Source organism: Dermacentor silvarum, chromosome 7 (assembly GCF_013339745.2).
Source record: "Dermacentor silvarum isolate Dsil-2018 chromosome 7, BIME_Dsil_1.4, whole genome shotgun sequence".
In the NCBI taxonomy this organism is placed as follows: domain Eukaryota; kingdom Metazoa; phylum Arthropoda; class Arachnida; order Ixodida; family Ixodidae; genus Dermacentor; species Dermacentor silvarum.
In genome coordinates, this window is record NC_051160.1 from 44,274,181 (window position 1) to 44,346,269 (window position 72,089).

The window sequence follows — 72,089 nt, forward strand, 5'->3', positions numbered from 1 at the left end:
TTGACAGCTCAGCGAATTCTATCTGATCTCTTGAATGTGACACTTTCATGCTTTGTCGTTTCTTTATTAGGTCCTCTGTTACTTGGGAGAGCTTCCCTACTGGCTGCCTTGGTGCCTTACCTCCCACTTCAATTGCTGCTTCTGAGATCAGCCTATAGTTAGTTTCATTCATTACCTCTATGTTATATTCATCTTCCTGTACTAAAGCTGCATATTTGTTTGCGAGCACCAGCCTGTATTGGTCTGCTTTCACCCTTACTGCATCTAGGTTGGCCTGTTTCTTCTTGACTAATTTTATTCTTTCTCTCTTCAAATATCAAGTCATATCATGCATGAAAAGCTTTATACGCAATGCCTCACGACTTCAAGTGTAACAGAGAGCTGGAAGAACGCCAACATTATACTAATCCATAAGAAGGGAGACGTTAAAGAATTGAAGAATTATAGATCCATTAGCTTGCTTTCAGTATTGTACATAATATTTCCCAAGATAATTTCCAATAGAATCAAGGCAACACTTGACTTCAGTCAACCGAAAGAACAGGCTGGCTTCAGGAAAGGATATTCTGCGCTGGCTCATATCCATGTCATCAATCAAGTAATCAAGAAATCTGCGGAGTAGAATCGACCACTCTATGTGGCTTTCATAGATTATGAAAACGCATTTGATTCAGTAGAGATTACACTGCCCCCAACTGCCGGTGCTGTGGCACTCACCCGGCTACGCTTCCGCATATGCTGTGGGAGGGCCCAGCACAGCACACACACACACTAATACCACGACCCTCTCGTCGAGGTTGTGTGAGGCTCTGCGGAGCTCCGCCCTCGACGAGCAAACCTGGGCGACCCAGCACGCCCGTAAAGCGGCGGCGAGGCAAGCCCCCGACGTCCCCTCATGGGACGCTTAGGCCCGGCCATCTTAAAGTGCTGGTTCTCTAATAAATGTTTATTCCTCCTCCTCTCTTCAAATTGAGAGGAATCCTAGACTTCACTAACCTATGATCACTGCACTTTACCCTCCCTAACGCTTATACATCCTGCACTATGCTGGGATCGGCAGAGAGTATGAAAGTTATTTCATTCCTTGTTTCTCCGTTAGGGCTTTTCCGGGTGCACTTCCTGTTGCTGCGCTTCTTGTAGAAGGTATTCATTATTCGGAGCCTATTCTTTTCCGCGAATTCTACCAACATCTCTCCTCTAGTGTTCCTAGAATCGATGCCGTAGTTTCATTGAAGTCGCCCATGACTACACTGTACTGAGCTTGCACCTTTCTCACTGCTAATTCAACATCTTCATAAAACTGTTCTATTTCTTCATCATCGTGACTGGAGGTTGGGGCGTAGGCTTGTACAACCTTAATTCTATACCTCCTATTCAGCTTTATTACGACGACTGTTACACTCTCATTAATGCTGTAGATTCATCAATGTTGCCCATCTTTATGGACCGGAAATCCTACCCCGTATTCTCTCTTATCTGGAAAACCTCTGTAGCAGAGGACGTGGCCGTTAGTCAGCACTGTATAAGCCTCACCAGTTCTAACCTCGCTAAGGCCAATAATATCCCAGGCAATGCCTGATAATTCCTCAAATAGACCTGCTAAGCTAGCCTCACTCGAGAGGGTGCGCGTGTTGAACGTTGCCAGGTTCAGTTTCCAGTGGCGGCCTGTCCGAACCCGGTGATTCTTAGCACCCTCTGCCGCGTCGCAGTTCTGACCGCCGCCTTGGTCAGGTGCTCCGCAGCCGCTGGGGACTGAGGACCATGAGTTAATTGCAGGAGTCATGAGGGAGGTAGTGGCCGAATACTGCACCAGAGAGGCCAATTCCTGTTCTAGTGAGGGAGTGACATTGTTGAAGCTTATTGGGTCATCCTGATTTCGTTGCACCTGGACTAGTATAGCGCCACTAGTTCTCACCATTTTTTTTTTTTTTTTGCGGGTGTCAGGCGCCACTCCGTGCCTGAAGATGTAGTGGACTGGAGGAGGATTCGAACATACGACCTTCAGATTAGAAGCCCGGTTTTCTACCTCTGCTCCACGCCAACACACCTACACGGCACATACACAGCTACATATAGCCAGGGACCCAAGTTGGCACCCAAGATATTTATGGAGGCGCTGCGTACACCCAGTGGCAAGTACACTGAGGAAAATGTCTTGTGTCCCAAGTTGGCGTCAAAGCTTGGTTCATTGGGCAAAGGCTGGTCCATTGAAGAGTGCCACGTACACAGTGACACGTACACAGTACTTCAAGTTTGCGTGAAAGAGGTTCATTGAAGAGCAAAACATACCGAGTGGCACATAGCTGCCGTAACCAAAGTTGGCGTCAAATATGTTCATGGAAGAGTACCACATACCCAGTAACATAGCCAGTGACGTGAGAGGTTCATTGTAGAGCGGCTGATACCCCGTGAACCACGTTGATGCTGATAGCATTATTAAATTATTTAGGGTGCTCTCAGGCTTGCCGCTATTTACTCTGATGTTTAGAGGTCCCGTATCTTATATCGGTGGCACACGTACTCGTATGATCGCGGTCGGGGCCGATCTGGATCAGATTTCCTGATCGCTGCTACAAGGTCCAATGATCCGGATCAAGGTATTATCGTCCGCTGATCGGCGGCAACTCTCAGAACTGCATAAAGCTTGGCTACAAATTCAGATTTGCAAAATATGGACTACGTTTCCATTTTACAACTTACAATTGCCGATAAAAAAGGCAAGAGCTGTCTTCTCTTGGTTTTTAGAGTTTTCAGAATACTGAACTAGAAAGCGCAGAATACTGAGCTAGAAGTTGCAGCCTGCGATAGCGATCAAGAGGTATGATCGCGTTTCAAGGATCGCGATTGTCCGAATCCAGATCCCGCAAGATCGCGATCGCAGATGACCGCGCAGCAACACTCCATCCGGATCAAGGTCAATCCGGATCGGCTCCGATCGCGATGAGAAGTGTACGTGTGGCACCGGTGTTAATATAAATTAAAAAAAGAGTCTAGAATATCCTGTAAGAAAATGTAAGAGGAATAGCATCAGGAGAGACACATGTTGTGGAGCAATCGTTTATTGAACACCGTTCTCTTCCTCTGAGGCACGAGGGTTGAACGTAAGCCCGTATACGGGGAAGACGCAGCATCTTGAACCGCTGAAAAATGTGGAACAGTCGCGGTGTGCGCCAGTGGCCCGAAAGTTGTCGTCTCACGTGGTTGTAGAAACGCCCGAGATCTGCAAACGAGTGCGCGATGAGCCGGCATCAGGCAAAGCGAAGTACTAATAAAAAATAAAAAGCGGAGAATCTATTCTAACATCTTCGGGCGCTGTGCGTGCATGTCCAAATAGCGCGTCAAACACAAAAGAATCGACGAGAATAATTATATATATAACATGTCGTATACATCTTGAGACACTTCCGATTCGACCTTTGCTTGCTGCAAGTTTTAATAATAATTATAAAGAGTTAAAACACGCAAGAAAAAACAATGATCGTAAATCGGCCTCATGTAACACAGGCCGACATCTGCTTCCCGATAATTGCGACACTTATTTTGCCAGACAGGAATCCGCTAACACTCCGAAACCCACAGATTGTGAATCGGAGCTTCTAGCTCTGAACCACTTCGCCGATACCGCAGCAAATAATACTGAATACTGCGCCTGGACTACACGTGGTAGAGTGTACGCGTGACAATACTTTTCCTGGCCTCTTGAGCACTCGCACAAACGTTTGGGTGACGCAGCGCTCTGCTGCCTATCCATAAACCAGCGTGGAGGTAAAAGATTAGAAACGATGTCCACGTGGTAACAAGCGAAAGACATAAAAGAGAGGAGGAACAGGTTGTGCCTTTAAAGTGACATGTTTTAAAGGCGTATCATAACCATCTTCTTCGCTTATCGACAACCGGGAAACGTTATCTACTTAACGATGATACTCGAGAAGAAACGTCATTGACTAAAGTTTATTTGGACCACTGCAGGTATACCCCCTCCCAAAAAAGGAATACCCTGAGCTATGTGCCTGTAGGACCCTCGCAAATGGGTGGGAAGGCGATGTGCTAGAACACGAAAAAAAAAAAGGCGCGGAAGCTAGCACTATCCAGTACCACGTGCTCCAGTTCACTGTAAAGAAGAAGAGCGGCACTAGAAAGTTCCGTCGCCATTACATGTCTCGCGGCCAGTTCGCCCATCCAGCTGGTGCCATGGTTGCTGCTGCTGTGTTTCCGGCTGTCGCTCGACGACTCCAATGCATAAAGCTCGTCACAACACAGATGGGGCGCGGGCGACAACCAATCACGCCAGCTGCAGGCGCGATTGCGCTTTCTGGGATCAGTTCCCTCCCCTGCTGTGCAACTTGCCCATTTTTAGGGGACTCCTAGCGTTGTTTTGTACGCCTGACCACTTATGTCCCCTAACTTTGGGCCCCATTTTTCTCAAGCTGCCCAGTCACCACAGGCAAACAGAATAGAAAATGAAATGTAGGTTTGGCGAGGGTGGCCTTTGCATTGCGTTACAAGTGAACCAAAGCCTGGACTTAGCAAGTGTCGAGAGCTTTTCCTGCATGCGTCAATCACCGACCCTGATACGAGCGGCCAGGTTCAAATTCGTGACGTCAGAGAAGCGACATGGCGCTCGATATATATATTTTTCTCTAATAAGTGAAAGATCGTCCATGATTTACCTCTCTTTTGCCTGCCAAACAAACAAAAATAGTTTGCTAAGGACAACATAAACAGTATAAACCAATTTTCTGCTACCCTCGACTCAGCGTCGCTTGACTATTTCAATCCGCCCGCATTCAAGCCTTGTTGACACTCGTTAAGTGGGGTTAAAGTGTTATTATTATATTAATAAATACCGCGTAAAATAGGTGGCGTATTGAGAGGAACATAAGCGCGAAAGAAACTAGGACAAGACGAATACACAGGATTGTGTACTCGTCTCGTCCTTTCGCGCTTCTGTATTTCTTCTTAACACGTCATTCGTTTTTCTTCTCAGTTATGAACCTACTCGCCCGAGAAAATTTTCTACTAAATGACGTATGGTTCAACCGAAAGTGTCGATGGGCAAGCGAAATAAATGGCCAGCCCGTACGACTAAAAAAAGAGGAAGATTCTCGCGGGCACTCACAATTTCCACATTGTGCGTTTGCAGGTTTCGGGTAACTCTGATGGGCTTGACGCTCGGCTCGCCAGTGGTTCGATCCACCGATACCGTGAGCGGTGCGGCCGGAATGGGTGCGCCGATAAGCGAGACGATCATTTCGGTGGCAGTCAACTTGATCACGACCGTCATATCCTTGTTCTTCTGAAGGCGCAGCAGTTTAGCGGCAACCTTGCCCGTCATAATACACTAGGATCCTGCCGGCGACGAGGTCGCGAAAAAAGAACAACGGCACATGAACGCAATACAAACAAGCAAACAAGCAAGCAAGCAAACAAACAAACAATACACAAAAAATGAGTGGCGATTTGGCTGTTAGTTCGAGAGAATTAACGCGTTAGCATTACGTTGCCCCTCTGCGATGTCCAGGATCCATTATTCAAAGCACGTTCAACACATTGCAAAATGTCGTTCAGGAGCTCATTCGACGCGCGTCCGGCCTTTATCGAGGTGCGAAGTGCATCTGGCGGTGGTCCGGAGCAGATTATCGTCGGTTGCACTATACCGGGTGTGTCAGCGAACACTTTCAAATAATGTTTAAAGGTCGCCTGTGGCAGATGGCACAGTTCTACTTCATTAGCTGGTCCACTCGAAGAGGCGGACATGTACAAAAATTGAAATGCGCAATCGAGTAATTAACAAAGATTCTTTAATTCAGTTTTCAACTAATTACCTTATGGCCCATATTCAAATTGCACATTCTAGCCGCGGAGTTCGCAAGGCGGATCCGCTCGGAACGAATTCTCAGGATGACACCAGTTTCGAGATATTAATTCCCGAACTTTGCGGAGAAACGCATTGGCGTTCCACTTACTGTTGCGCTTCAATGCACAAAACGACGTTTTGTTAAGAAAGAAACTGGAATGCCAATGCATTTTTCCGCGAAGTTCGGGAATTAACATATCGAAACTGGTGTCATCCCGAGAATTCGTTCCAAGTGGATCCGCCTTGCGAACTCCACGGCTACAATTTGTAAATTGCAATATGGGCCATCAGGTAATTAGTTAAAAACCTAATTAGTGAATTTCTGTTAATTATTCTATTATGCACTTCAATTTTTTTTTGTGGAAGTAATGTCCGCCTCTTCGAGTAGACCAGCTCATGAACTTGAATTGTGCTATCTGCCGCAGGCAACCTTTAAGAATTTTGGAAAGTGTTCGCTGAAACACCCTGTATATATATATATATATATATATATATACATGAATGCGTATGTAAATGTATAGGTATATACATACACATACATGCATACACTTTTTTACCCCTTTGACACTCCTATTGCTAACGCATTAAAAAACCCGGTAACTCGTTAAGCTTAATAGAATAGAAAATTGGGTTAGTTGTTAACACTAAACACGACGGCTGTAGCGCGACGAACTTGCACACACAGGAACAAACAAGGGGACACACACAAAGCGCTACTACAATCTATTCTCAACATCGCTAAATTTGGCAGGCCATTTAGGCGGGTGTGCGCAGCTTTCAAAGGCTGACACCACCCTAAAACACGGCGTCTGCTTGCGTATGAAGGTTCCCTAGGGCGCCATTTTGAATCAAGACAGAAGAGTTGCCAAACCTGCAAGGCAGCTTTCCTGCGCTGCAATATTTGTTGCTTGTGCAGTGTAGCGCCGCGCGTGTTCGGCTTCCGCGAACGCCTGTGCTGTGCGACAGAAGCAGCTCGCGACAGCGTCATCACGTGACCTAGAACATATGCGGGGGAGTTAATAATGCGTGAGATTCTTTGGCTAGGTACCCGAGGTCATTTTCTGCTCCGTTCCGTTCGTACTTCAGTTTCGTGTCCCCCAAAAACTATAAGCGCCATCTAGGCTTCAATAGGTGAATTTCTGTGAATCTTCTTTCCGGTTTTCTACGTGCCAAAGCCAGTTCTGATTATGAGGAACGAATTTCAGTAAATACACAAACTTTTGTACGATTACCGCCAGCTATACTTGTGGGCTCACGAACGTCCGACGCAATCTCCTGTGAGAAAGCTAGTGAAATATATAAATAAGCATACATAAAAATCCGAGGACACTTAAGCACTTTTTAGGAGTTGTGAATGCAAAAGCATTAACGTCCGATTGAACGCCGTTGATCGATCCTCCGAGTTATGAACTCCCTGTGAGCAAGCGAGCGCGTTGAGACGCGTGGCTTACCGAGGTGCAGTTAGAACGCCGGCGAGAGCTTGCGCCGACCAGGAACGCGCGGGTATTACAGGCTTCCGAGAGCGAGAACGAGGGTGACGTGGCGTCGCGGCGATACCCTCTCCCCTCACCTAGCGTGCAGTAGGCGTACCCTCTCGACCGCTCTGCTCCGTCAAGGCGCGCTCGTGACATCGCGTCGCAGCCAATGGCAACTCCGTCGAGGCGCGCTCGAGACGTGACGTCGCAACCAGTGGGACTTTAGGCGCCGTTTCGCTTCTACAGACTACAGACGCCGGCTTTTTCGCTCAATGGGCCTTTTGACGATTTCGCATCAAAAATGTCCACCGGCGTGTTTCGACAACGGTGCCCGCAGCGCAGAACCCGGCTACCTTAACCATTACGCCACGCAGGAACTCCTGAAGAAGTATAAAGTAGAACCCGGATATATCGAACTCACATATAACGGATTATGTATATGGAACAGCTGTATAGTCCCCTTGAAAAATTCTGTACAGTCGAACCCGGATACATCGAATCTGAAGGGGATCACAAAAAAAAAACGTTTATGTGATCCCCTTTCAATTCGATGTATCCGGGTTCGACTGTATGTCGAATTACCTATACATGTATATCCAACTTTTGTGTGATCCCTTGAGATTCGATATATCCGTGTTCGACTGTATATCGAATCACCTATACATGTATATCGAACTTTCTTGTGATCCCCTTGAGATTCGATATATCCGGGTTCAACTGTAGAACATCCTTAAGAGTTTCCCACATAGAAGCTATCGCGTGGAGACGCTCGGTGCGCTTTCCGAACACCGATGGCGTCGGTCTCACCTCGTCCACCGCTGATGTGCGACGCGTGCAACTAAGGTCGCATTAGTGAAACGACTTTTCAGAAATGCATAGCTGATCTCTGAGGTAGATTGTAGGCTCAAACACGCACCCACGTCACGCTGAGTGCTCCGCCCGCCTCAACGCAGCAGCAACTCCGGCCATGCTGACCTAAATTGCCTCATTAAGCTTCACAGAACCGTTTGTCACTTAGAAGACGCCCCGCCATACTAAATAGACCTCGCGACGTGGTAGCAACCACCAGAAACTGCCGCTGAGCGCATACATGGCATACAACACGGAGCGCTCGCCCAAGCCAGCATGCTCACTGCCCATAGGTGGCGCCACTGCGTGCGGAATATTGTGGCCGGCACCCACGAAAAAAAAAAAAAAATTCTATACTGATTGTGCCTGTAGGAAACACGTGAGATTCTAGGTGACCAAGGAAAAAAAAAAAGCTTATGCAATCGCTTACGTGCTCAGTACGGCTATTAGGGTTGTAATTTCTGTTTGACACATCGTAATTATTCCTACGGAAACGCTATGCGCTTACAGTTTCATACATTTAATGGCATGGCATTGTCATCGCTACCAGTAATCACTGTCACGGCCATACGTGCACTCTTAGGAAGAGGCTATGGAGATCAAAACAAAAATTGTTTAAAAATTTCAACTAGCTCTCACTGAAAGAACTGCGGGTTTGGACGCATTGAATCGAAGGTTTTGCATTGCGCTACAATATAAGAGGTCCTTGAAAAAAAAAAAAACAATAGACACTTCCTTTAAGAGAACCACTGCAGTTTGGCATTTCAGTGCCTACTATAGAAACGAAACATCTGAATTGATTGATTGACTGATTGATTGAAGTAGCGCTTACTCTCCCGTGCGATGCTCGCGCATAATGCATTTGCCGGAGAACCGTATGAGGCCATTGGCGGCCAGGGCGTACTGTGCGGGTAGTGTGTAGCTGTAGTTCTGCGAGGAAATGTGGCACGTTGATTAGAAGGTGTGTCCGTGATTGCGGAGCACAATAAAGAGCCTTAAGGCCAAACTACACGTATGAAAGGCCGAACTACACGTGCTCGTGCCAGCGCGCGAAAGCCCACGCGCCTCACGCATGCGCAGATGGTGCCGCAGTGATCGTTCTGCAACCATCTGCGCATGCAGATGCAGACGGCATGCAGACGGTTGCAGAACGCGCCCGCGCGCCGGCATGCGTACACGTGTAGTTTGGTCTTTAGGAACAGGCGTATAAGCATTTCCTCGGAGTATAGGCAATCCTTTTCCGCCCAAGAGATATGGAGGCAGCTGTCACAGAGTAAGGCGCATGCGTATAGTTTGAATACCGAATACATTCGTGCTAGGGCAGCATTTTCTTTCTTTCTTTCTTTCTTTTTTTTTTTTTTTTTTTTGAGTGCGTGTTGCGATTTTGACGACGTGTGGTTCTTACAAGGGTGTGATTCATGTCGGTCCCAGTTTTCCCGCCGTGCGTTATTTCCGTGATGTCTTTGTGGCAAAACAGCGAGCGCTATCGCTTTAACTCATAATGCACTTACTTCTTCGTGCATGCATATCACGCGAACGGAGCCGATCTAGTCTTATAACCACGGTCACTGTCGCCATCACGTCCAGCTCAGGCCCGTGTCGGCAGGGAACTCGTGTCTACAGTAGTCCTCCGTGGCATTCGTGGTGTTAGATATGCATCTGAGTTTACAACAATGTTCAAAATTCGAAGACACCACACACCTCGCGCTCGGGAACCAATAGCAAACGAGCTTTTTCTTTTTTTTTCGAATTTAGGGTTGCCAAGTTTGGGTTGCTGTTGTTACGCGAAAGTAGCCTTTACTCGACTGTATACGGTAGTCGTTCCTTTTATGAAAATTTCAATTACCATTAAAGGTCTATAGAAGTTCTTCTTAGGAGCTGTACGAAATGTATACTTATCAAGTCGGCTTATACTCTTGGGTTCTTTCGTTGACTGTTGTCTACAGTCTTTCTGCAAACAATTACCTCTGGAGTCTGTGGACTAGAATAACTTTCTGCACGACCTTAGTTAAAAATAGCATACTCGTATAATGCGTGTTTTTGTAGACCATGCAGAATTTTTAAAAGTCGCCTGCGGCAGATAGCATAACTTTTGTTCATGGAGCTGCATTACTCAAAAAGGTGACATTACTTGGATGCGAAATCAAAAGTATTAATCGACGGGTTAATAGAAAATTACTAATTAGCTTTTAAGTTAGTTGATTTAAGGTGCATATAGAAATTTACGGATTCCAGCCGGTGAGTTGGCAAGGCCTATCAACGTAGAAGTTGGCTCTGAACGCCAAGCAAGAGGCTAAATTAAGCTCAAATTGCGTCATGCGTGGTGCTACAACAGCGCCATCTGTGCACCTGACACATGCATGATCGAGCAATAGCATCTTTTCTCTGCCCTCTGATACCAACGTAAGGCACGTTGGTATACTGCGGTTACAATAACATAAGCGATATTACTATTACATTTTCTCGTTACATGCGAGTAACGTTAGATGTGGTTATAGCAAGTGACCCCTCTCCTCTCCCTCTATGCTGACCGAAACGAAAGACGTTTCCCGCCAAATTAAAAAAAATGATATCCCAACACGTACCTCTTCAAACAAGGTCTGCCATCGTGTGGAAGTGTGGTGAACTTCGTAGACTTTAAAGCCGCGCAAGTCCTTGCTGGTGTCGCCTACGAACTGCTCGCCGGCTACCAGGCGCGCACAGTCCTTGAGCGAGGTGGCGGATGGCTTGGTGCCAGTGATGGAGGCCTTCCCTTCTACGTAGAACTGCGGTGGCGGAGCGCCACTGTGTACAAACATATGAGAATGGATCGTGTTTTATAACACACCGCTGGGACATATACAGTGCGCCCCGAACCCGACCCGTATAATTCTCATAAAATGGCAGTGAACTTTCTTTAGAATTTCGGCCTACTTTCAATTGAATTTCTTGACATCCTTCTCTAGCAACATTTGTTCACAGTCTCAAAAGAAGTCTATTTACTGCTATTTTCTCTACAGAACGCTTTCTTAGGAATGTCGTTGGACCTTTTTTAAGTTACCTTTTTTTTTCTAAAAACAGATCTAAATAGAATGCACCAGGAAATTGGAATCACTCTGTTGTAATAACAGTTTTAAATTTTTTTAAAAATAAGGTTACATTCCTAAAAGTCAATTTTTACCCCAATTTCTTCAGAAAGTACAGCTACTTTTTTCCGAACAGTTTCTAGTACAAACGGGTCAGTCATTTGGCATACTACTTTGCAAAGACACTTTCCAACAGAACTGATGAATGCTAGTCGAACAAGGAATATACCGGAAGCCAGACCTCTGACGAAGGCAAGCTATCTTCATCAGGACTCTGACGAAGCAGGGGACTGACGAAGACAAGTCCCTTTGTCGAAACATTGTCCTCAGCGACATTTTTTTCTTCGACTGCTGCTCATCCCGTCGAGCCTCCATCTTCCTGTGACCTTCTGTCTCATTTGGTTTTCAACCGAACGCGATTAGCATTATTTGGGAACTTCACGGGCACCGACCAAGAGTACCGGCCCACCGCTATCTTTGTCTCGAACAGTTTTACCGCCAGCTTGGGCCACAGGTTAGTTCATGGTCGAATGCGTATACACCATCGGGCTGCCGTGCTGAGTGAACAGGCTTCGAAGCCAACCGTCTGAACAACGCGGGTCACTGGGTGTGTCGGGTATGCAGTACTCGATCGGTATGTGCCATTCTTCAATGATGGCACATCTTGTTCACCGGGAAGCGTGAGAGAGGAATCCGACTGCATACACAGCTGCATCACGCGTTTAGGTGGTGGCAATACGGTGTACCGCTACATATTGCGTCATTGCTAGCCTCATTAACGTCCGCATTCATCGTGAGATGGTGTGATGAGGTTCTTCGGATACGGGTGTGGCTATTTAGGCAAAGCCTAAGTGCGACGTCAGAATGCAAAAGCCGTTTTGGTACCGGAAAAACAAGTACTTAATTCACGGCAAAGCACACGATAAAAAATTTGTAATCGGGAAATCGGGAATTGGTCATTTAGTGCGTACCATTCTTTGGAATCATCATTAATGAACCTTATACAGTACCCTTGAAACCAAGACTGCCGTATTTTAAAAGGTGAGCAACTCCAAAGAATACCACGCACACTATGACGATCTCCCCCAGTCAACTTCTGCGCTGCAAGCGCTCCCTGCTATCGTACCGCTTTCTTTGGCGCACAAATTGCCCGATCACGCAGAAATGTAAGATTGGAGATATTGTACAACAAGCAGGGTCAGTTCAATTCAACCAAGCTCCTCTTAAGTACTGCGTGCGAATACTTGTAACCTCGCATATGTTTTAGGGTCGGCACCAACTGCCTGCAAGTATTTACTGAGGGCAACAGCCCCTTCGGTGACGATTTATTATCGCCAGTCGATAAATGTATGAAATTTACATAAGTTTATGCCAAGGTACGGGGCCTCGTCTGTGTAGAGAATGCTGTGTTGGCATGCCATGCTGCCGGAGTGTTTGAGCAGTTGCTTGCATCTTATGACCGAGTAAGTCAAGGTGGTAGAATGACTCTTTCTGCATTTTATGATGAGTACCCTAATTGCACAGTGATTAAGTATCTAATTATTGTGCACTCAGTTAAGAGACGTTTATTCATCAAAAAGAATTAAATCACTAGTGCGAATTACTTGCCGAGGTTAATTATTCATTGCAAGCATTACTAGAAATAAAAAATATTATTTCGCAATTGCTACAGACACGTCACACCTCCCGTCAAACACTGTAGTGCCTTCTCCAGAGCGATCTTCGCTAGCGATAGATTTCCCTCAGAAGTAAAATGAAGGTACACCCTGAGGTAAGCAGAACATTGAATTTACCCTAAGCTTAATTTTTATGTCTATTCCTTGCCACAACCGCACAGAAATTGCAAACATAAGCCGCGTCCACAAATGTGCACACCGTGACTGAAGGCGATAGACTCTAAAGCACAGTACATTTCTTTAGCACTATAAAACTAAGAAAAAAAGATCCAACCGAACCCAAGTATCTCACTATGTATATCAGCAATGAAGCGACAGACCGCATTGCTAATGCCGAAACGTGCGTTTGCATCCTGGTTCCTCTTTCACGCTTGCCATCGCTGCGCCCGAAGTGCCATCTGCCGGCGCCACCTCGAAGTCCCCAAGTGGCGCCAATGGCCTCCGAGATTTGCGCGCCTCAGATTTCGGAGGCCATGGTTCTTGGCGCATGCTCACGTGACACATGCCCAGTTATCTCAGTGGGCGTAAAGACGTTCATTAAGAGCGGCACATATCCAAGGCCCCAAACCACTTACCAAGGTTGGTACGATAGTTGGCTTTGAACCCGCTTCCGTCTACACAGCATTCTTCTTCTTTATGGGGTTTTACGTGCCAAAACCAGTTCTGATTATGAGACACGCCGTAGTGGAGGGCTCCGGATTAATTTTGACCGCCTGGGGTTCTTTAACGTGCACTACAACGCAAGTACACGGGCGTATTTGCATTTCGCCTCCATCGAAATTCGGCCGCCGCGGCGGGGATTCGATCCGGCGATCTCGTGCTCAGCAGCGCAACGCCTTAGCTGACTGGGCCACCACGGCGGGTCTCTGCACGGCAGCCCGATGCGCTATACCCATTACATAATGGACTACCGCTGTGACCCAAGTTGGCGGGAAAACGGTTAGAGACCCAGACAGATAGGTAGACCCTAAGAATGTTTACCCTAAGATAGGTTACCCTAAGAATGGTAATCGCCTAAAATAAGCGCGCAGAGCGAAATATTAAATCCTAAAGCTCGTCAATATAGAGTTACACTATATGCAGGCGTTGCTCCATCACGCGCTTTATCTGGCAATCAATTTGCATCCTTATAGCTAGTTCGTGGATAGTTTTAATTCCTCGTCATCATAATAATCATCATCAGCCTATATTTATGTCCACTGCAGAGCGAAGGCATCTCTCAGCGAACTCCAGCTACCGTTGTCTTGCGCTAGCTGATGATACCTTGCGCCTGCAAATTTCCTAACTTCATAAACCCAGGTAGTTTTCTGCCATCCTCGACTGCGCTTTCCTTCTCTTGGTATCCATTCTGTAACTCTAATGGTCCACCTGTTATCCATCCTAACGCATTACATGGCCTGCCCAGCTCCATTTTACCCTCATAATGTCAATTAGAATATCGGCTATCCCCGTTTGCTCTCTGATCCACACCGCCCTCTTCCTGTCTCGTAACGTTAGGCCTAACTTTTTTTCGTTCCATCGCTCTTTGTGCGGTCCTTAACTTGTTCTCGAGCTTCTTTGTTAACCTCCAAGTTCCTGCCCCATATGTTAGCACCGGTAGAATGCAATGATTGCACACTTTTCTTTTCAACAGCAGTGGTAAGCTCCCAGTCTGGAGTTGGCAAATCTTGCCGTATGTACTCCAACCCAATTTTATTCTTCTGTAAGTTTCCTTCTCCTGATCAGGGTCCCCTGTGAGTAATTGACCTAGATATAAAGTACTCCTTTACAGACTCTAAAGTACTCCTTCACAGACTCTAAAGAAGACGACGGTAACCCGCGCACCATCAAAATTGTTGCGTGAGCGTTGCTTGCTTACTCATAGAAGTAATGTCAAGAGTAATGTCTTACACCGTGTGTGACCCGCGCACCCGGTGTAAGATATATATATATATATATATATATATATATATATATATATATATATATATCTTGCACCATGCCCGCACACCATCAAAACTGTTGCGTGAGCGTTTGCATATAGATAAGACACGATGCCGGGTTGGTGTAGTAAGTTAACGCATCAACTCGGCAACGTGTACGATTTCGCGTCCATCCGGTTTTCGCTCAAGGACGCTGAAGGTCGACTGAACGAAGACGCATAATGATAAGGCGGATAATGTATGCGAGCAGCTCGGGAAACGCCTGATAGGAAAATACTGAGAACGCAATGTTTCGCAAATGAAAATATTCGAGCGCGGCACCCGCGGCACAAGTTTCAGGCATTCATGCTTTCTGAACAAGAGCAAGCTAACGTGCCAACTGCAGCGATTGCCATACCTCAACTCAACCACAGATCGACGGAAAGCTCCGACGCGTATACACGTCCACCACAACTAGCCAACCACTATCAGACGGTATGCTAGCCTTAAAATTAAAAATGATTGAGCAGCTGTACAGGTAATGTACTTATCCAATTTATATGCCCTCGACACAGTCGACATCGATTCCTTGGTTTCTAAAACACGCTGCTCTATTTGTGAGATCGCGCCGCGGTCGGCCTTTCCAAACTTAAGGCCACTCATGCTGTCGAATCCATGTGATCTCTCTTTAATATAAAGTTAAGTTCGGCATTAAAATCTCGCTTTATATATATATATATATATATATATATATATATATCGACTGCAAGTGCAAGAGAGTCACAACAACTGCACTTGTCCCTATCTTTGACTCATGTCAGTTTTAGAGCCTTTCTTTCCCTTAAAGGGACACCAGAGAGAAACAGGAAGTTCAGCTGGAATAAAAGAGGGACCTTCAGGAATGCCTGCAGTTCTTATTGGGTGCAAAAATGTGAGTTATTAGAGCAGAAATTCGTAAACAAAGACCAAGTATCTCTTCCTCAATTTCTGTCACCCCCGATTCGGCGCTGAAGCAGTGCCGTCACGGATTTCATTGCTCTCAGTGAATAAGAGGGCGCCATGGTATACGTCACCGCTTGCGTAAACGGTCGAGGCGCTGGCTGCACCATAGGCTGCATGGCCGCTGCGTTTGCGTTCGCTGCGACTTTTGCTTAGGCGTTCTGTGACCGCGATGGATACCGTTGCTGACGCTGAACCTTGCAACGAAGAGCTCGCCAGGAAAGCAGGACTGCATTCCAGCGGCTTCAGTGAAACGGAACGCGAAATGATCCTCCATGCTCTCGCGGTAGGTGTTTGCGCGTACGTTGGCGGTGAGCCGCCCGGCGCGCCGACGGAAAGCGAAGCCTCGTTTTCGTCGACGGAAGGCGAGGCGTCCGGTCCACCAGGCGACGATGCTGCCGACAGAACAAGCGTAGAAAGTTGCGCGCGTACTCGGTATAGTTTTTTCGTGGCTTTTTTTTATGACATTCCGCACTCACCGAGCCGCCAGTTTGCTGCTGCAGGAGCACCAGTAGGGGATTTGATGAATGCGACATTGAGGGAGCAGCTGCTCGAGAAAGGATTGGCCGCTGGGGCACGACAGGATACTTTCCGAGGGCAGGAGTATATACATAATCCGAGGGCGAGAAATGCAGTGAGCACACCATCGGTTTCTCTGGCTCTCTTGCAGTTTTATCATCGGCAGAGCACTGAGCCATTGCGAACGTCGGGGCTCATCGCTCGGCACCGCATGAAAGGACACAGTCGGGTCAACAGTCGGAGCAAGCGCCTTGCGCCGTTTATACAGCCCTCAATATACACACACGAGGCATTTTCTGGCTGTTACCCGCGAAGTCAACGTTTTTCTAGCCACGCAACACGCAACCAAACACTGCAACACTGTAGAGCGGAAGAGGCGCTTGCGATGACGCATGGAGCAAAAACGAAACCATCACGACCGCAATTTTTTCTTATTATTTAATTTCGCGCTAAACTTGTACTTCCTCTCTTGAAACGGTTTAAAAAGTTGGCAAGTGCTGTTTATGTACGTTTAAGGTGTATTTACTTTTGCATTTTATTAACAGTGATAAATCGCTCTCGACCAATCGCGACCGGGCTGCGTTTGCGATCTCTGACGTGACGAACATGTAATGCGGGAAATTCAAAGGGGCGTCAGCATCTATCCTTCAGGTTTGCGCTATTTTCTCGCTTATTAAATCTCTGTTCGCAGTAGGAATGGTATGACTGTGATCGTGAAAGGATAATCTACCACTAAAGCTCAACTTCCGGTTTCTCTTTAGTCTCCCTTTAAGCAAATATACGTAAGCGAATGTACGACAACTATAAGCACATTGCCTTTCAACGAAAAGGCTGATGTTAATTGCTTTTCAGCATGGAACATACCCACGAGGGGGATTGGCCACACAAACGAGAAGTTGAATGAGGCTAAATGAAACAAGAATACTTTATGAAAGAAAGATCAAACATTTCTAATGACAAAATATAGGAATATTTTCGAAAAGCAGCGGTTGAAAAGACGTGACAATGTCTCATCTGAGAGACAGAACCCCTAGCAACGTAACCGGCTTGATGCTTCTGTAAACATGTGGAGTGCATTGGAAGTTGCTCCGACGCCGCACCCAAACTGCCCCGCTTCAAATAATAAGTTGGAATAATCATTAGGAACTTAAGATCTCACTATGGTATGCGACTTAGCTATAAGGATGGGCGAATTATTTACTGTTTCGGATACGAATCGCATATTTCGCCCTAACTATTACTGTTCATATTCGGAGAGGAACTACACCACATTTTCGAATATCTTAAAATTTACCAGAATATTTCGCAACAAACTACTCTTAAAATCTTGCTGCTGTTCTCCGTCTTGTTAAACAAGTATCACAAATTACCAGAGGTGAAACAACCACAAAGGCCTTTGAAGGAAAGCAGTAACAAAATGTTTATTGGAAACGGTGGAAGCCTACATAACAACCTGTAACTCTTGCTTGAACTGTTATTTAGTTCTTTTTTTTTTGCAATCCAGTCACGCAGCATTTTAATTTTTTATGCTATAACCACTGATGTTTTCCTTACAACGGGCCCTCTTACAGGTGTATACAGCAGATAAGTTCTTCAATAGCTTTTTCTTTCCCGCCAACTGCAGATCTTTTACAGCGAAGCTGTCTATGGCTAGGGTCATTCTATGCATTTTTCGTGTCCGTCAACAGATCTACGTGTGCAAAAACTCAGCTCCCGAATTTGATGCAAAATCGTTTCATTCTGTGCAAAAGCTTATACGTCCCGTCCCTTGGATATGCATTTTCAGTAGATTAGTTATCAATAGGCACCATTTTCAAAATCAGTAGATTATCAGGTAGATAATAAGGGTTTCTCAAAGATTTACCACTGTGCGACCCGCGTCGGCCATGCGTACGCTCGCACCGCCCTCCCTTTGTCGTCGTTCCAAGCACTTGCGTGCCTAGTTTCCTTCCGCTCTCCCGGCGTGGCGGTCTCGTCGCGCGTGTCTAGTTGCCTCCGGCTCCCCGAGGTGGCGGTGGTCTTCCACGCGAATGTATGCCGCCAGTCAAGACCGCCGATCAAAATAAAAGTGTTTGTGCGTGTGTCTTTCTTCGGGATGACCACCGTCGCCGCTCAAGAGAAATAAAATTTGCTCACACCTTTGATCTAAATTTGATGTCACCTATATGTCGTTTGCTAAACTGCTTCGCTGGTAATTCACCTTCAGTGCAATGAATGGCGCGTGATTTTTTTTTTCAACCACGATTCATTCGCCGTTTTTTGGAGAGCTAATCAACCAACACCCATTAATTTTTCGCGAGCTTGTTTGCAACCAGGCTCTACGCGTAAATGTGGTTGAGAGAATATTTATGCAGTTTCTTTAGTGACGAATTCGTGATCCTGCGTTTAAAAGTGATCCTTTGTACCTAATACAGTTAGCTGTCTTTTTCTTTTTTTTGGTTACACTGGTCAGTACAGACGTGGTGCCTAATTATATCGGAATACATATTGCTACTGTGAATATACGCGTCTGCGTTTGACTATTCGACATTCGATTCAATATTCGATGCTTACTATAGGTATTCGATTCGCATTTGAAGAATTTGATATTCGCCCACCTCTACTCTTAACACATTGTAATAGGTACGAACCAACTGACCCATAGCAACAAATGGCGATGCGGTACGTACCTCGATTTTGTCATCGGACCTCCATTCCAGCTGGAAGACCAAGGGCTTGCCCGAATCGAACGTGTTGTTCGACAGGGGCAGGTCCTGACGGTGGTGGTGGGTGAGATGCAACAGCTTGGTGCCCGCATAGAGCTTGGCGTCGATCGGATCGCGGCTCAAGTAGAAGTACTTGTCGCTGTTCTCGAGGGTCTCGTAGCATATCTCCATGTAACGGCTGCAAAGAGCAGAGATCAAGTAGCCGGCGTCTTTTGAGTAATTTACATAGTCTCCGAAATCATGTGCGGTGCCATTTTACGTATGCGACAGCGAGTTACACTGAACGTTTGCACTGGTTCGTGAACCCTCTCGCCCGAAGCCTCTTATGTGCCATATGTGCCTGAGAAATGTGTAATCCCCAACTTTTTACTTGGGGTATAGCGTTACCTTATGTGAAAGGGAAACTATGTCATCCACCCGAATGGAGCACGAAGCGACAAAGAAAACCCGTGCGGGCTTGTCAGAAAGAACGCCTAGCAGTTGAGGAAAAATTTGCCCTGGGGTGCTATGCAGGGTGCACCGAGTTTGGCGAAACTCGGGATCTTCGCGAGCTCTGGGGACATCCCAAGATGAAAGAACTAATAGTACCAAAACAAAGTTTGTCCATCGGCACGCCTCCGGTTTCATTGGTTTATCTATATTCACTCTGTCTGGCTATCAGCACTTGAGCTTTGCCATTACTTATTCGCCACCGCCACAGGTATACAAAGCGCGAAGAGCTGTTCGCGCTTTCGGCGGCGCGTCGAATGGCAACCCTAAACCCGGTCAATATTTTTCACGAGCGCGAGATGCACTTGGGACCGGGGACGCATGCTTCAGAGGATCACGGAAATACTTTTCTGCCCAATCAGACAATTATACTTGAAGGACGCCGTCTCAGGAATTCCACGACGCAAACGTTTTTCGAACCATAAGTGGAGTTATCGTACCGATACTCTCTCTTTTAAGTCTCCGCTAGCGCGCTGGAAGCTACACAGTGGAAAAGCCAAAGTGCAAAGCCCCATCCAAAAGCCGATTGTCTCGGAGGCGAAAGGACTCGTCGCGGCACGCCGGGGCAGACGACGCCACGCAGGGCGCTGCTGCTTGTCTCGGAGGCCACGCGGGGCAGACGCAGTTACGCGCAATTGTCGTGCGTAGACCGGCGGTGCCAATAGTAAATGATCTGCCGCTCTTTTTGGGATCGCAGAAATATGTATCTTTGTTTCATTTAACTCAATATTAGAAATTATAATGTATTACCGAAAAAATGCTCTCGCGATCACGAAATCGGCCAATAGCGTTTGCGGGTCCAGGCCGCTTGCGATGACGCTTCATGACGGCATTGCGGAAGCAAGGGTGAGCTATTTCTCGCCATGTTTGACACGAGATTGTGAATTCCCTGCTGCATGCAGTGCAGCGTTAGTTCGCTCACATGTTCAGCGCTTCCTCTACGACAGATCGGCAACGTTTTCTTACAATGTTCAAAAAAGTGTTAGCAATGCTTCTTGATTAAACACAGTGTGCAGCAATTAAGTAGCCACCTGCTGTATATTCGCGACGAACTCGTAACTTATCGGGGAGTTGCGTGTTCCAGCGCGTTGAGCCGCGACCACCTTTTCTCTTTCATTGGCTCCGCACCAGGTGGCATTGCTCATAGGAGGTCCCCGTGGTAGTTTTGCTACCTATTCTGCTATCTATATAACTCTGCTATCTATTAACCATTCAAGATATGCGCGAGGTAAGTGCGCTTCGCTTAGTCGTGGGTATTGCAGTAAGTTGCTCATTGTTTCTCTTCTAGAGAACAGAAACGATACAGAAGAAACCGAAGGATCTGCTTACAATAAAAACACACATTTGCACACATGGTGGACTTGCGCATGTGGTGCATCGTGTGCAAGTTTGGCTTGTGGTGCGTGGCCTGATCGTAATTGATTACTCCCCACTCTTTTTGTATCACTGGCTATGGCTGCTGTGTTAACTAACGAAAGAGAAAAAGCTATTTCTAGGTAAACTAATCTTAACTAACCTCTTGCGTGAATCTGAACTACTTCTGGGTAAACTAATCTTAACTAACCTCTTGCGTGAATCTGAACTACTTTTGCATATTCGTGTATAGTCCAAGTATCCTGCATCGTAACTGGCAAAAAAAATGTGTTCCCCTTTGAACTACCCATTCCTCTCAGACGCTCATATCAGATACAACTGCTTCGATATTTAGGTATTTTCAAATGAGCGCCCACTAATTTGCCCCAATTAATCAGGTAGCGGGTCCAGGCTGCAAAGAAGGCGTACTGCTATGCCACCCAATAGTTATTTTTCATGCTGGCGTGTATGGGCTAATTATGCTTAAAGAGAACTATTTACCCACGTTACTCAGGAGCATCTGAAATGGACTCCAATGTTTCGATTTTCGCTCATCTACCATACAAGGTGGCGACACGTTCTGCGCCGCATGCATCCGGTATAACAGCCTCGTTCAAAGAAAGATTGAGTACTGTGGAGACATTTGCATCACAAACAGCACTGCCACGCCTGCTATAACATGAAATTACACGTTACAACACACGCATACGCTGGACGTTATCACGATGGCGCTAACAACCTCCACACAATCTCCCTGAAGTTCGCCGCAACGCTGTTGCTTGCAGATGTCACTTGCAGATGTCGTACGAGAAACAGGCTCGTGTTCTGTTCACAAAACCGATCCTCGCCCGAAAAAGAAAATATATTATCGAGCAATATGTGGAGAATGTAGCCATTGTCGTCGCCACAGCATTGCGATGCGGATAATGGCAGTCCATGTGGCTCTTCGGCACGGATCCTTTAGCGTGCGAAGAAATTAGTGGAAGGAAACAGACTTGTCTTTCCATCTGGCCGATGAACACTGCGAAACGCAGCAAAATTGCTGCGTGCGGAGTCTCTTAGGTGGCGGCACCATCGTTCTTTCTACAAGCGCACCCGATCGCAGTATACTACAGCTACCAAGGCTATAGACGGTTTCATGCTCGCGATAACAGCAGCCAGCGTGCCACCCCCAAGAAACTTCCGGTCACGTGCCTTATCAGTCTGCTATGTTTTAACGCATGGTTACTTCTTTGCCAGTTACATTTAGCAGCTACGTCAGTGGGCAAAACCGGAAGCCGTGCAGGGCCTATGTTTGTAATCCGTAAAAAGGTCTATACGAACGGAGCGTCTGTTCCGACCTTCGTGCTAGGTTTCCTGCGCTCGCCGCTAGGTGTCGCATGAATTGCTGGAGTCGCGAATACGAGGGTGCGACCAATATATCTTAGCTATGGAACCTGGTGTCGGTCTACTTGTTAACTCGTCATATTGAAGTAATTAGGCGCAATTTTTGCACTCTTTTGCACAGAAGAACCCCTCCCCCTTATTGTGTATATGCGTGTGTGGGTGTGTAGGTGAATGCGTGAATGCGTGCAGAAATTGCGCCTAATTACTTCAATGTGGCGACCATATATGCACGGATGCGACGTACGCGGGCCGGCCGGAATTCCTGGCATCCTTAAAGGAAGTTACACGCCGTGTAGGGCCTGTAATGGCATCGCAGAGGTGCCACTGCGCCGCCCGTAAATTGTGGCGCCAGGAAAACTGAACAACTTTCAGATTGTGAGCACTAAAATTGTTTCGCACTTTTTTTTTATTAGTCTGACGTACTAGATTTAAGACAAGAGGTGCGCGCTGGGAATAGAATGTCACATGACTTTCGGTCGTGCGCTAGCATTCTCACGAATCCTGGGAAATAATTCAGCCAAGAACATAAAACATGATTTGAGCAACTTTGCCGGTTACATAGCATGACATCTACCTTGCATATGCGGCATAAACATATAGCATGCATGTACCCAAATATATGCGGAGCATCACGGCGGCGAAAATTCGCCTGTTGTGTCCACCTAATTGCGATGCCAATGCAAAAATTCTTACGACTGTGCGATCATTGTATAATGATACACATCTGTTAGTGTATAAGAAATTTTTGAGCACACAGTGGTTTAGGGGCCATTTAAGAGGTCATCTGTGGGTGTAGTGGCCTGGAGTACAAAAGTGTGCAGTGTGCGATTCCAATTTAATTCAATCGAAGCGTATTCCAATCGAATTCGCGTTGCATCTAAATTCGATTCGATGTCCCTTTTTTCTTTTTCTTTCTTTTTTTTTCGGGAGTCTCTACAGGTGGGGGGCCCCGGCTTACGCCGATAGATAGAAAAGGCACGAGAGTGTGGAGCACTTACTTAGCCAAAACTTCAACGACGATTGTGAGCTTTGAATTTTTCACGAATTTCCTGCTGAACTCGACTCTGAAATCCTTCTGGTCCGCATTGAATGGTTCCTGCAATACAAAAAAAAAAAGCCCAAACGCATTGCGATGTTGGCATGTAAATGACCCGAAGCTACAAATTTGAGTTTATAAGGAAAATGGAAACCTGTGCTTGTCTCTCTATTTATCTCATCATCATCATCATCCTATATTTATGTGCACTGCAGGATGAAGGCCTCTCCCAGCGATCTCCAATTACCCCTGTCTTACGCTAGCTGATTCCAACTTGCCCCCATAGAGTTAGTATACTGAGTTGGTTACATTAACTCTATGCTTGCACCTGTATTTATGTACACTCATGCTAAACACATGTTTTAACAAGGATGAAACGCGAAGACAAGTTCGCCAGATGCACAGCGCCAGACGGGGATGCAACAATTTTTTTGCACTTGATGTGCCCGGCATTCTTGCATGAGTTTCATCGCTTCTGGGTGCGACGATGACGTGCAAGGTGGAAGAGACAAAAGGACGCTGAAGTAGGAAACGTATTTGTGCAAGTTCACCACCTCTGTCCCCGTTAAGAACACGTGATCTACAGAACCACCAATTATTGACGTGGGTGAGCAGTTTTTCACGTCTTTGATAAGGGACCGATTACTTTGAGAACATACGTTTCAGCCATAAAGTAGACAATTCAGCAACTTCCGGGCTTGCGAAGGTTGGGGGCATTTCTGGGGTCCAGCCATTGTGGATGTGATTATGTATATGCGGGCCACCATTCACACGGGATGCCGAAATGCAAAAACCAACTTTTGGGGCACCGACGCAACGATGTGATAAGCACAAAGATGACGTATGATGCTGGTGGAGGGAAGAGTGATGACGAGAAGTATTATGTCCTCGTGTATCAGTGAAAGATTGATACACGTTCTGGGCGATTGTTTACTATTATTATTATTACTAATAGTGTTACAACAACAAATACAGAAAGAAGAAAGAAGCGAGAAAGCTGTCAACTGTCACAAGAGGGGAACAGTTTCGCCTGCCGCTTCTACAGAGTGTCCCACCTATCACGCACCTAGATTTAAAAATATGCAAATGCCACGTAGCTGTACAGAATCAAGGTAATGTTGTTTGCCGTCACTTGGGAACACTCGGATTATTTTTTTAATTCCGCCTATAATTACACAACTAGCCTTAATTAATTATTGAACTTCTCGAATATTATAATTACACGAAAAGTGTCAATGAGAAAATCGTAGAGCAACACACGAAACTGCCGATGCAGCTTTAATATTTCTGTTGCTCAATACGTGCTACGTGCTCAATGCGGGCTACAAAAGTGTCTTTCCGAGCGTGAAAGAAGCCCGCAAACACACGCAAAGGGCCTCGAGCGGCCAGTCACGGAGGGCCGCAGCTAACTGACCCCTATACCTAATGACTGCATATCCTCCCCATTATACTCCCTGTATATAACATGCGAATATGGTAAATGTATTCATTGGCACAAAGAAGTGCCTCCTGATCTTTGGTGGCGACGGAGGTCCACCAGCTCCAGTGAGCAGCGACGGGTGGAAGAAACCTGTGGGTTTTAGTCCAAGTATGTCGTATAAGTACGTCATGCAGAAGACGAAGATAACGTTCAATAGCCTGGCAAGACAACAATAATTCAGGATCGCCAGTCAGACTTAGGAGTCTGTAAATGAGTATGTTTATCTAGGTCAATTACTCAAAGGGGACCCTGATCATGAGAAAAACATTTACAGAAGAATAAAACTGGGTTGGAGTGCATACGGCAGGCATTGCCAAATCCTGACTGCGGGCTTACCACTGTCGTTGAAAAGAAAAGTGTACAATCATTGCATTCTACCGGTGCTAACATATGGGACAGAAACTTGGAAGTTAAAGAAGCACGCGAGCAAGTTAACGACAGCACAAAGAGCGATAGAACGTAACATGTTAGGCCTAACGTTAAGAGACAGGAAGATAGCGGTGTGAATCGGAGAGCAAATGGGGATAACGGATATTCTAATCGACATTCAAAGAAAAAAATATGGAGCTGGGCAGGCCATGTAATGCGTAGGGTAGATAACCGATGGATTATGGGAGTTACAGAATGGGTGCCAAGAGAAGGGAAACGCAGTCGAGTACGGCAGAACACTAGGTGGGGTGATTAAATTAGGAAATTTGCAGGTAGAAATTGGAATCAGCTAGCGCAAGACAGGGGTAACTGGACATCGCAGGGAGAGGCCTTCGTCCTGCAGTGGACATAAAGAAAGGCAGATGATGATGACATCTTAGTCCCGCGATGATGGCTATATGGCGTTGCTTGGTACTGGGGCGGCAAGATCTTCACGAGGACAGATAGCGGCGACCGCGCACCTCTCACACGATCGTTAGACACCACGCATGCCCTCTACAGGTTTCATCGTAGCATGCTCAGGAATGTGAGCATGCTGGAGTACAACGTGCTCGTCTGGCTTCCGCTCGAGTAGCAACTATACCACTGAATTGGGAACTACTTTATCAAGAATACAAAGTTTAGACCAGAGCCTGGATTCTTTTTTTCACTGTGGCGTCGTATTCTACAACCGCATCCTTCAACTTGCTCGTTGTGTTTACCCCATGACATTGACAGTTGTGTTTCTCTTTTTCCCCTTAATGCTCGCAGCTTGCAAAAACAAAGGCGATCAACTGACTACGCACCTGAAAGATGTGCTTGTGCAGTTTGATGTGTTTGTGTTAACAAAGATGTTGTTTGCACGTAATCCTAAAGTACTTGTAATTGAAAAATATAGAGACATTTCTTAGTTCCGAAGTCACCGACATGGAGGCAATGCGATCTCTATACTTAGCGAGTGAAATTATTGGAGACGTTATTCCTGATTATTGTGTTGCAAATATTGATTTTGAAGCGTTGTGTACCAATATACATGCTGGTGGCCAAGAGATTTACCGCCCTCCATCTTAATCACTACATACATTTTCTAGCTATGCTAAGGCATTTCAAAATTATGTATCTCAGAATTATCAGAAGCTGTACTCGTTAGCGGTACAATCGTGATCACTTGTCGTGTGCGCAACCAATTAGTAATATTTTTCTAGTCTTTACTTTACTTTACTAGTCTTTACCACTGAAGTTATGGCGATATGGACGGCAGTAAACAAAGTTATCACTTATCACCAACAAACAGAAGAGTGCTGTCATTTACACCGATTCGTTGAGTGCACTCAGAGCAACCGCTGCTTGGCGATATCTTAAACATGGTTTATAATAACAAATACGGACGAACCATACGATTCTGCTGGGTCCCTAACCATGTTGGGATACCAGGGAATGAATCGGCAGATAGATGAGCAGCCATGGCAGCGCACAAAGACCTAACTCACTCAAAAATTCCATACAAAGACAGTATCCGAGCAATTCATAAAGCCCTGACATCAAATTGGTAGCAAGAATGGTACTCCTGCATTAACAAGTTACACATAACCAAACCCCTGCTTGGCGAGTGAAAATCTTGCAGTCACCAGCAACGGTTCTATGAGGTGATCTTATGACGACTTCGAATAGGGCACACACATCTGACACACAATTTCGTACTTCGAAAAGAAGATCCGCCAACCTGCGATAAATGTCATGAACCTCTCACCGTAATACACATTGTTATGACATGTCCACATATAGAAACACACAGACGGAAACTTTTGCAGAATCTGTATAACTTACACATACCTTTACACCCCGCCTCATTATTGGGAGATGATCCGCTAGTGCCATTCACTGACTTGTTCAAGTTGTTAGATGAAGCCGGTTTTTTACATAGAATATAAGGTAACGCAATTTTCGCTACATTAACATTTCATTTCTTAATACCTTGTGGCTGGCGCAGCATTGCCTTTGTCGCTTTTGCGCCATTAAACCTGAATTAACTAGCTAACTAACAGTATTTTTCTTACCAGCTGCAGACTCATCATTCAAACTCTCCGAAGAGCAACGTCTTATAATAATAGTAAAAACGCCTGTTAATTATACTCGAAATCTATACTTGATTCTTGCTCTTGTCAATTCACACTCGATTTGATCTCCAAAACTTACTATTTGTACTCCCTCCCCCCTCCTAATTATTTGCCTGATTAGTTGACTCACTGATTGATCGATGTCTCGCAGTATTCAACCTGGCGCAGTGCCGCACTTACGTTGAAGTACACGTGCATGCCGAATTCTCTGCGCACCGCTGTTACGACTCTCTGCCCCCCGGAACTGACGTTCCTAGGCATAGCCGGGACCTGAGACATCTTTCGTGTAAATCTTGGTGGTGCTGCACACTCTGGAACTCGACGGCGTCGATGGCTCTGGCGGATGCCTGCGACTTATTAGAGAAAGCAAATACTATGCAGAAAAAAGTAATATGCAGATCCGACGCACATTTTGGAATCTACGTGAATCAAAGTGTTCGTGACGTGGTTAACGAAATTCAAGGTAAGTCTTGTCCACTTCGTTCCTGCATCATTAGGGGCAAAGGAACTGGCGCATGTATGTGCTCTCACGGATCCTTGCTACGCATTGCGAAAAACTCTTTACATTGGCTTGTATTTTCTCCATTTATTGTTATTCATTTTAATCACCACCGACACGCAACGATCATCTCAGAGAGCTATAGCTGGCCCAATATGTAATGGCCGCTTCTTGGCCAATCTCCCGTTCGGGGTATGTGCCGTACTATGGAAGAGAGAGAGATAAAACTTTATTTTGTCCATGATGGGGTCTGGGGGCGGCGGGGGTTGGGAGACTAACCCCCAGGCCTCCCCTTCCTCAGACGGCGGCCAGCCCTTGTTTTCTGGCGGCGTCTTCGGCCATCCGGACGGCCCAGAGCTGCTCTTCTGGGTCCAAGCTGAGCAGCAAAGTCTCCCACTGCTCGGCCGTAGTTATGATGTGTGTAGTGTTAGTGCGGTGAGTGTTGGTGGGTGTAGCTTTCGGGCATGCCCAGATGATGTGATCGAGGTCAGCGCGGGCCTCGCAGGCTTTGCAGAGTGGGGAGTATGCATCGGGGTAAATTCGGTGGTATAGCACGGGGTTTGGGAAAGTTCGCGTCTGAAGTAGTCGCCAAGTGGTGGATTGTGATTTATTCAGTGTTTTGTGTGCTGGTGGGTAGCGTAATCGCTCTCTGCAGTAGTGGAGGAGGATTTCTCTGAATATGACCATGCGGTCGCGCGCGTGTCCGCGGTGCAGAACTAAGGGCTCATCAGGACTGGAAGATCCGGGAGACGGATGATGCGCCTGGTGTGCGAGAGCTCGGGCGGCATCGTGGGCGGCTTCGTTTCCAGCCAGACCCGAATGACCAGGGGCCCAGATGATCTGTACGCGGCGTTGCCTTGAGGCGGGAGTGTCGGAGAGTATTTTCTGTGCTTGGGGTGCTATGAGTCCTCTTGTGTAGTTGCGAATGGCCGTTTTTGAATCGCTGATGATGTAGTGTGCATTGGTAGAGGCATAAGCCAAGGCGATGGCCGTTTCCTCTCCTTCTTCGGGTTGAGTGGCGAGTATTGATACGGCCGCGGCGAGGCGGTACTGCGAGCCCGCGACTACGGCGACCGCCATGGCGTTCTGATGGGGGTATTCCGCGGTGTCCACGTAGGCTACATCTGCGGCGTGGTCGTAGCGCTTTTGTAGATGTTTAGCTCTGTCTGCACGTCGCTCCTGATTGTGTTCTGGGTGCATATACGAGGTATGGGCGATATAACTAACTGAGCGCGAATGTTTGGAGGGACGGGTACTTTTGGTCCGAATTGGGTGGTGTAGGTTATGCCTAGGGTGCGCAGAATGTGTCTGCCCGTGGTGGAGTTGGCGAGTCGTTCATATTGGCTTATACGCTGAGCTTCAATAAGCTCGTCTATGGTATTGTGAAGGCCGAGGGCATCCAGTTTCTCGTTAGATGTGGAAATTGGAAGCTGTAGGGCTTGCTTATAGGCCCTCTGAAGTCGTCATTGTAACCAACACACCCACTCGCTTCTTCGCTGATCCTCCGTTTTGTGTATATGCCCCAGTATGTGCCATGGAATGGAAATTGTCGGATATATATATATATATATATATATATATATATATATATATAGTTGTCGTTGGCACGATATGCACTGCACGCGCCTTAGCCAATCCCTTGTTGCGCGTATCTGCGTTAGTATACGGCGATCGTCATAATCGTCTGAAAGAGCTAGCTGGCGTTGGTACGACAGAAGCATACGTGCGACAATGATTGTGGGCCTACATCGTATTTGGTTGTCAAGGTTATCAGCCGGTCTTGCCCATTTGGACGTGAGGCCATTAAGGAGTTACTTTCGCGAATCGGTGAGCAGAATGGTTCAAGTGTATGTTTATGTTCACGAACCGGAACCGCACTGGCTTCCTGGCTAGGTTAGAAGAGCTGATGTACACCCAGCCACAATAGTTTACGGACTGCGGGATCTCAGAAAACGTTCAATTCCCTAGCAGCTTGTAGCAGCATGCCAGTAAAACTGTATACGACAATGTTGTTAACAAGTTCTAGTCGAGGGCCAACCTGCAAATACCAGGCTGCGTTTGAGGATGCGAAGATATTCAACTTTTTCTCAGATTGCATGGTCCGTAATATTTTGTGACCGGGTGTACATGCCACAGTTTTGATTGTTTCTCTCCTCAGCCCTGGCTGGTTTGGTAAGTTAGTACATATATTGTATTTCTGCGTGAATTGATTAAAGGCAATAAAGAAAAAAAACAAAGGTATGCGTGCGAACGAAAAAAAGAACAAACTTTGTGGCCTACGCCGGACTGTATGTCCGATCGCAAGTGCTTGCCTGGTTGTTGAGTCTGTTTCCAACCTTAAATTGTTGTAGTGCTTTATTTTCGTAAAAGTTATATTTCGAGGTAACGAAAGAAAATTCACCGACGATTACGATATTCCTTAATGCGCAATTTGAGCGCATCTGTACACGTGTTTTCATTTCGCGATATATTGAGGCATCACACCGATCACCGCACCAACTCGAAAAGCCGTGACGCGCTGCGCTGTACTATGCAGACCGGCCGCACAGTGGCCGCTTCCCCGCAACAGCAGATTATGCAACCCTAATGTTTACCGGGAAACGCTTGCGGCAAACGCTATGCGACAAGGCGCGTTTCTGGATCTTTTTTTTTTTCTTGCCCTCGCTCATTCGGCACGGTAGATACACCTATGGTTCACGTTACGTGAAACACCCTCTATATGCGGTACGTGGAAACGCTTGCCTCTGGGCGAACGATGGCTACAGGGCATCGCGACAGCCACAACGCCTTCTACAAGATATGATGCATTTCCTCGCGAGGCCATGTGACCTGGCGCTGCTGTCGGAATAGAACGTTTGAGAGCCCGATATTCAGTGTGCGTAAGGACACGCTAAAACTATCTATTACTTACTCTTCAAGTTTCCGGAGCGAATAGGCTCCCTCGTCAAGCGGTTCGCAGTGGCTTGGTGGAGCGACGCGCAAAGCAAGCAGCAAGGGTCAGCTGTGTTGATGCTTCACGAACTGCCACTTCTTATATACATTAAGCGGGGAAACAATTGAGAATAAGTCGCTCCCATATGAAGGTCATAAAAATGCATTCGCTGGCTTCGCGCACGTCACTATTGATTTAATGAGGCGCCTTTCGGACTGCACTGCCGGTTGGCTCCTGCGTGCTTCATGCCGAACAAAGGCGCGCCGGCCGTCTCGATCATCTACCGTAATATCCCAGATTTAAATCGATAACTCGACGGCATCTTCGCAGGCACTCGAAGTGAACTTATGTTAAATTGACACTAAAGAATAAAAAATGGTTCAGGTTTAACTCTTGTAAGCCTAGTTATCACGAGCGACATGTCTGTTTGGCTTGGTTTTGCAAATACCAAGGCGCACAGTGTTTCATTAATGCACGCTTCCGCGCTTGGTAAGCTTCTCTATAATGCGCTAATCTGGCCTTCCTTTGCTCCGGTGTTTCAGCAGCCAACTTTGCGTTTGCTTGAGATTTCGCAGCCTGCCGTCTAGCTATATCACTGGGTGATTGAATTCATCCTGTCGCTTGCACTTAAGCGCACGCACAGACGGCCTAACCGGTGCGCCATCTATGGCGAGACTGAGCGACCAAGCGCCGGCGAAGCAGCCGTTGAACCCTCGCCTTGTCACGTGGTACCGCAGCGGCAACGAGGCTCCGAGCGAGCGCAGCTGCGATGCCTCTCCGCAGCGGATCACGTGGCGTGATGTCACACCTGCCACACTTGTGCTGCGGCGGCTTGCGCTCCGGCGGCTCAAGGTCACTGCGACGCGATGAATGACCTTGCGAGACACGGCGTAGTACAGCTTTGGCTCTAAAGATCCACCATACTACCGGTGCTAACACACGCATTCTATCGGTACTAACATATGGAGCAGAAACTTGGATGTTAGCCGCGACGCTTTAGAAGTTAAGTACCGCGCAATGATTACAGAAGCAAAATTTTCAGGCTTAACGTTAAGAAAACAGGGAAGACAGCGCTTTGGATTGGATAGGCAACGGGAATAGCCAATATTTTTGTTGACATTTGTAGAAAGAAATGCAGTCGGGTATGTTTTGTAATGCGTATGGTATATAACCGGTGGTCTATTAAGATTAAAGACTAGTTGCCAAGGGAAGGTAAGCGCAGTCGAGGACTTGGTGGTGTAATGAAGTTAGGAAATTCGCATCCATAAGGTACGGCTTCTCCCAGACATCTCATGGAAATTACCCTTGTCGTTTCCAAATTTCTTCACACCACCCATATAGTTTACTGCCGTCTGCATCAGCGTATACCTTTTCTCGGTACCCATTCTGTAACTCTAAGTGACCACAGGTTGTCGGTCCTACGCATAACATATCCTGCTCAACTACATTTCTACCTCTTAACTTAAACTAGAAAATCAGCAACGCCCTCTTGCTGTCTAATTCACACCGCTGTCTTCCGATGACCTAAAGGGACACTAACGAGGCAAAAGCACTTGGAGCCATATTTGTCTGTCACCCTCCTACAATGCCGAATAAGCCACTAATGCTGCGAGAAGAACCTCGCCAAGCCAGGAAAGATGCAAGAACGAGGTACTGGTGGCGGCGCAACCGGGAAGTTCCCGCACTAGCTATACGTGACGTCATAAATTTTGACTGTGCTTGCTCGGACTGCGGTTTTGATCGGTGAATATCGGCTACACATTGTATTCGAAAAGAGAAAGAGACACAGATTGAACTTAGCCAGTAACCAGAAGTATCATTCAGCGGCTGCGGCCCAAATTTCGAAAAAGTGCTTTGAAATCCGTCATGTCAAAATGACGTACCACCGCCGGGGTGTTAAAGAACCCCAGTTCCGGAGCGCTTCACTATGGCGTGCCTTATAATCAGAACTAGTTTTGGCACGTGAAACCCCAGAAAGAACAGCGCCAACTGAAAAAAAAATCAAAGAATCGTTGATCTTCGTTTTTTTTCTTCTAATAATCCACAAATTACCACAAAAAAGAACGAGAACAATGTTTGGAAAAAATACTTTATCTCTATAACCTGACTTAGTGTGTCTCTTTATTGTCCCTTTAACATTAGGCCTATCCTTTTCCGTTCCATGGTCTTTAAATCCTTCTGAAGCTTCTGTGTTAACCCTCAAGTTTCTGTCCCATATGCTAGTACCGGTAGAATGTAATGACTGTACACTTTTTGTTTTCAAACTGTTGCCGGTCATAATTTGGTAATGCCTGCCGTACGCGCTTCTAACCTTTTTTTATTTTCTCCTGTAAATTTACTTCTCATGATCAGGATCCCTTGTGAGTAACAGGTTTAGACAAATGCACTCTTGCACAGAATATACAGGCTGAGTGCCAATAGTAGTTTCTCGTACCGCTGGCAGGCTACTAAATATTATGCTATTCTTCGTCATAATAACCTTCCGGCCTACTCTAGCGTTTTTTTTTTTTTTTGGCTAAGGTCCTCAATCATTTGTTACATGCCTGTTCTATTTGTGATGGACAGGATATTGTAATCTGCGAAACTCAGGTTTCTATGATATTCCCCGTTGATCCTCGCACTTAATCGTCTTCAGCTTAACAGCTTGAATACTTCTAAGCATGCAGTGAATAGCATTGGAGAGATTGTGCAGAGACAACTTTCTTGATCGGTATTTTTCTATTTTTCCTGTGAATAAGGTAGCTGTAGAATCTTTATAGATATTTGTTAAGATATTCACGTATGCTTCCTATACTCCTTGACTCTATATGCAATACTTATATGACTGCGGTTATCTCTGCGGGATCTAATGCATTTGGTAATTCATGAAAACCATGCGAAGAAGTTAGTTGTACTCCGCAGGTTTGTCAGTTACCTGATTTATGACATGGATGTGAGCCATTGTAGAATAGCCATTCCCGACGGCAGGTTGCTTTTTGTGCTGACTAAAGCCAAGTGTCGCCCAGATGCTATTTGACACTACCAACAGGAACGTTTTGTACAATACCGAAAGCAACCTAATGGTCCTGTTTTGATTCAATGATTTATTGCATCCATTGTTATTGAATAATAGGATGTTGACAACATTTACTGTCTGCGGTGGCCTTGAGGCACTGCGTGCAAAAAGTCGCAAGCTTTAGGGGTATAATATTTCCAAATTTGTTTTTATACAATCGTCTGTTCATCTTCTTCTGACACTTTGTCACCGGACATGCGCAGCCCTTGTAGCTTCATCGCGTTAATAAGGAACTGTTCTTTCCATGCGTCACTCTGGAGCAGGCAGACCTCCTAATGTAAAAGCGCAAGACATTAAAGTGAAGCTTTCTATGTCTCCCTGATTCGTCCGTGAGTGCAGAAAACGCACTGCAGGAAAGCCAACTTACACAATGGATCTATTTACGCATCTGCGCACACAATCGTAGAACACTACAGTTTACATTCGCAGTTGTACCGATAAGAACAACGGGAACTGCAACGCCACGCTACCCAAACGAACTGTACATATCTGCATCGCATTACGCGCGTCACGCAATACATTCCCGGCCGTCACCATGGGTATAGGCCGTGGGTGCAGCGCACGGCAGAAGAGGCTGTCGTACGCGAACGTAAGGCCGATCCCGTGTATCGGCAACGGCATGTATTCCATGAAAGTGTGAGTGTGTGCGTGTTCTCAACGGCTACATGATCTAAAATAAAGGCTATGCAACTTAACGAAATGTGTCTTCATTCAACTTCAACGTTCAAAAAATACACAAGCAATCAAAGCGCTTATGCACCGCATCGGGTCGCTCGGCATTTCTTGGGTTCGTTGCGTGGTCGTTGGCTTTGGACTTTGATTCGGTTTGCATGGGCGAAAGTTTCGCATTCAACCATCTTTCTTTAAGAAAGGGGCTTTGATTTTTTCAACGGCTTGTTTTCTTTTTTTATATATTTGAGACACCAGTCTCTGGCAATTGGGTTTGTGCCACAGGGATGTTTGGGTTTAGCTAGCATGACATTTTGACAAAAATCTCTGGATATATTATTGACTAGAAGTTGCCTCCAAAGCACGCACACCTCTTATTGAATAGCGTATGATATTTAAGGACTGATTTTCTTAAATTTCTTAGGTATGTGAGCTACCCTATTCTTGGGCTTTTAGATACTGTGAACCCATTATTGTACAATCCTCCAGAATTGGCCACTGTCACACAAGGAGTTTAAAATCCCTAATTGTATGTTATATGCATACTAATCTTATCGTTATTCTTCACTCGACAATGATCATGCATCATCATCTTCCTCGTGACATCGCTTCGTCGTTGACTCACAGTATGCAATATGCCTGATTTGGTGTTTGCATTTCGGCTTAGTTTGTTAACGGCGTAGTGCTTAAACATACAAATTGCAGGAAGCCAAAGTTGTGACATGTGCATTGCATAATATGAAACACTTAATGACGTTGCAACTAGCTTACGCATTGAATTCAGTTGAATATGATTTTACAGATGTCAGCATTATGCGTTCGATCTGCATACCCTTTCTTTTCCTAATATCGATATCCTTTATTGATATCTCTCCCGCCAGTAACAGCAATTGATGTCACTCTACATAGCATCATTATATTGATGAGCGTTCTCATTTTAATTAATTTATTATTTTTTTATCTCTCGGGCATTTTCTCCCCGTTGAATTGCCCGTTTATGCAGGAATCTATGGCTTCTTTGGGTATATTCGCTGTTGTGTATACTTTCGCCCCTGCAATAACGCCTTCTATTAGGGGCTGTCAGTTATCATTATAAATAATATAAATACATCATGACTTTCTCGCGTGAATGATACCTGATGCCCTTCGTTGTTTATTATTTAAGCATGATTGGAGGCTGCTCGTGCTAACTCATGAATTGCCTTGGTATTTTTTACTGCCTAACAACCTTCTCTTGCAGCTATAATTACGAGGCAGCATATTTAGTAGCCTTTTGTTTTAGTCAGATGTGATAAAGGACACCAATTGAGACTTATTCCTTGAGTTTCTACGAGCAGTCTCTTCTCCTCAATTAGAAATACATCGCCTTCCGTGCTTTTGTTCATTTGTGTCCATCTTGTGTTTTGTGCAGTTGGAAATTAAATACCATGTTGATGCACTCACGCCTCCCGGGGGTCTTACTTACATGCTCTTCATTTCCTTCATGCTAAATATATGCGCAAGTTGTAAGCACCTTACTGACAGAGATTTATGTATTGTTCGGTCAAAAGCGGGCGGTTAATCGCTGAAGAAAACGTATTCGACACCTACTTCCTAATTTGCGCGGATTCGAATCGGGGTGGGCAATATAGGGGACCTTACGGTATGCCTTCGCCGCCTGTTCTTCTCATACGGCGCCTCACTCAGGGCAACAATCTATTCTCCCGTCACAGCGCTTAGCCAAACCACACACAAACACAAAAAAGGCACTCGAAAAACGACTACTCAAGCTCAATTGAACGTCTTCCGTATGCAATAAACCTTTCATCACCTGCACTCGGACTCCTTGCTTTGCTATTCGGCCTCCTCTGATATACGTAAGAGCTTGTTACCACAGATATAAACCGGCGTCACCGCGCTTGCACCTACCGCCTACTTTACACTGAACGTTTGACGTGCTAAACTTCGAAAAACAGTGGAGTGCGCGCAACTACACTATGTGGGAGTAACCACTTTTTTTAACATTTATTTTAATTTTAACGGCATTCGCAGTACATTTGCAGTTATAATAAAGCGTTGGGCACTGCTTTACGTGAGAGTGGACTGTTTTTCGCATTGAACTTTATTTCTGAGCATTTCTCGGAGTACATTCAGTCTAACAAAGGAGTGCGAACAAATTCTTTAAGGGGAAATCGCGCTCCTTTTTCTGTTTAACGTCACTGCTAAAGGTTTCTCTGAGTATACACAGCATTCGTCCTGTGTACTCCTTGTTTCTTGACTGTGCGTTTCGTTCGCTCGTTCTCATTTTAGTTGATTACGCGCCAACTCGCTCACCCCACTGCCTTGTCGCTGCCCTGAGAAAGCTATAAATTCCACCAAGACCAAAATTAGCGAATAAGGGGGAACATTATGGCCGATGTGTTCCCCAAGTGAAATGTGTGTGAATAACACATGTGAATATCAAGCAGCCTTTGTAGAAAATTTCTTAAAGGAAGTTTTCGAAAGCATTATATGCGAGAGCGGTTTCGAATAGTCAACTCATATGTGGGCAACATTTCAGATTCGGTGGTTTAATTTCCGGCAGTCGAAGTTCTTAATGCAAGTGCTCCAAACAAAAGAAAGCAGCTTCGTTAAAAATTAGGCTATAAATCAAGAAGGGTCCCGCAAGCCTGCTTTCTTTTTTATTAGTAGTCTGCATCGCGGCATCATTGATGCCCCATCTCTCCATAAAGCATCAACAAGGAACTGGTTGTTAGTGACTAAGTAAGCGTTACGACAAGGGTCACTCGCGTCACTGAGGTTACGAAGGGTGGCGAATCGGATGTGATTGGCTCCCGGTGCCGTGTTGCGGCGTAGATCTTGTAAGTGCGTCCGCATCTCGTCAGCTGTGATGTCTGCATCCAGCAATTCGTTGGCCTCGCCTATATAAGAATGGTCAGGGTACTGCGGCGGCGGGCCTGTGGGAATGAAATGCTTGTCTACATCACTAAGGAGTGTCGAGGCATCGTCCCTGCACTCGTGCATTAGGATGTGTAGCTGTTGAAATGTTTTTCTCTTCGTTATAGTGGGGTCTCTAAGTGAGCGAAGAATCGACCACGTTGTTGCTGTGCTCAATATGCCTGAGAGGCGGTCGCAAAATCCTCGCCTGTTGTTCCTCGTGAGGGTATCTGCATACTCCTGGGATTCCCGTGTGATTTGGTCTATACGTTTGCTAAGTTTGCGGTTGAGGCGTCGTCGTTTCCATGGCCGTGTCAACCCTCTCCGGGCGTTCCAAAGATGAAGTAAATGCGGGTCTATGTCTGGTGTGTCGGTGGCGGTACTCAGTGTGCACGTGGTGGCCTCTAGATCGTGTGTGAGAGAGTAAACCTATCGTTGGTACCCCTGGCCCTCAGGTGGGTCCCGCCGGCTTTCCCCGAATTTCGCCCAATCCGTAAAGCGCACATTTCGCTCGGACCTGCGCGCACCCCGTAATGGCAAGGTGGTCGCCACAATGTAGTGATCACTACCAAGGTGCTCCTCTAAAGGCCCGTGCGCTACGACTGGGCCAGTATTGCGCACGCAGGTAAGGTCAGGGCAGCTGTCACGAGATGCGCTGTTGCCAATCCGAGTCGGGTGCTCTGGGTCGGTGAATAGTGTGTATCTCATGTTACAAATGGCGTTCCATAAGCGGGTCCCTTTAGCCTGCGATTTAACGTAACCTCATGCGGTAACCAGCGCCGGTTACCCACGTTTGAAGTTTGCGGCTGAGAGCTTTGGTCGGTCCTTGGTTGTCAGTCGCGCACGTCGCACAAATGACTACGTATGGCGTAGGACAGTAATCAGCGCAATGGACGAGCTTGTGACATATTTTTCAAAACCATTGGCGGGGGCGATGGGGGTAGCACAGAAGAGTTCTGCACCGTAGAAACGCACGTAGCAAGACACATTCAGTCCTTCAAAGATCACCAACGCCACGTTGGTCTGACCCATCATTCGTGCTTGAAGTATGTGTGTTCCAGGAGCCAAAAGTTCATCCCCCAGCGTGGAAGACGGCGTACCAGGCGCAAAACCAGGAACAATTCCCTTGCGTGAGTTGTCTGGGGCCGCAAAATTTGTTGTGATGGCATAGACCCGCTGTCCAAGGCTCAGCTCCCTCACCTTGTACAATGCTTCGGCCACAGGTGACTGGAGTGTGCTCATGATTACCAAGTTTTGCTTAGGCCGCTGTCGGAATATGATATCCTGATGGTCCTCGGTGGTTAAGCCGGCCGCACTCCATGGTGCACTGGCGAGTTCTGGGCGCGTCTACTTACCAAGGCCGTGTAATTATCTTTTCATCGTGCCAAGGAAGTCTAGGCAGGTTCTGATTCCGACTGCGCTTGCGTATGGTAAGCTCAGAGGCGTCCGGAACGCCGAAGATGTTCTCAGAGGGTTGCGTCTTGGCGTGCATTTGGCGGGCGCTTCGCTTGTGTACGACTGTCTTTCAACAACCACCTGCGTCGTCTTCCGTTTTGTCGGCGTAAATGTTCAGGGCATCATCTCCCTCCATCCTTTCCCCGGTCGGAGTGTCCACCTCTCGTTGTTGTTGGGAGGCGAAATTGGTGTGAGATGGGATCGACGGCCAGGCCCGCGGTATCCACCTCGGGCGTCTTCGTTGTTGCCGAGGAACGCGCGGCGGCGTTCTCCATCGCCGACTGCGTCTCCTGCTCGTTGAATAACGACGCTGCGGTAGGTAAATGCTCCGTCGAAACAGATCAGTGCAAATGGCCGAAGGCCCTTCGCACTCCTGCGTAGAACATGTGAGTCGAAAGAGCTGGTTGCTTGGCGTTTGTAGGTTCATGGTACAGAAACGACGCCAAGGCTGCTATGGGCCTATGCGGCACCGGCAGGGGCGACCGCGTTGGAACAGCGTCAGAGAAGCTGTAGAGATGCGGGGAGCGGCGAAAAATAAACTCACAGCAGCAAGGTTGGTGTCGGCTTGTGAGGAACGCGGCGATATTGCAGCATCGCAGGCGAGCGGGCGCGGCAGGACGCGCCGTAGTCGAAGGAGCAGAGAAACCAGACGCCCGCACTCCACAGTTGTATCGTGTAGTCTCCTGGGAGGGGAGAGTCGCGTCGTGCTTGCTTGGACAAAATTTAAAGACGAAGAATGCTAATAGCATTAAAAGCAAGTCGTGCTGTTGTAGACAGCAGCAGCAGATCATTAGGTGAACTCACAATATGGCCGTAACGTAGGAGAAGTTATACAAATGTCAATAAATATCGCTTGACGTGATTTTATAAACATATAGCACAACAGTCCCTCGAGTGAAGCGTGAATCGCTTTACATTAACGATTTTATTACAGAGAAACTGTGCTCTGTGAGGCCACCCAGTAGAGCCAGTATTGCAAGACGTAGCGTTCGCATAAGCTGCAGCATGGGTCACGCTGAAATCTGACAGCTTGAGCTTTCGTAATTTACTCATACACGTGACAAAGGAAGCGAAACGTAAATGAGTGGTCAACCACAGACTTTTATTCACGTCAAAACAAAAAACGACCGCAGGATCAGAACATTCGTCTCAGTCACAATAAGAATAGCAAATTCTGTCCATAATGTGATAGACAGGAAACGTTTTACATCACTGGCCGGACCAGGGCAAGAAATCAAAGCATGAGGAGCAGTACAATTTCGTTTCTGGCGGAGCATATGTTACGAGACCGCAGCTGCGTCGTGAAGTCAACTCGCATTATCACTTGCTCCACTGCGACACACATTCGACAGTTCATTTCTTCCTAGTCTTCTTTCTGGCCCGTTTTCCACCGGGATCCTGCTGCTGCATTTTTGGTAGAGCACATGGCCAATAGATAGTTCACTGAATTAGCTATAGCAAGAAGACGAAGGAGCCGATTCCCCGTTGCGGGTCCGTAATTTGCGACTACAATACCAAGCACGAGCGTAAGTGTGATTTCTCGCCGAAATAAAGTCCAGCATGGTGGTATCTACACCGAGTGGTCAATCAACGCCGAATGGTCACCCTCCTCGGCCTGGTGCTGCGGAGGCTCCATGGGTGACGGCATGTTGAACTCTCTGATGTTGGACGCAACGGAGTGGTACGTCGGCACGTCGTCAGAGACGGGCAATGGAGCACCCTCGACGACGCCATCCACGCACTGAGGCCAGATACAAGAAATGAAAGCGCCCATCGCTCTTTGCTCGGCAGTGTCGAACGTGCAGAGGTCTCGCGCAGCAGGTTCGCGAAATTGGTGCTGATTGTAGATCGCTCTCACCGATGAGTGAAGCTCGATGTTCGAGAGTAATTGGTACAACTTTCACTTGTTCGCACTGGTGACCCCGGGCGACGTTTCTGAGCACTCCTTTCGTATGGACAGGGCGAGATGGTGAAGTGACTTAACAGAAGACAGCCACCAGTTGAAACGTCGGCGTCCGAGAAACGATCGTCTTATAATGACACGTGCAGAGCCGCGTGCACGCACTTCGTCGTCGTCGTCGCCAGGTTTTGAGCGCCGAGAATGACGGCCACACCGAAATGCCAAAATAAGAGAAAGTGAAGCGTTGAGTGTATCCTTCGCTACACAGTTTTACAGTGTTTAAATATAGGGTAAATCTCTTTTGCCGTTTTGTAAGGTCGTAATTTTTTAATTAAGCCAGAGCAGTTGCTAAAAGTCAAATATAGCTCGACTGAATTTAAAAATAAACACTGAAGTTCTTTCCATTTTCATTACCAGCGTCGCATCACGTGCACGGCTCTCTTCGCACGAGGCGCTCGCGATCACAGTGTGCTCGGCGGAGTGGAAAGGAATTCTTTTTATTTTTATTCATTTATTTAGAAATACGGCCGTCTCTATTTCGAGACATAGCAGAAGTGAGTACAGATTTTAATACAACGAAAAGAACAAACGCTAAGATTATACAGACGGCTGGTTTTCGTCCCGCTTTCTTGGTGGGAGGGTGCCTTGGGGCTTCTCTGTCCTAGTCATGTAGCTATTTGTCGGAGCAGCTTGCTTTTTCTCGATTGCGCGACAGCCCACGTATACCGGGTGTTTCACATGACTTGAAACAAACCAGAGTGGTACACCTTAGGTGAATCAGACCGATGGAATTGTTCGTAGGCGTCTTGAGTAATACTGAGAATAATTTTTGAAGTGGCGATCAGTCAGTTAAATAGATAGGTTTATTTGCTCAAAATATTATATTGCTCAAATATTATAAATATATTTCGGGCATAAGGTATATCTACAAAGTGTCAGAGCGTTCTCAGGCACATCACCACCTAAATTTTTTTATCCTGACGTTATCTTTCATGTGGTTTTCGGGTTGTGAAGAAATCCCGCGAAAATGAAAAAAAAAATTACGTCGCGGAGCTATCAATTGCGCGGCTTGGTTACAGTGTTGTCAACCGTATTTCCAAGGAACGAGCTCGCATTCCCGTCGAAAGGTGACTAGCGTGCTTGAATACGTCTTCAGCGCCACCTATGCTTTATCATTCAGGTCCCTGGCGGATTTTCATCTTCGCAGCGAAGGTGCCGATGTATGCTGGACGCGTGGCCCATGCAGAAAAGTAACAGGCTGGGAGGGAACATAACGTCACGCAGTCGGCCTTCGCAAGACAACTCACCATGAAGCCATCCCCTTCGCATTTTCTCTCTCTAAAAGTTGGCCCAACCCTACGCTCTCGGACTCGGGCCAATGTGCTTGGCTCCGGGTAGATTTAATCAACGCGTACTTCTCCTGCTGCATTGCCCACCACTTTGTGAAGATTTTCACTCGATATGCATGCGAAACCTTGTGTAGTTCATCTGCGATGGGAAAACGACAACGACAAACTTACTAACTTGCCGGTGTTACCGTTGGGCCCAGGATCCTTTTAATAATGACACGGCACTCGGGAGCTTTTTACACGAAACACAGACTTTAACAGACACGCTAGCACGATACAGACGATTTACATACAGACCATTTACATGTACGTGGACTAGAGTTCGCGAATCGTTTGTCCTATATAAACATGTGTCTAGCCCTCATGCGTCAACACTCGCCCGTGTGCATCGTCGTTGCGGTGCCCGTGACGGTGGTTGTGACGGTAGAGCGTCGTTGTGGCTATGTCGCTGCTGTCGCGCCGCACCTTGTCGCGACGTGGCAGCAGGAAGAAAACAGCAGGCCGGTAGAACACCGGGCCACTGCTGTAGCTGGCCAGTAACGCCTGGCCTGTAACGCCTCGGACGCTATAACGGTGGGCTCGCTCAGCAGACAGGCAGCTCAGGCGTCCCGGTGGCCAGCAGGAAGCACTGCACCAGGCCGCTATGACAGCAGGCCGCTGGTGCACATGAGAGCAGAGCCACGAGCAGGATCTACGACCAGGTCCGCAGGGTAGCTGGACACCCGGTCGCCGGTACCCGAGCCTTGAACCGCCGTTCTGCGAGCTGACGTTCGAGGCTGCCGCTCGCTTTCACGCTCTGCGTGCTCTCGTGTCTCACGGTGCTTCCTATACTCTCTCAGCAGTCATGTGATGGCGTCGGCAAACGCGGTGCACGTTCCGGCATGTGTAAATGGCTGCGTAAGACGCTGTGGCCGCTCCCCCTTACTAGAGAGTACTACATGTTTCTAACGCGTTTGTGCTAGCGTCCCCTTAAGCGGGAGATCCGATGATTCCCTCCGGAGCTTCGCCCACTCATCATCATTCACCCCGTGGATATGCTGTGAATTTTTTTCAAGGAACTAACCGCGGCGCGCCGTTGTTTGTGGTAGAAAAGCTGGAAAAGGGGCTTGTGCTTGAGCTTCCGCGTAAGAGAATTATGTTCTCTCGTATTTTCAAATTACAATCCCATGCTATCACGTCCGTAGGTTATGATTGCGTTGTACTTTACGATTTGTCTAACGCATTTTGCTTGGAAAATTTTGATTAGTTCACCGGCGCCTATGCGCCAATCGGGGGGCCTGCGTGGTGAGGGTGGTTCGGGATGGCTTTCTTGGCCAAGGAAGCCGACGCCGAGACCGATACCGACACCGACGCTGTATTTTCAGCGACACAGGGCCTTTACCGCTATCGCGTTAAAATTAAAGTGCAGGAAAAGTCAGTCCAATGCGTGGTTACGTCGCAGTAAGTTGTAGTGCCTTCCACCGCCGCGCTAACAGCGCTAAGAGCGCGCACTTCCGACGCCATCACATGACCTGAGAGAGTACCCCCCCCCCCCCCGTATTCATAAACGCTCCTCTACTTGAACTTGACTTGCCACCGCTTTGGGCAGCGCGTTCGAAACGCGCTGAAGGTAAGGCGGTGAGGCCACAGCGTCTTACACCAGCTTCTTACACGGGCCGTAACGCGCTAGCACAAACGAGTTAGAAACGCGCTAGAAACGCGGCCTTTCGTTAATGTTGGGTATTTATTGCCATCGTGGTGCGTGTGTCCATGTCCACTTCGTGGCGTAGTGGGCTAATGCCGCGCGCTCGGAAGCGAGGGGTCCCTGGTTCAATTCCGCGCTACTGACACAACTTCGGAATTTTTTTTCTCATTTTTCTCAAGACTGGTTACACACTACTACTACGACGACGGGGACGAACGGGTGCCGCTATAAGGAGCTTCGCCCCTAAAAAGTCGCCGTTTCGCCCGAAAGGTGAAGCACCGATTGCGATAGCAAATTAGTAGACAGCTATACGAAGTAAGGATAGTAGTTTTATCGGCCGTATAAAGTTTTAAATATTCGCTTACTAACTAAATCAACGAGCCCGGTGTCACGCGCGCACAGGTAAACATGAACGCATCTCGCTCGGTGACCGCCGGAGCTCGTCAAAACGCTGGAGTGAGAAAGCGCGCCAGTGGCAGCGAGCAAATTGACCTTCGCGCTGGCTCTCGCCTTCAACGCGAACTAAACGTCGTAAGCGCAGCGCATACGAAGCTACCAGCACTCAGCAAATGCACTTTGGCCCATCGCAGATCGCTTTAAAGATGAGGTACCCGCGTCCGCTCAGTTCGGCAGCGTCGCAGATCGCTTTCAGCGATAGCTCCGTGAGCAGCAGCCACGGAAGCAGAACGCACCCCCCCCCCTCCCGTCTCCGTCGCCTCCTCCGCGTTTGTCGCGCGTGAACGAAGACCGTGCGCTTCCGGCCGCCTGCCTCTCTCGCGTGCGCGAGATTAAGCTGCGGTTCCCGGCTCACCCTCGCACGCTTTCACTCGCACACACAACGCACGGCGCGCGGCGACAATTTTATCGCCGTTGGACTTTAAACAGAACATCACGGCGACGACGACGGCGACGGCAAAAATGCGCTTGGAGTGCCCATATAATTGTTACCTCAATAAAAACACCATCCAGATGGCGCTCGCCTCCTCGGCACCCGCATGTGGAGGCGAAGTTGGAGAAAAAACATGTGGTTGATCCCTCTTATATAGGAATCGGTATAGAACACGAAAGTGAAACGTGTCTTCACAGAAGTAGTGTAATGTTTATTGCACATTGATATATAATGTCTATTGGTGTTTTGTGGCTAAAGCGCCCTTAGGCGTTGATGCACCCACTGCTGACGCCTGGTGGCACGTCTCCTCCATCACGACTACCAACGTCGATGACCATGAGCAACCGTCGTGCATATGGAAGCTGCACTACGCTGCACACGCTAGCACAACGCGAAAGACGAAGCACGTAACTGACACACTAATACAACGCGCAAGACAAAGCACGTAACTGAATCGTCACCGAGTCAAATCAGCGCGTACAGCGCGTCGTAATTGCAGCCTCCGCGATCAACTTCAGAAACATTTTCAGAGCTAATTGCGGAGGCCACGCTCCGCTGTGCTGAGTACGGTGAACGCCACCTAGGTGGCGTTGGTAGTGCTTCTTGATGCCAGCGTCCCTTCGAATGCTGGCATCGAGGCGTCGTAGTGCTGAGACCACCGAAGCGTTCACTGTCGGTGCGCGTTAGTGTCATAATGCAGTACTTCGCTTTTCTGCTCGTAGGCGGCGGCACCGCCCCGAGCAAGAGCGCGGGTACACGGAGGAGTGTTAGATATATAAGGCGCGTCTGTGTAGCTCTCTGCAAATGCGTTTGTGGCGCAATGGGTTAAACGCTCGGCGATCTATCGTCGCGGACCGAGAGGTCGTGGGTTCGATTTCCAAATTTTGCATGTTTGTGGAACTTTTTCTTCTGGTTTCTTTCTTTGTATTATGTTCTATGACGTATTTCCGTGACGGAAATACGTCAGTGAAGTCTTGGTGGACCCCGGCATAAAACACTTTCGTGTTAAAAAGAAAGCTCCAGTTGCCGGGAAGCCTGATAAGCAGCGAGGTATATTTGAATGCTACCGCGTTCCTCTCTTAAAGGCAAAACTTAAGCGTCCTCCAATTTTTTTTCTGGATGCTCCCTCCTACAGTTCTTTCCTTCCTCCATGAGATGACCGACCGCCTTTCTTTACTTGCGATCGGCATGCGGCCATCGTTCTCTCGAAACACCATTGAGAGCGCTGCAATCCAGACGTGCAAGAGTGCAGTGACATCATTTTTTTTCTCCATATGTAGCGTGATTGTCTCAGGCCCGGAAAACAAAAAAGAACAACGTAAATAATGAAGTCCCGGAAACAACTTTATTATGGTTTTCCTGAGCCCGTTCTTTCACTTTGCAAATATAACAAATTTTGCCCTAAAACAAATATTTCGGAATTTGCATAACTAAACGTAACAAATTAACTAATTATTCGCGCTTAATAAAGAATTTCAGCAACTAAAGAACAAGAAATGTGCCACTGATGTCATTCATCTAAAGTATACAACTCCATTTTTAAAGCCTGGCTCAAGTTACGTGAATCACCCGTGAAGCACCCTCATTCCATGAAACGTCGAAAAATTATAAGGTGGAAACAAAACATTTATCTTGGTTCCATGATGAATTTGAGTAAAGGCATGTGAGAACACTATAATATATAGCTATTAAGACTTCTAGAAAAACACTTTTGTTAAGTGACAAGTAATGCTGACTAGTATATGATATTCGCTTGCAAAGTTTCGATATGGAACAGGGCTACATTGATGAATGACTAAAGAGCGAGAAAGGTGCACACAAAATATTCGCTGCTGCTAGAGTTCAGTGCCAACTACTTGCATTTACTTAATCATTCACATAGGAATATCGATTCCCGAATACGAATACGGAGCAGCCAGTTCTAAGTTGATCACCAAAGTCACGTTTTAAATAAGTCGAAGGGCGCTAAACATAACAGCTCCAAAAGGAGCAGTTAATATGGGGCTACAGCAATGTTTTCTTCTTAACTGATTGGCCGTGGCGGCAGCCTGGCGACTTTTTGGCTACATTTTAAGCCCCTGCAATGAACGGGCTACATTTCTGGCTTGCTTTCGCGATTTCCTGGCTACTTTTCACTTTTTGGATCTGGCAACCCTGGTAGTACGTAATCTCTCATGTGACGCCGTACGTGGGACATCTGCGTGTCACGCTGATCTATGAAAGAATGTTTCTCCTCTTCCAATTCGCTGCACTACCATGTGACCAAGCGGTTTGCTAGGTCATGATTATCGGGGAGTAAACTCGGCTTGTTACAAACGTGGAAGAGCTTCTTCACTACGTAGAACGTGTTTATGACGTCAGTTTATAAGTGTACACAGTAACGAAAAAGTCCTCAGCACAAACTTTCCTAAACCGACATTCAGAAAATTTTGAGCCCATTGTTAGCATATAGAGTTTATAACTCTAGGCCGACCGTGCGGCGAGCGCCACCACGCGGCAGGAGACGGACAGGTGACACGCTCCGCCTCACAGTTTTCAAACTGAAGCTAATCAAGTAACGTTGGTTGATAGGCGCTGGAACATGTTTTACCGCTCATTTTGCTTTCACGTGTGTTTCTAATGCGACTAAACCAAGCCAGCGAGGCATCGACAAGTGGCCACCAATCTACCGTGTCATCTGTCAAAAAAAGAAGCCCAACGCATACCCAGGAATTTGGGACACTTCCCCTTCGGCATTCTCTGGAACTTCCCGGCAATGCACAAGCGTAATTCAATGGCCACAATTATACAGCACCCGCCGCGGTGGCTCAGTTCAGCTAAGGCATTGATGCTGATGAGCACGAGATCGCGGGATCGAATCCCGGCCGCGGCGGCCGCATTTAGATGGAGTCGAAATGCAACAACGCCCGTGTGCTTGCGTTGTAGTGCACGTTAAAGAGCCCCAGGTGGTCGAAATTCATCCGGGGCCCTCCACTACTGCGTGCCTCATAATCAATCAGAACTGGTTTTGAGACGTGAAATCCCAGAAAGAAGAACAATTTGACAGCGAAGCTGTGTTCCTCTACCCCGCAATGCATTCGCCGTGTCCGTGGGCAAAAACTCAGCCAATCAGCGGGAGGCACGCGCCACGTGCGGCGCTGGGTTCCTTTAATTTCTTGCAGCACAACCAGATGGCGCTCGCCTCCGCGCAACCACGGCAGCGGCGGCGCCGGCACTGCTAGGCAAAAGCACAAAAAATAACTATAAAGCTCGCGTTCCAGCGGCGGCGCCGGCCGTGCGGGGGTAGCAAAAAAAAAAAGAACCAGAAAGCTCGTATTCGTGCATAGCGTTCACCGCAAGCGTTTCCCGGTAGAGATTACTGTTGGATAAGCTGCAGTTGCCGAGAAGCGGCTAGTGCAGCATACGAAGCAGGGAGCAACGTGACTACACTTTCGTATGTAAAATAAGATGCCTAGCAACTGATTTGTGTTGTGACAGTGTTATGGGAAGGTCACGTAAGTGAGAACTCCTGAAGAGCAGCGTGCATAAGAGGTGCGGCAAAAGTGTGATTAAGCGCATTTCTCTTATCGCTGACCCACTCTTTGTAGGTGCACAAAGTAGCAGCGCAAGCCGTGCCGCTGGCCGCTGAAATGTCTCAGGCTAATAATCAGGTAAAGTGCATGTGAATGTCGCCATGTGAATAATTTCAAGCTACGTCGCAATGGGTAATCGTTGTAGTTGTTTACAGCTTCGCTGAGCAACCACCTTACAGCGCGGATAGGAGACCAATTTTTCGTTTTATGTTTTTTTAGCGAATGTCATTTCAAAAATTTGGCCGGATAACAAAACGTTTTAACTAACAGTGACGAGAGGATAGTGCCTTCTTACAAAATATGCATTTACGGCACTTAGTCGTTAAATTCGTGCTGTGTTAGAGCAGTGTTTTGGCTGCAGAGATGAGCGGTGAAACCAGACGACAGGAGCAAATCGTTTGTCAACCTCCCGACGTGGGACACATTGACTTCAACTTCAAGAAGGGGCACCACATTTAAACCGTAAAGTTATTTATCGCGCGCGCGCGCGTCAGTGTGTGTGTGTGTGTGTGTGTGTGTGTGTGTGTGTGTGTGTGTGTGTGTGTGCGTGTGCGTGTGCGTGTGTGTGTGTGTGTGTGTGTGTGTGTGTGTGTGTGCGTGCGTGCGTCTGCGTGTGCGTGCGTGTGTTAAACCCATTGTAAATCCACCAGACAGCCATGAACGACACTGCATTTATATAATCATCGCTTTGCGAAAGTCAACACGTTTTACCCCCGTATTAAGAGCTGCATCCAAACTTGAAGCCGATGCTTGACTTCATCGATGTGACGCTTGTCGTGAACGCGCCGTAGAAAACAATGATCGCTTTATGCACGTTCACCCTACGCGTCATTCAGATCAAGTAAACCATGGGCTTCAAGCTAAGACGCATTCCTGAATACGAGGGTTAATGCTGAATAAGGGTACCGCTTTCTCTGCGAAGTCCACCAGGGTGGCTGAGCGACGCGTTCGTTACTAAAAACTGCATGTGTCTTGTAATGCGCAAGCTGTCGCTTACAACGTTTATCCACCAAAGGATAGTTCGGCTGGGAAATTTTTTTAGAGTGTGCGTCACACACAGAAAACTATACGCGATTTCGTAAAATATCCCCCGCCCAACTCCACCATGTTGGTTAAGCTCAACTAAAGTATCCAACATATATGCTCGCGTTTAATTTCTGGCTCATAACGTCATCTTTCTGGAGAGAGACAGAGAAACAAGCTTTAATGATTTGCATTCTAGGACGTTACATACAACAACAAGAACCCCAAACGCTGATTCGATTGGACGAGCCACTTCACACAGTTTAATAACTGACGCTATCGGTATGCGTGACGTTACATAGTCTATTAGCGGTCGCTGGTAAACAAAGGAACAGTCGGAGGCGAAGTACATTCGGTTCAATGGCACGGCTAAGGCAGCGATGCTTCGTCGGTCCCAGCTTCAGTCGTAGTAATTCTTGTACGTCGAGTAGGCGCAGTGAAAGGCGTGGATGCCTCCGATCACTAGACCAACAACCTGCGTGAAAGTAATGACGAGCAAAAAGAAATATGGCAGAAACAATCGGATGTGATTGTCAAAGTCAGCGATCGCTTTCTTTTTTAAACTCCTGTTTAACTCCATGCCATCCGTGAATCAAGAAACCTTAATTACGGGCGCTCCTCCGCTTTTTCATTCATTAAACGTCCTTGTCTTAGGGACACATCATCAGAAATACAAAGTGACCATTTCGCTGCCAGCCGCAATAGCAAATGATACCACAACAACGTGTATCTTGTTGTAATCGCAGCACCCCTGTTAGAGAGCTCCGGAGCAACCCCTATTTTTGCTAATATCCTGGCTCCAACTTCGTTGCAATGTCGATCTATCAAGCAGCCGCGCCGGACGTGGTGTCGTCTGTTGACGACGGGACGCTCGCAGATGGCGCGCGAACTCGTCGCCTCTTCCTCTACTCGTGCGTGACGTCAACCGCGCGTGCGCGCCAACCAGTGACGTGCCGACCTCTCCATCTCCGCACCTGCGCTTTCTCCGTTCCTTACTCTCCTCTCGGTTCTTATCGTGCGAGATCGGCCGACGTCCATTCAAAGTGGGCAAGATAGCTAAAGAAAACTATCGCTTTAATGATATACATAGTCATGCTATAAGCAATTCTAACCGCAGCGTGGCAGCAATGTATTTGGGGACCCAGAAAACGTCCGGTCACGCTGTTTGAGCTAAGAAAAATAAGGTATTTTGTCCCGGCATCTCAGCTATATAGGCACATATTATTAACGCCATCAAATACAAGCAACACGCCTCAGGCACTGAGCTCAAGTACGTCGCTTTCTTTTGCGTTTAGGAGTAACACTTATTTATTTGATTTATTTAAATGCTCAGGAATATTACCGCCAGCTGGGAGTGTAACGACCTTTACAGGGTGTATTGCAGCGAAGCTGTTAACGTCTAGTTCGGGATTTTTCGCGGCGGCGTCCTCACGAAAAGAAAAAGAACCATCAGCGCTTGAAGCGAAAAGTGTATACTGTGGGCGTGGATCCTTTGGTATCAAGCACGCAACATACAGCACAGCGTTCATTTCCATAAAGAAGAAGCACAAATCAAGCATCCGAACCACATCAATAATGAAAGGGGCCCCGGCTAACAATGTAAAGCGCTCCCGCATACGTTTCCAAGTAAAGATTACTGTTGCGTAAGCTGCCGCGGCGACGGCAGCTTGCGACGTGGGGAGTGACGTCACCAGCCTATCATATATAAAAGAACCGGGCTAGCAACCGATTTCATTGCTGTTGCAGCACAGCTATGGGTAGGCAACGCATAGTTAGGACTCCCGAGGAGCCGCGAGAATACAAGGAGCGGTAAAGGGAAAAGAAAAGGCAACACGACTAGCGGCGGCGTGCTGCCAAAATTACCATTACTCTAAAGAAATAAAGCATTGCATACCCCCCTCAGCAGTTGCAGAGGTGGTTATAAGCAGCTTAGCTGGGCATCTACTTTCGTAGGGCCGCGATGGCGAGTCAATATATTTAAGGAAACATTCACCCGATTATGACATGCGCTTCAGAATCTATAGCACGAAACCACAAATGTGATTGTCGGTGTCCACATCCCACCATCCAATATCGAATCCCCCCTTCCAGTTTTGAAGGTACTGCTTTGCCACACTGTGGGTGCCTGACGCTCCTGCAAGTATGGAAGTTCGTCATCGGACACTGCCTGCAGCTGATTTCCAAAGCGCACCTTCAGTTACATCTAAAACTTTCTTAATTTTCTTTTAAGCAAGGGTGAACTAATCACCATTTCTCTCCGCTGCGATAAAAAGCCAATTTTCGCATCAGCCAATTTTTCGGGCTAAAGGTAAGGTGGCGGCCGGGACTGGCCGCATTTCGATGGGGGCGAAACGAAAAACGCCCGTGTGACAAGCATTGGGCGCACGGTAAAGAGCCCCAGGTAGTCAAAATTATTCCTGGGTCCCCACTACGGCATTCCTAATAAACATATGGTGGTTTGTGGCACATGAAACTCCAGGATTTATTAAAATTTTATTTAAAAGTAACGTGCCAGTATTTATGTTTAGTGCAATGTACTTTAATTTAATTTCTCAATTCATTTATTTCTGTGAATGTGACATAACATTTGTTCTCGTTGTCGTTAGTCATACCTATCGCCATGTACATGGTCGCTGGTCGCCATGCTGGCCACTGTCGCGGCGAAAATGATGAAAACATTCTTGCAATATTTTTACTACATTTCCACGTGCGTACCTCAGCTGTTTTGGCGACAAGCATTGTGCGCCCTTGTCCTTAAAAGCGACATTTGCGAATTAGAGCGATCCTCACGTGAGAGGTGTGCCTTCTGTAAGCAGTGTACTAGCCGCGGTTTCTTTAATTTACCTTCATTATTACTGCACTTGCAAACTTGCACGTAGTGGTGCTTTCCGTCGTCACGTAAAGTGTTTTGACGGTCGCCAGCCTGTGCTCTTACCTGATTGCATGTATATTTTAATTTCACTGATGGCATACCGGAGGTACATGTACTGTGTACTGATACACGTACCTGTCAATTGCGAACCGCATTCACCACGTCAATTGCCTTTATTCTCGGCGATGCCCGGCTACCGTATCCCTACTTTTGTTTAGTATCGCTGCAACTTGTATTACAAGGGTAGCAACTGAATGTAGGTGTCTGTGACGCATGCTTCTAATTGCATGCTTGTGAATGCATTGATCAGCTTCACTGGCAGTGACCAACACCATTACTGGTTCCAGCTTGCTTTTTTTAGCGTGTATTTCATTTTGAGTTTTCTACACTATCATGAATATTTGACTCTTTCACAAGGCTTGAAGTCCGATCCTGCGTACCCCATGCTGCTATCTGTGACCCAGAAGCCATCACCAGAAAGTAAACACAACGTATATGTATACATGTAAAATTTACTAAGGGTCCCGTATACTACGACTAAGACGACTTGGAGGAGAAAGCCCAAGCACGGCTAACTCAATGACGCGATGACCACTTTTTTGCTGAGTCGATCATCTTCGCTCCGAACCCATATTTTGCATAGTCAATTTTGCAAGTCATCCTTATTTCACCAAACTCGAACCTTGACTCAGCCCTTTTTTGCTGAATCATCATGACTCTGAAACCACAATTTACAGTCATTTCTGCAAGTCATCTTGTTTTTTTACAAGTCACCCTTCCCATGATTCACCGAACTCGACCGTGACTCAGAACTTTTTTTTGCTGAGTCACTCTCACTTGGACTCTCAAATCTCACATATTTTTTTTGCAATTCACTGCCACACTCCATAACGCCTTGATTTATTCTTAATTCACACTTTATTCACTCTTGATTCACTCTATCATCTAGGCTTTACTTCCATCACACTTGGTTTGCTCTATTACTCCAAAGTTGCAATTTTTATCACTCTTGATTCACCCTATCACCACTTAATTTACCTTCATTCACTTCTAATTCAGACTTCTTTAATAATCTTCGTTATCTTAGCTCACTCTGTCTCATCATTACCTTCTGTTTGACTCCTATCACCCACCTAACCCCTTTATTTCACCATCCATTAGCTCTTAATGTTCCTGATTTACACCTATGTATACCCATTTTTTATTATTATCATTTGCATCATAACCATACCTGAACCCATTACCATCATTAATTCTTGATTCTTTGCCCACATTGGTTTTTTACCGATTTTCTTACCGATGATATTTCATTTAATGACTGTCAGGATCATCTATCGTTATTTACATTCCTCATGTAATTACCTATCGACTGATATATAATTTTATGGGGTTTGTAATAATCTTATTGAGTTATCGATTTTTTGTAGATATGTTTTACCAATTTTTTGTTCGAATTTTGGCTCCACTTTTTAAAGGTCACCTCAAAACCAGGCATGTAAGGCTTTCACCTTAAAAATAACACCTGGTTTAAAGGTACTACATTGGACCGAACATTATTGCATGCACTGTAAGCATGTGCAGGCCCTCTAGTCTGGCGGTCCAACAAGTATAGGTGAACAAACCTGACAATGGAATTTTATGGTTCTGATCAGGCAAATCAACTGGGCTATCATCTTGGGACTTCTTTGTCTCGCTAATAGACTTAAAGGTCCCACTGCTTGATGCAACAGGTCAGAGCATTCAAAGCTTGCTGGTATTGCAGATGGGCTTAATGAGCCTGACCCCTTAATCCAATTGGTCAAACCACTTGGATGTTTTTTTGTGTTACCAATTGGTTGTGTTAGTAAGGCCCATTCAGTATAACTGAAAACTCGAAATTCGATGTTTCCAATGGGTGTAATAAAAGATAATTGGAATTGGAAATTTCCAACTGCTTTGAGCAACTTTTTCTCGACGGGTACCTTTGTATTTGCGGGAAGCCAAAATCGCAAGGCTACAAACAACGCGTGAAGTGGCACTTCATTACACTTACGGGAGGCCCACCGACTTCGTTCGCGTCTTTGACCACTCCGACGCTCGACAAGATGTACATAAGTGAGCCCGTCCCGTGGAACATCACGTACTGCGAATACGTCGAAAGCCGAGGAGGTAGATCTGATGGCATCGTCATCAAGCAATGTGAGCTTGCAGTTTACTTGCAAAAAAAATGACATAGACCGTTCTGTTGAAAACGTTAGGAAGCGTTCTCTGGATCACATAGGAAATTGCCGTTTAGAGAACACTAAAGAATAATTTAGCCTGTTTGCTTCAGCATTACAATTTACAGAATACCACAACGCCAGATGCGTCAAGTGAAGCAGTAGCGATTTTGCTGCTTTTCCTGCGTTTCCCTCAGTGACAGCGCCTTGTAATCATTTTGGGTTGTGAATCACCCCCAAAATCACACCCAATGATGAAGAAAAACGAAAAAGATAATTCATTATATAAGGCCACTGATTGTAGTTGCCGACGCCTTTATACCAGCAAATGAGTGGCACATAGCCCATCGCCGGTCTTTCCGATAAATTTTGTCCGCCTTAATTGAACTCGAGGTCACGAGATGGCGCCACTGGCGCTGCTGCTCACGTTCATGTCTCCTGTGTTCGGGTATTCCGTTGAATGTGATATCCCTACGAGCAAGCAATAACATCCGTAAACAAATTACTATTTACAAAATGCAGCAGTACCTGAAATGCAGGCGTGAACAGCAGCACTGGTTGCACCACCTCGTGAACTTAAGTTGAACTAAAGCGTTACGAAACTATTATCGTAAGGCCGGGTTACGTCCTGCTTATCTCCTGATTGAAGGTGTCGTAATTATAATTACTAGTGGCCTTTTGTCTTTTTTTTCACTTTAAAGAATTTTTTTAGAACTGCGGGAAGAGTGTGACTAGACTTTACGTTCTTAAAAAAAGTTCTTAGTAGTTTCTACTTTGATGTCACAATATGTACTGCCTTGGTATAGGTAGAGGTGGCAACGGTAGAGTTATAGTAACGTTATTGATTAAACAAGCAAATCGCTGTTCCTAATGAGTCTCAGCTGGAAAGTTCAAACGCAGTTATTAGAACCGGATAGAAAGTTTCCAGCTTATGACACACATACAGGACCAAATCTGGAATATGCCAGAGCTAGTCCCATATACAGGGTGTTTCAGCGAACACTTAAAAAATAATCTTAAAGGCTGGTTGTGGCAGACCGCACAATTTTAGTTATGAGCTGGTCTACTCGAAGAGGCGGACATTACTTGCACACAACGTTGAAATGGATAATCGAATAATTACCAAAAATGCACTAATTAAGCATCTAACAAATTACCCTATAGCCCATATTGCAATTTACTAGTAGTGCACCAAGTTGGGCTAGTTGGTTGAAGTTCACATTGGAAAAGCTTTAACTGCGCTAGAAACAGGAACAAAGGTGGAGGGTTGCCTTTTTCATCCTCCTTTGTCCCCATTTCCTAGCGCAGTTGTAATCTTTCCAATATGCACTTTACAAATTCTAGCCGCCGAGTTCGTAAGGCGGATCCGCTTGGAACGAATTCTCAGGATGACACCAGTTTCGAGGTATTAATTGCAGAACTTTGCGGAGAAATGCACTGGCGTTCCAGTTCTCGCGCGTGTTTTCGCGCGTCGAGTAATCCAGTTCAAGGACTAGGATTTTTCTACCGACCAGAAGCCAGTTTTTGAAAATTTTGTTTCTTTTCGCAAGAACACCCGGCATATCTTCGAGCTGGACAGCTGGCCACTGTCTACGGAGTCTTCGACGTGCACCGAGACTCACGTAGAATATGGTGGGAAGGTAGTGGGCAGAGGTGGCGCTCAGGAAGCTCGATATTATCATGAAGATGCCATTGAAGAAGAAGGTGTACGCAGTACCCCTCAGGCACCCCTGTGATCTTGTCTGCGGTGTGCCCACCATAAAGTACACCGCCATGCCGCCCACCTGCGATTCACATGACACGCCCGATTAGTTCAGGTTGTATACATTTTTTTCAGTTATTTCGTTTAAATGTATGCAGTGAAAACAAAGTACAAAACAAGGTCCCAAATTATCAACTTCGAGGGGCACCTCTTGCTAGAATATGCACATAATGAAGAATCGACGGTTGGCAACAGAGCTTTCATGTAGCGGAATGAACAGCAGTTAACATTTTAAAAGTAAATGAACAAAACAACGAATAGGTTAAGGCTCCATTAAAATTGAAAGACCAGTTTCCTTCGTGGATTAGTCATTTAGGGACATCAGTAACAACACTAGTTTGCTGACCACCAGTACACTAGTCCGTACATTATCTGTAACCCATTCACTCTATTTATAGAATAATAAACTGAAACTGGAACTGAATAGTCACATGAAAACAAGAGTGCATGCACAATGCAATGCAGCAATAAGAAATGTCATAGGCAAATAAAGTTGTGAAGAGCAATTAAACAAAGGTACGCAATACTATTAAACAACAAGGGTAGTGCAAATTGTTAGTAAAAAAAATCCGGCAGGACCAATCTCACAATGACTGCGGACGTTGATACGATCAGCACTCAAGGAATGCTGCGAAAGACCGCATCGCCGAACATAGCTCGATTTACGACCCTACATAGTGGTCTTTCTGCGATTTCCGTCGCTTCGACTTCTCCGAGATCGGCCCCATTTCGCTATGATGACACTCACTCACCAGGGTGAGGAAACGACGAAGACCGAATTGCGTCGGTTGAACCACGAAGGTGGTGTATACGACGACTATGGGATGACGCATATCTCGGATGATGACGACGGTATATAATAACGACAACGCGACGACGACTGCGCAATGGATTAACGACGAGTGTATGACGACAATAGTGTGACAGATCACTGTAGGACGAAGATATGGCACGATGATTACGGCGTCTCGACGATGACGTCACAACGAATGCACGACGACGACTAGACGACGACGCGATGACGACAATGGCATAGAACCACGACGGCATCACGACCACTGTACGTAACTAACGGTCCAAATTAGTAGACAACTTGGCTCAGAAGGGTCGGCGTAAGAGGCTAGACAGACAGACTCAATGTGTCAGAAGTAGGCATTGAATGCTAATCGCTATAAAAACAGTGCTTTATGAAGGCCGCATTGCCGTCGTAGCTTTTACCCCAGCAAATTAATTAAGCCCAGTCTCGATCGCGTCGCAATGAGAATTCACCACAACTTGTTTAAAAACAGCTTCACGAGATGGCACCGTCGTTGCTGCGCCCGTGCTGACGTCACAAGCGGCAAGACGAAGGGTGGTCAATAGAAATGCACCGTTCAAGAATGCAGATCACAAAAGTGAACGGCAGTCTTGCAGATTTCGCTTAGTTTCATGCCTAACTCTATAGGTTGAAGCTTTTGCATACTCTTCGAACTTACGGAAAAACTGCGCTAATCACAGTTGCACCTTCGATACACGCGGCCTAAGCGCCCAGGAGAATGTACGATACAGATTTTGTTCACATCAGCGAACTTGAAAATTCGCGGAGTCAACCGTCCCCCCCCCCCCCCCCTTTACCTTTTTATTACACGTTTCTTTCAAAGCAGCACATCGAGAAGGCAAACATTGTTTAAACCTATAGGCAGCGGCCTCTAAAAAAGTTTGCAAGTGCAATCAGCAAATCGCGTTAAAGAAAATATGAGATTTTTTTTTCGACACAAAATTAATTCGACGGAACCAGTGTGAATCAATATAAGGTAATGCATAAAAGGAGTACTTGAAGTCCATGGCGTTTTCCATTTGTGTATTACCTTATATGCGGAAAAGAAATATTACCACAAACGCATTTCCCAAATCTCTCTTAAAGGATGGAAAGTAGACAGCACTTTGATCATCAAGCAAGAGGGGAATTTTAATGGCGGAAAGGCGGAGAACAACCTCCAATGTATCTATACAGCATGACGATAGTCTCTAGGCCAGAGAAGTGCCTGTTACCACTGTCTTCTGAGAGCCGATTTCATCATATGTTTGCGTATGTCAGGTCTTCGCTTGATTTAGTGCTATATTTGAATCGACTTCGTTCCTCTTATATGCACAGAGCTACTACTTAACTGACTCCAGAAGACAAGACGGGAGAAAAAGTGGCAACCGCACGTGAGCCGCTCCATCCTGCATCTTTCATTGTGGCCAGCACAATTGCCGGAATGGTAAAAAACAACCTTATGCTACGCTACCGATATTTAAGATATAACGTAGAATTAATCGTCTGCACGCGCTACGCACGTATACACTTTTACGCAACGGTCCTATTTTTTTTTTCTTGTGCGAGAAGTCGCGCTGTTTATACCTTGAAATACGCCGAACTCACCAGAGGGCTCGAACATTGACGTTCATAGAGCTCATGCAAACACAGCTTATATGACGTTGCTAAAGCCCGCAATCGTGGCAAATCACAAGTGTGCACAAAAACGGCATCTTACGATCTCCAAGAAGTTGAAGAGCCCGTTGACAGTCCCGATGTACTCGTCGAAGGAAACCTCGAATATGCGGCCTCGAACGGCTCCAACGATGTCCGCCACGACGTCCATCCTCGAAGGAGACTGCTAGCCCTGGTGTCGACGGTCGGGAGAGTGTACGGCCTCTCGATCGAAAGTCTGGGCGCATAAATGGCAAAATGTCCCTGAAGGCAGCTCAGAGACAGCTCAGACAGCTCTACAAGTCAGTTCTTATTAAAGACTTGCAAAATCTTAAATCGCATTTTAACAGCGGAGCTGTTGTTAGTCGAGCGTGCGCCGTCGATGACGGCGCCGTCACGCGGGAGAAGAGACGGAGAGGTCACGTGACCCGCTCGCCGGGAGGAGAGGAGCCGACCAATCGGAGCGTGCACCGGGGAGGAGGAGGAGAGGCGCCGAGGTAAAATAGCAGGTGTTTGAGCCGCGCGCTCTTCGCACGATGGAAGCCACTCGGCGTCCATCGCTGTTAAAACAAACATACTCGACATCGCAGAAACAGAACGACCACAGCTCCGCGGTTTCGACAGATTTCACTTGGTGGAACTGGCTGCATTTTTTGGTTTAAATACCACGGTTTCAAGCGGAAGGCAGTATCTACTCGTACGTAGCAGCCTGTTCGCGTTTCTTGTCCTGCACAATTGTTTTTATTAGTTAAACAATGGAAAGATAATGGTTTGCCATCGGTGTGGTAGGTTGGCATGTTTGACGCTGCATATTGAATTTCTATCTAAATTTGATGTATTCGAATTGCACTTCCCAAGTGGGTCATTCCGCTCGACCATCTCAAATTTCTCCTTTAAAGATCATGGCAGGCCGGTGCGTCATCGATTGTGTTTTCCCGAAGTTATTTCCTCGAAAAAAATTATCCATCCTCAGGACAAAAATCGAATTTTCTTTGAGTGAGTGAACCTGGCTGCGGCATAAAATTCAATGAAAAATTAAGTTTCAAATGCGGCAAACAAGAATATTTTATGTGTAATCTAGAAACTTAGTTCGGTAATACTTGTGTGGACTTTAGAGTAATTCTTTGGATGTGCAGGTTTTATTGCCTTTTCTATATAGCTAATTTAGATGTGCCACATTTACAAATTTATATTTAAACATATATTTTTCTGGTGACAGCTACATACACTTGTTATGTATGCACAAACGATGTATTACGCGGTATGTGTGTTTTTTGTATCGCTCCTCAGCACGAAATTGCGGGCACGGATCGCTTGTAGAGCTTACCGTCATCGCGCACCTCATAAGAAATGAAAAAAAAAAGCACAGCCCGTCAACTACGATGGAATTCGAACCAGAATTCTGAACACCAATTTCCCTGCATACCAGTCGTGACGGCGGCGATCTGCGAAGCGCCTTTTCTGGGGAGCTCAAGTACTTGTTGATTTAAGACGGTGCTATATACAATATACCGTATACACTCGTGTGAGGGCCGAACTTTTTTTTCCCACAATTTCGATGAGATGCGGCCCTTACACGGGACCGCACCTTTTGGTCAAGATGGTGTCGCCATCTAGTAGCGGCACGGGGAAGTACGCAGCGCACGAAAATTTGCTGATGCGCGCGCGCGGCATCGAACGCGATGGCTTCTCCATTGGAAAGTTTTTATTTCCCCAATTTCGGGCTGCCAAGTTTGGGGCGCAGCCCTTACACGGGTGCGGCCCTTAGACGAGTCTAAACGGTATAGAGTTTCATACAATAAATTACTAGAGAGATCTGTGGCCTTGCGGTCGTTCGGCAACCACGGGAATGCTGAATAGATTTGGCGGATCTTCGGGCTTGTGCCATCAAACGTTCTTGTAACATCATTTAAAACGATTTATCTTTCAAAATTCCCAAGTACACTGGTCGCTTTTAAAACACATAAAGGAAATTACTGACCACACACATCCGTATTCATTGCGAACTGTTGCACTTATACCCCAATATGTTGTTTAAAATGAGCAATTTGCCATTTCGCGAGACAGTTTGAAGCTAGGACACAATTTACTCAAATTCATGTACTGACCATGATTGCCATGCTAGCTAAGCTATTTTAGCTGCATATACCGCAGACACTATAGCTTCATAGCCCCTTCAAGTAATGCTTGTAGGGAAACATTCAGGTGCTACCAAATAGCCTTGCGGAACTCCAATGCAGGCAGAACCAATCGCCGTGAAGAGAGGTCATCGAGACATACTAGAAGACTCACAGTATGCGCGACAGGAAAGAATTTTAGGTGCTTGCGGTAATTTGTTGTTGTTGTATTCAATCTCGTATGTAGCTCCTACCCACTAAGGCCAAGAAATTGATAAATTATTTAAATTTATACTGAAGCATAAATTTCCGAATATCTATCTACTTCGCCCAGTATAACGTAGAATTATCTGTTAAAATGAAATCCGCAAAGTCCGATCGAATATTTAATAACTAATTAAAAAGCATACAACAAGGCAAAGATAGAATATAGCAGGGCGTTCGGTTCGATTCTGTAGGAAATTATTGGACAGCGGAGCAAGCATCCCTGTGGCGGAATCCCAAAGTGGAGGCCCCAAAAACACCCGCGTACTTCCAATATTCTTCTTGGCGCAGTAAAACGGCGACAAGATACAGGGAAGTGATGTATTCGCTCACCTTGCGCCGGGATCGTCCAGGTTAGAGTCTGCTTCTTCTTCGTGAGCTCAATGAATGTCACTCACCCACTACGCATTCTAATTAGCGCTCGTGCTTTGCAGCGCAACACAATAGCAGCTAAGCCACCGCGGCGGGCCACGTCACGTCGCGAATTACTGTGCGGCTCGGGAGATGGCGTTCCGGGCGGCGGCAGGCTGGTGGGTCCGTGGCAGCAGGCGCAGGAGGAGATCTTCCTGGAGGTCCGCGTCGCAGTGAAACGACCCCAGGGATGCGGGTGGCGTCTGATAGAGTTCTTCTCGAGAGGGGCAGCGTTCTGAGCCGAAAAGGCCGAGAAGCGACTGAAGGTGTGGCTTAGTGCGTGCGTCGTAGTGGGCGCGCGACGACGCAGCCAATGGAGAGGAAGTGGCGACACGTCTCGAGTGTACAAAATGAACGCATTCGTGACGTTCCGACGTCTACAAACGGTGTAATGATTTCGCATTCACACACGTAAGCAGCCTTAATTGTCTCTGTCGAATATTTTTTTAATATTTATTTAAATTACATCGAAGCTGTTTGTGACTAGGGTTCCGTGGATTTTTCGTGTACGTAAGCAAAAACTCGGCTCCCACGCGAACGCGCTCGTGCCACTGCTCGCGCGTTCGTCGTTGTCTTCTTCCACAGCTGGCTCGTCGGCGTCCCTCGGATATGCATTTTGAGTAGATTAGTTATCAATTTGCAACATTTTCAAGGTCAGTAGACTCCCAGGTAGATAATAAAAGTTTCTCAAAGATTTGCCGCTGTGCGACCTGCGTCGGCCATGTCTACGCTTGCACCGCCCTCTCTTTGTCGGCGTTCCAAGTGCTTGCGTATCTAGTTTCCTCCCCTTCCGCTCTTCCATGGTGGTGGTGCCGTCGAAACGTCACGCGTCTCTAGTTTCCTCCGACTCCTCGGGGCGGTGGTCCCGTCATCCACGCGAATGTTCATAAAAAAACCAGAATGACCAGTGACATTCTCCACTGTAAATTTGACTTATCTTCTGCCGTCGTAATGAGGAGGCCGCGTATAGTCCGGACTCCTGAGGAGTAACGTGACTACGAGCTAAACAGCTTCGCTGGTCAGCCACCTCCAGAGAGTGGACTGGTACATTTTTAATGCTCTTATTATGGTTTTATGGTCTTATTATGGTATTATTATTGTTTGATCACTGGTTTTATGGTTTTATTATGGTTTTATTATTATGGTCTGGTCACTGCTTTACGGGAATGTGGACTGCTTTTCTCATTAAACTTTATTTCTGAGAATTTTAACGGAGTACATTCGTAACAAAAGACATAACAATTTTGTTTTAAGCGGAGAGGTCACACGATTTTCTATTTAACGTTATCGCTGAAAGTTTCTCTGGGCCCATTTACTTCAGCAAAGCAGTGCTGGCAGCTCGACTGCGTGGGAGTTGACTGATTTTCTCATTTCAACCTCTATTAGGTCGTGCCACTTTACCCACAGTTAATAAACTGACGCTATCAGCACGCGTGATGTTAAATAGTTTATCCGCGTTCGCTGGTAAACAAAGGAACAGCCGGAGGCTATGTACATCCAGTGCAATGGGCCGGGCAGGCACCGATGCTTCGTCGGTCCCAGCTTCAGTCGTAGTAGTTTTTGTACGTCGAGTAGGCGCAGTGAAAGGCGTGGATGCCTCCGACCATTAGACCAACAACCTGCGGGACAGTAATAGAGACAAAGGAAAATTGAGACAGAAACCGTCCCCGATGAATTGTCAAAGTGAAAGATAGCTTTCTTGTTTGAGCTGCTCCATATCCCTTTGCCATCCGTGGATCAGGAAACCTTACGGCACTTCTCCACTTTTATTTCATTAAACCTTATTCCCTCTTGAAGGCACATCAGCATAAACACGATGCGGCTGCCAGCCGCAATGACAAGTGATGCCACAACACCGTATACCTTGTTGCAATCACAGCACCCTAGTTTCTATTCCGGAACAACCCCAATTACCCCTAGTATCTTGGCTCCAACTTCGTTGCAACGTCGATCTGTCGAGAAGCCGCACCCACCGCGTGTCTGATGTGGTTGGGGCGGTCTAAGATGGTGCGCACCTTCTTCACCCTTTTACCCTACTAGTGCGTAACGTCATCCGCCTGCACACCAGCCAATTAGGGGCTCACCTCTCCTCCTCCGCACCTGCGCTTTCGCTCTCCACTCTAAACGCTCCTCGCAGTTCCTATATATAGCATGAGATCGGCCGACGTCCATCCAAAGTGGGCGAAGTAGCTAAAGAGAGCTATCACTTTAATATGAATCATAGTGCGGGACGTTACGCTATACACACTTTTAGCCGCAGCGTGGTATCAGTGTATTTGTAACGACAGGAAACGTCCTGTTACGCGTTTGTGCAAAAATAATGAAGGTATTTTGTCCCGCTGTTCACGAATTGTAGCTGGTCTTGCAAGGCGTATCCACTTGGAATTAATTCCCAGAATGACACCAGTTTGGAGATATGCGCGCCATAAAACTCACCGTAAAAATGTATTGTTGTTGCACTTACATTTTTTCACAAAATGCTCTTTAATGCACTAAAGTACAAAAGTAACTAGAACGCCCATACATTTCGTCCCACCCTTTAGAAAAATATATATCGCAACTGGTGCCATTCTAGAAATTCATTCAGAGTGAATACCTCTTGCGAACTTTCCCGCACGTTGGGTGCACGTTAAATAACCCCAGGTAGTCAAAATTAATCCGGAGTCCCCCACTACAGCTTGCGTGTTAATCAGATCTAGTTTTGGCACGTGAAACTCCGTTACTACCGTTAATTTGAAAGTAATGTGACAGTATTTATTTGTAGTTTAACGTATTGTATCTCAACTTCTCAATTTATTTACTTGTAAAGATGTTACATTACATTTGTTCTCATAGTCGTTGTCGCCAGTCGTCATCCTATCGCCATGGATATGCTGGCCGAAGTCGCGGCGAAAGTGATGGATACAGTCTTGCAACTTTTGTCTATATTTCCACGCGTGTACTTAAGGTACTTGGACTACGTACAAGCGGTCTTCGCCCTTGTTCTTAAAAGCGACATTTGCGACTTGGAGAGATTCTCACGTGGAAGGTGAGCTTTTTGTGTGCAGTGTACTAGTAACAGAATATGAGAAGCGGTGAAGTATACCCCACCTGCAAGTATACTAGTAACAGTCTATTGAGTTTACCTCCATTATTATTGTACTTGCAAACTTGTAACAGAATGTGAGAAGCGGTGAAGTATACCCCACCTGCAAGTATACTAGTAACAGTTTCTTGAGTTTACCTCCATTATTGTTGCACTTGCAAACTTGCACGCGGTGGTGCTTTCCGTCATGCAAAGTGTTTTGATGATCGCCATCCTGCCCTTGCCTGATTGGAGGCGTGCTTTAATTTCACTGATGGCACACCGGCGGTACATGAATCGTGTACTACTACGTGTACGTGTCAATGGCGAACCACAGTCGCCAGTCGATTGTATTTATTCTCGGCGATGCCCGGTTACCGCATCCCCACTTTTGTTTTGTATACACGCACCTTGTATAATAAGGTTAGCAGCAACTCAATATAGATGTCTGTGAAGCAGGCTTCTAACTGAATGCTTGGGAATGCATTGATCAGCATCACTGGCAGTGGCTGACATGATTGCTGGTTCCAGCTTGCTTTTTACAGCGAAGCTGTTTCTGCGGACCCTGTGCCGCCGCTGTCGGTTCGCTAAACACCACGTGACCTAGCGGGAGAGGAGAGGAAAAGAAGAGCTCAACCCTTTGAGAATGATGTGAGAGGATGCAGATGAAAATGAGAACGGGGAGGGGGGTTGACGTAGTCGCATCGTCCAATGCTCGCGTTGGAGAGGGACATCGTGAGGCACGCCAACCAATCGCGGTGTACGAAAAAAAAAATGCAGCCAGTTCCACGAAGTCAAAAATGTCGAAGCAGCGGAGGTGTGGTTGTTCTGTTTATGCGATTGTCGCGTCTATTTCTTTTAACAGCGATGGAAGCGGAGCGGCGTCCTTCGTGCGAAGAGCGCGCGGCGCTAACACCTGCTATTATACCCCCGCGCCTCTCCTCCTCCTCCCCGGCGCGTGCTCCGATTGGTCAGTTCCTCTCCTCCCGGCGAGCGGGTCACGTGACCTCACCGGCTCTGCTCCTGCGTAACGGCGCCGTCATCCACGGCGCACGCTCGACTAAGAACAGCTCCGCTGTTTAAAGTAGGTCAACGGAGGAGTGTGGTGTGGGAGGAGTTCGCGTTAGCGTTGGTTGTATATATCTTACTTTTCGTTTTCTACATTTTCAGGGAGATTTGACTCTTTCACAGGGCGGAAAGTCCGAACTTGCGGACCCCGCGCTACGAATCTGTAATTTAAAAGACATCATTGTAAATCACACACCACGTTATATATGTATTTGTAGAAATAACACCTCGTTTAAAGGTATTCCTGTGTATATACTGCATTGCACAGAACATCAGTCCTTGTACTGTCAGCATGTGAAGGCCCTCTACTCTGGTGGTCCAGCACGCATAGGTGAACAGGCCTCACCACGCAATTTTATTGTTCTTACCTGGCAAACCAACCTGGCAAACATCTTGCGACTTCTTTGTCTCGCTAATAGAATTAAAGGTCCGACCGCTTGATGCAAAAGGTCAGAGCATTCAAGGCTTGCTGGTATTGCCAATGGGATTAATGAGCCTGACCCCTTTATCTAATTGGTGAAACCACTTGATGTTTCTTGTGTTACCATTTGGTTATGTTAGTCAGGTCCATTCAGTACAACTGTAAAGTCCAATTGGACCTATTAGATGTTTCCATCGGGTGTTCTAAAAGACAAACGGAAATATCCCATTTGTTCTAAATGGAAATTTCCAACTGCGTTGAGCAACTTCTTCTTGGCTGGATGCGTTATATCTTTGCGGGAAGCTAAAAGCGCCAGCTACAAACAATGCGTGAAGGGGCACATCATCGCACTTACTGGAGGCCCGCCGACTTCGTTCGTTTCTCTGACCACACCGATGCTCGAGAAGATGTACATAAGTGAGCCCGTCCCGTTGAAAAGCACGTACTGCGAATACGTCGAAAGCCGAGGAGATAAGTTGGATGTCATCGACAACAAGCAATGCTTGTAGTTGACTTGCAAAAAATGACATGGACCGCTTTGTTCAAAACGTTAGAAAGCGTTCTCTTCAACACACAGGAATTGCCAGTTACGAAACACTAAACAATACTTTAGCCTACATGCAGCAGCATTACAATTTACGAAATACAACAAGATCGGATGCTTCAAGTGCTGTTGCAGCTCTTTTACCACCATCTCGTTGCGTTTCGCTCAGTCACAGCGCCTTAGAAACATCTCGGATTGTGCGATTGTTCTCGTAGAAGGAGAAAAATGAAAAAAAAATGAAAAATGAAAAATAAATACCAGCAAACGAGTAGCACATATGGTCCCATATATAGCCCGTTTACCAATACATTTTGTACGCTCTAATTAAACTTGAGGTCACGAGATGCCACCACCGGCGCTGCTCCTCGCATCGTTATTTCCTGTGTGCTGGTATCCCGTAAACTGTGATACGCTTACGGGCAAGCAGAACATCCGCAAACGTATTACTATTTAGAAAATACCGAAGTACCTGAAATGTAGGCGTGAACAGCACCGCTGGTGGAACCACCTCGTGACCTTAAGTTCAACTAGTGCGCTACAAAACTATTATTGTAAAGCCGGGTTATGTCCTGCTGATCTCCTCATTTGAAGGTGCCGCCAGCAGTGCAATTATAGCTTTTAGTTTTTTTTTTTTTTTTTTTGCTCTCTAAAAGACGTTTTTCAGAAATGCGGCAAGAGTGGGACTAGACGCTGTCGAAATAAAAGAACTTAGTAGTTACTACCTAAATGTCACACCATTCACTACTGCCTTGGGATTGCTGCGGGTAGCATTAGTCGAGTTAGTTACATTACAGAGTGAACAAGAAAGGCGCTGTTACTAATGGGTCTCGGCTACAAATTTCGAACGCAGTTAGCACAACCGGATACAAAGTTTCCAGCATATAACACATATACAAATACAAAGTTTCCAGGATATCAACATATACAGAACTCTCTCCGGAATCTGCCATAGGTGGTCCCATATATGTATTATAGAACAGAAATTTTGTATCCGGCGGTACTGACTGCGTTTGAAATTGGTAGCTGAGACCCATTAGTGATAGCACCTACCTTGCTCAGGCAGTAACGTCACTTACTACATCGTTGCCAAAAGCAGTTATACCAAGGCAGTAAATATTGTGGTAATGAGGCAGTAACTACGACGACCTTTTTAAGGGGGATACAAACACTACTTTGGTGTCCGTCTTTAGTATAGTCCCGTACTCTCTCCCCCCCCCCCCCTTTTTTTTTTTTTTCATTGCTACGCGGCGCGCATTTAGTAACGCCATTGTGCGTTCCGAATTACAGTTAGCGAAGTCGGTCGCTGAAGTTTCAGGCAGTGCGCCTTGCGTAAAGGCAGTTGTGGGTTCGCTTTTTTGCTGGGAGCACGGATACCTCTAGAGGAAGGGAATGCCGCCTTTTGTTTGAAATTTACCTCTTTTCGCGCCGTGATACTTTGCGGGCAGTCGCGTAAGCTTGTGATCTACGAACAGTGCTCTTCCGATTGCAATGTCGAAGCCTGACTGCAATCCGTGTCCTAACCCAATTTGTGAAACATTTTCAATTGAAAAATTAAGTATTCCGAGTTCTCGCGCATATCCACTTCTTCGAGTAATCCGCCTCGAAAACTACAGAATTTTCCTACCGAGCACAGACAATTTTTCGAAATCTTTCGGCTATTTTTGCGAGAACACCCGGTATATCTTCAAGCTGGACAGCGTTGTATATTTGCCGCTGAGGCTGGAGTCGTTGACGAGCACAGATACTCACGTAGAAGATAGTGGGCAGGTAGTAGGACGAAGTGGCGCTCAGGAAGCTCGAGACGAGCATGAAGATGCCGTTGAAGAAGAAGGTGTACGCAGTACCCCTCAGGCATCCCTGCGCTTTCGTCTCCGGTGTGGACAGCATGAAGTACACCACCATGCCGCCCAGCTGCGATTCAAAGTGACGCACTAGATTAGTCCCAAGTCCGATAACTGATTTAAGTCATTACTTTTTGATGTATATAGTGATATAATACAGAACCAGGTCCCAAATAAACTAAGATAGGTACCTCTTGCTTGAATATTTACATAATGAAGAATAGATGGTTTATAAGAAAGCTTTAAAGTTGCAGAATAGATAGAAGTGACCGTACTGAAATCAATCGAGAATACAGCGGATAGGTTCAAGCTCAACAGAAGTGAAAGGTAATTTATTTCGTGGATTAAACATTTAGGGATATCAGTAACCGTACTAGTTTAGTGAACATAATAGTCACGAGAAAGCAAGAGTACATACAGAATGTGATGCAACAAGAAACGTTATAGACAACAACAAAAAAGGTGTGAAAAACAATCAAGCAGAGTTAAACACCGATATTGAAATAAGGTAGCGTAAATTGCTAGTAAAAAGAGTCAGGTGTAAACCATTTCACAATAACTATCGACGTTAATGTGATTAGCCCTCGAACATTGCCTGATTTGGACTTGTATGGGTCATTCTTCGATTTCCATTGCTTCGCCTATCCGCGGCATACACTGCACGTCTCCGGGATCGGCCCACTTTCCAGTGACACTAGCTTCACCAGGGTCGGCGATGACCATCAAGACACTACGACGGCTGTATGTTGACGACGCCGTGACGACGATGGAATGACATTAGAACGAATGAGGTCGGTTGAAGGACGAAGGTGGTACCACAGCATAACGACTATGGACTGACGCATCTCAAATGATGACGGTTTAACTACGACAGCGTCACGACGACGGCGATGTCAAAACGAATGCACGACGACGACTGGAGGACGACGCAATGCCAACAATGGCATGACAAAGACAGTACAATCACGATTGAATGACGACAACGCGATCACGATTGAACGACGAGGAAAGAATGGCGTCGATGGAAGGACGAAGTCAGTGTGACGGCAACATCGTGCGACAACTGGATGACGTTCGTAAAATGACCACGATGGCATCACGAAAGTCAGATCACGAGGCTGGAATCCCGACCACCAACGGCATCACGACCACTATAAACATACCTCGCAGGCCAAACTAGTAAACTTGAGTCACGGGGTCGGCGTAGATGACGATATAGCTAGATTTAATGTGTCCGAATTAGGCAAGGAATGGCTAATCGCATTAAAAGAAACATTGCTTCATGAAGGCCGCATTGCCGCCGTAGCTTTTACGCCAGCAAATAAATTAGTCCCAGTCTCGCATGACAATGAGATACATCAACAACTTGTTCAAAAACAGCTTAGCGAGATCTCGTTACCATCTTCGCTACGCCTGTGTTAACGTCCTAACTGACAAACCCATGGTAGCCAATAGGAATCCACAACTGGCATGGTAATTCCAATTGTGGAATTACCATTCCACAATTGGAATTACCACAGACTCGGAATGGTAAAGACAAACATGGTGCTATGCTACAGATATGCAAGATAGAATGCAGATGTAACCACCTACACAAGGCAAGTCTACATTAATGCTGTGTACGCAACGTTAATATTTTCGTGAATGGGGTGAATATTTAATATATCGTGTGCGCCAGTGTGTGCCTTTGCAGATAAAATCGCACAGGGATCTGCGGCTTGGCAGGTTGAAATGCAATTCTATCGCTAAGTTTGACACGGGTTTGATCGGCTGACAATTATTATAAAATCGATGTAGCACGGTTTTCGTGTTTTTGGATGGCAGTTCTATTGCGCCCGTTCCTTCGGCAAGCGTCGGCGTCGACGTAACCGAGCGAACTAGCGCGGCGAAGGATCAAACAGCGAACGCGGAGCGCCGCGGCGGATGAAAGACGCGAGTTGGAAAGCGGATGAGGGTATGGCGAAAGCGTGAGAAGAAAGGCGTAATGCGGCGCCGATGGCTACGAGATGGCGCCAGAGTAGCACGCGTCGCATGGGAGGTCTGTCGGCGGCGGCGAAAGCTATGAATTGCTCCCACCCGTCAACCACGCACTGGCTCTCGCTGATCACCAGATTAGCGACGCAGTCGCGCTGCACTTCGCTCCGTCTGCAACGTGCCGCACGAGACAGATTGTCTGCGCCAGCCAAATATAGCGAAATGAAAACACGTATAGAGCTGCGCTCAAGTTTTGCACTAGGGCTCAGTATCGTAAGTGTAGGTGATATTTTTTCTCCCTTTTTTTCTCCTTTTTAACATTTCAGCATATCCAGTTAGCTGTATATATCACGCGTTTTCAAGAGCAGGGCTGCATCGCCATCACCATCGGTGATACGGCGGTGCAGTTGCCTAAACAATTCATAGGCGCTACGGGGAGTCGCGTCCAAAAGTTTCATGCAGAAATTACTAGTATGAACTATGGCGCCGCGAACGTTCAATAAGGTTAACATGATACTTAGTAGCGCAAAACTCGAAATAAAAGACAACAGTGAGAGACGAGAGGAAAGGAAAGACGAGCGCTACAAGCGCTTCCTTTGCTCTCGTCTCTCACTGTTGTCTTTTATTTCGAGTTTTGCGCTACTAAGTATCATGTTCAGTAAACACCAACTCGCCCAAGAAGTTATTCTGAAGTACATTTCAACAATGCTACTATGGGAATAATTAGTACTGCGTGGATTTCATCAACGTTGTGACTTCAAACGTTTTTTATTTTTTTAATGCCAAGCATTTCATGATGAACGTTTGCCACTTTTGAGTATCTATCTATCTATCTATCTATCTATCTATCTATCTATCTATCTATCTATCTATCTATCTATCTATCTATCTATCTATCTATAGGATCCGCCTACGTCTTGGTGCTCTCATGGTCATTTCGTTAACTTGGTATGTACCAAAACTGACATAGCTTGACAAGAGTGTATGACGAACATAAATGATAGGTCATGACCTGAATGTCAAGGCATGCGTGTCATGTAAGTCATGAAACAGCCGCCTACGTCTTGGTACTCTTATGGTCGTTTCGTTAACTTGGTATGTACCGAAATTGGCATAGTATGACCCGAGTGTATGACGAACAAAAACGATAGGTCATGACATGAATGTCATGGCATGCGTGTCATGTAGGTCATGAAACAGCCACCTACGTCTTGATGTTCTCATGGTAGTTTCGTTAACTTCGTAGGCTCCCCGCGCACTGCTTCGCATAACATCGATTCCCACAAGGCGTGGGATCTGCCGGCTTTACTACTTTAATTATTACGCTTCATGAGCCTTTACCGGTTCAAATTTCCAAGCTATCATTTCGTCTAAACGCATAAAGGCTATCTGACATAACCCAATATTTCATTGCAACGTAATCGATGTTCAAAGTCTCGACATTGTTTCAAGTCAGATGGACGACGTTTAGCCTGATCCACTTAGACGAATCATTATCATGCTGGTTGAACAGCCACACCTGCAGTTCTCGTAGAAACTAACGTCGGATTTCTCTCCAGTAATTTTTGAAATAAATTCTTCGGGGTTTTCTTCCTGATTGACTACAGCAAGACACTCTAGTTTTGTTTACCTTAACTCGACGCGAGTGAGTCGAGTCCGAACTCGACCTCACAAAGCTCGACCCGACCCTATCATGCATGCGACTCTACAAACTCGACCCTACATGCGTCATGCCTTGCGCACGCACTCCACTCCATTGGTGAGTCGACCCACCTCTTGATATCGCATTTACCAAACTCGACCCCGACACTTGCTCGACCCGACTCGCTAGCGTTTACATGAA

The 72,089-nt window shown here is 46.4% G+C and overlaps 3 protein-coding genes across 4 annotated transcripts in view; all 3 read right to left on the bottom strand.

Moving 5' to 3' along the window:
• Positions 1–3,053: 3,053 nt before the first annotated feature.
• LOC119457966 (uncharacterized) lies at positions 3,054–30,814 on the bottom strand. Of its 2 annotated transcripts, XM_037719748.2 has the most exons (8): positions 30,726–30,814; positions 27,496–27,668; positions 23,273–23,370; positions 19,011–19,224; positions 10,767–10,946; positions 9,014–9,111; positions 5,120–5,349; positions 3,054–3,220 (listed from the first exon to the last, which is right to left on the bottom strand). In XM_037719748.2, exons 2-7 carry the CDS (start codon positions 27,592–27,594, stop codon positions 5,313–5,315), a joined length of 726 nt encoding a protein of 241 aa, XP_037575676.2. In that variant the 5' UTR covers positions 27,595–27,668; positions 30,726–30,814; the 3' UTR covers positions 3,054–3,220; positions 5,120–5,312. The 2 variants fall into 2 exon arrangements, with proteins under 2 accessions (XP_037575676.2, XP_049526554.1); XM_049670597.1 differs by lacking the exon at positions 9,014–9,111.
• Positions 30,815–40,411: 9,597 nt separating this feature from the next.
• LOC125947105 (uncharacterized) lies at positions 40,412–58,780 on the bottom strand. Its single transcript, XM_049671457.1, has 3 exons — positions 58,607–58,780; positions 55,951–56,112; positions 40,412–40,582 (listed from the first exon to the last, which is right to left on the bottom strand). Exons 1-3 carry the CDS (start codon positions 58,712–58,714, stop codon positions 40,412–40,414), a joined length of 441 nt encoding a protein of 146 aa, XP_049527414.1. The 5' UTR covers positions 58,715–58,780.
• A 4,098-nt stretch (positions 58,781–62,878) lies between these two features.
• LOC125947106 (uncharacterized) overlaps positions 62,879–72,089 on the bottom strand; it is a 9,687-nt gene continuing 476 nt past the window's right edge. The window contains exons 2-4 of the mRNA XM_049671458.1: positions 68,181–68,342; positions 66,243–66,332; positions 62,879–62,953 (exon numbers count right to left, since the gene is read on the bottom strand). Coding sequence (XP_049527415.1) covers positions 62,879–62,953; positions 66,243–66,332; positions 68,181–68,342 — 327 coding nt within the window. The remainder of the gene's footprint in view (positions 62,954–66,242; positions 66,333–68,180; positions 68,343–72,089) is intronic.

Excerpts from the sequence above, each read along its gene's own strand:
- LOC119457966 (XM_037719748.2), bottom strand. The coding sequence starts at position 27,594 with ATGTCTCAGGTCCCGGCTATGCCTAGGAACGTCAGTTCCGGGGGGCAG. Across the intron at positions 19,225-23,272 it reads GTCGTTGAAGTTTTGGCTAA|CCGTTACATGGAGATATGCT; the intron begins GTAAGTGCTCCA and ends TGCTCTTTGCAG. Across the intron at positions 10,947-19,010 it reads GGTCCGATGACAAAATCGAG|TTCTACGTAGAAGGGAAGGC; the intron begins GTACGTACCGCA and ends CCGCCACCGCAG.
- LOC125947105 (XM_049671457.1), bottom strand. The coding sequence starts at position 58,714 with ATGGACGTCGTGGCGGACATCGTTGGAGCCGTTCGAGGCCGCATATTC. Across the intron at positions 56,113-58,606 it reads TCTTCAACTTCTTGGAGATC|GTGGGCGGCATGGCGGTGTA; the intron begins GTAAGATGCCGT and ends TGTGAATCGCAG. Across the intron at positions 40,583-55,950 it reads ACCTTCCCACCATATTCTAC|TGCGTGGATGGCGTCGTCGA; the intron begins GTGAGTCTCGGT and ends ATCTGGCCTCAG.